The sequence below is a fragment of the Theropithecus gelada genome, chromosome 16, assembly GCF_003255815.1.
Source record: "Theropithecus gelada isolate Dixy chromosome 16, Tgel_1.0, whole genome shotgun sequence".
In the NCBI taxonomy this organism is placed as follows: Eukaryota; Metazoa; Chordata; class Mammalia; order Primates; family Cercopithecidae; genus Theropithecus; species Theropithecus gelada.
Window position 1 is genome coordinate 20815622 of NC_037684.1, and position 72089 is coordinate 20887710.

Genomic DNA, 72089 nt, shown 5'->3' on the forward strand with positions numbered 1-72089 from the left:
TTATCTCAGTTCTATCACCAAAAATTTGTTTTTCCTATTCTAAAAGTCATGTAAATGAAAATTATTTTGTGTGTGTATAATTTAATTCAGAATGATGTTTTTGAGATTCCTGCTTGCTAGATGTGTATAAACAATTATTTCCTTTCCTTTTTATTACTGACTACTGTTGTGTGCTTAACCGATCTCTTGTTGCTGGACTGATGGTAACTTTTTCAGTCTTTGGCACTTATAAATAAAGCTGCTACGGACATTTGTTTCCCGGCTTTTGTGAACGTATTTTCCTTTATCTGGTTGAATACCTAGGAATGGAATTTCTGGGTCATACAGAAGATGCATGTACATTTTTTAAAAAAAGAAACTACCAGGCCAGGCATGGTGGCTCACGCCTGTAATCCCAACACTTTGGGAGGCCGAAGTGGGCAAATCACAACGTCAGGAGATCGAGACCATCCTGGCTAACACGGTTAAACCCCGTCTCTACTAAAAATACAAAAAATTACCCAGGCATGGTGGTGGGCGTCTGTAGTCACAGCTACTCAGGAGGCTGAGGCAGGAGAATGACATGAACCTGGGAGGCAGAGCTTGCAGTGAGCCGAGATCATGCCACTGCACTCCAGCCTGGGTGACAGAGCAAGACTCCGTCTCAAAAAAAAAAAAAAAAAAAAAAAAAAAAAGAAAGAAAGAAACTACCAAACAGTTTTCCCAAGTAGTTGTACCATTTTACACTTTTTTTCAGAACAGTGTTCTGGGTGTTCCACAACCTTCCCAACATTCGGCGTCCTCAACAGTTTTTTGATTGTGGCTATTACAATGAATGTGTAGTAGTGTCTCCCTGTAGTTTTAATTTCCATTTCTCTTATGGCTAATGATTATCAATACCTTTTTCATTTTTACTGCAGAGAAATATTCCAATACATACTTATGACAATTTGTAAATCTGTTTCTCTGGATTTGGGTTGTATCTAAAGAAATGAGTATTTGAGTTTTTTTCAGAGCTACTGTGAACATTCACATATAATTCCTTTTTGTATGCATGTACTTTTATTTATCTTGAGTGAAAGGGAGTAGAATTACTTGATCATATGGTAGATCCTTTTATGTGTTTGTTATAGCTGTTATAAATGTTCTTACTAATAATTTAAATATCTGGGCCATTTCTGAATTTGGTTCTATTGATGGTTTAGTGGTTGTGAGTCACATTTTCTTTTATTAATACTTCATAATCTTTGATTGAATGCCAGCCATTGTCTATAAAAGACAGTAGAGACTATTGTAAATATTATTGATACCCTAAAAAGAATATACCCCTTCTTCTGGCAAGAAGTGAATGTACAGAGATGTTTCAATGTAGTCTGTGACTGAATGGGGCTTAGGATTTATTGATCCTTCTCATATATTCACTGCAGGTTCCATATTAATTGAGCATAGGCTCAACATTTTCTCTTTAACAAGGCGTAATCTGTGATCAGCCCCGATGTCAGACATCAGCCCACCCAATTCCCTGGTGCCTCATGGGTGTTTCTCTCAAGTTTCTCGCTCCATCTTTAGATGCCTGGTACTTGATATGAGTTCTAAACACTAGTGGCATTTCTCTTAGTTCTCTTTTTCTGCCCTCAGATATCAGTAGGCCCTGAGTATCTGTACCTCTGGATGTCTCCTTTAAGTTTCCTGCCCGTCCCCTCTCCTTTGTCTGGTCTTCAGTGTGAATGCTGAGGTGTTCGTGGGTTTCTCTCAGTTCTCTCCCCGACTCTGAGCTTTCCACTGACCCAACTCCATCATGCCCAAGAATAGCTAATAGTCATTATTTAAAAAATTAAAAATTGGTACTAAATTGGTAGAAAACAGTTAAATAAATTATGGTACATTGATTATAGAGATAACAGCTCTAAAACAAAATAAGAATTATTATTATTAAAATGGAAAGAAATGTGTAATATATTGTCAAGTAATAAAGCAGGATTGCTGAACAATATGTAATATATGTACATAAAATATACAGACATGTCTACACATGTGTGCACTTATGTGTGTGTGTGTATGATATATAAAATACACAAAGAGAAGGGTCTGAAAAAACAGGTAATAAGCTGTCGCCTAGGTTACCTTAAGGAAACGACTGAAGTTGGGGATGAATCAAGTGAAAGTAGGTTTTGTTCATAGTATATGTTCTCCAGTATTAGCAATTTTATGAGAAATTAGAATAATTAGATTAGTTATGTCATTTCAAAAATGAATGAAAATATGATGGAGAAAAATTACATTTGATGAATATCAATATGGCTAAATGGAACTATGTAAGCCTCAAATGAGTGGGAACAATGATAAACAAAGCCATACTTGAATTTTTATTCATAAAAGTTATGCTAAAAAATAAAACAAAAAGCAAGAAAGACATAGTTGGGCTGATTTGAACAGATGGTGTGATGTTAAATGTAGGCGAGAATACACAGTTATTTAGCTCCCCGTTTAGTTCTGACTTTACTGTCAAGGAGAATAATTATCTTATTAAGAGGGTAAAATAAACATTTGGAATAAAGAAACTTAAACTGAAACTTAGAAGACAGCACCTTGTTACATTAAAAGAGTTTGTCAAGTGTTCTGTGCACACTAAATCACAAGGAATCCAAAGAATGCGAAATGATCACTAAACTTCAAGAGGTGTTTTAAGAATACAATGGGCCGGGCGCGGTGGCTCAAGCCTGTAATCCCAGCACTTTGGGAGGCCGAGACGGGCGGATCACGAGGTCAGGAGATAGAGACCATCCTGGCTAACACGGTGAAACCCCGTCTCTATTAAGAAATACAAAAAACTAGCCGGGCGAGGTGGCAGGCGCCTGTAGTCCCAGCTACTCGGGAGGCTGAGGCCGGAGAATGGCGTGAACCTGGGAGGCGGAGCTTGCAGTGAGCTGAGATCCGGCCAGCACTCCAGCCTGGGTAACAGAGCAAGACTCCGTCTCAAAAAAAAAAAGAAAAAAGAATACAATGGCAAGAATTCAAACATTTAAAAAATAAAACATAAGGATCTCAAACATGTAAAATGTGGATAAAAGACAGAGCCCATGGGTATGGAAAATGAACTTGGGGTATGGAAAAGGAACTGGACTTAATAGGGAGCAGAGTTTTAAAATCTATCATTATGACTGGTTCTTTAAAATTTAAGTATAAGTCAATCAGTGGAAACCAGGATGGTTCACTAAGCTAAATATAACAACCTTCTAAAAATTGTACACAGTATGACAGCTCATTTCATTATGAAGGATAGGACTTGTAGTGATAAAAGTTTGTTTGAATTAAACTTAATAGATTTAAAATACAAAGATCCACTTAATTGAATTGAATTGAATAAGTAATGCTTGGATGACACAACAGATCAGACTGTGTGTTTAACACTTTTAAAAAGATAGGATAAAACAGAAAAATGTCTAAACTTCAATGACTGTAGTCAAACCCAAGTACTGGAGACAGCAAAGCACTGAATAACAATTTCAAAAATAAAAATAAAAATGTAATTTCCTTGATAACAAACGTGATAGGCTGAGAAATCCTCTAAAACATAAATTATCTGTGAAGTGTACAGTTCATTTTATATAATATTATTTTATACTAGAAACTAATAAAAGTCCTGAAATTTAGCTTTGTGTTTCACTTAAATATTCCATTAGAAAGAAGATTTCAATACCAAAGTAAGAGATAGGCACGTAAAACTTTGATATAGATTTTGGGGCTTTTTCTTAGAGTTAAATATATGAGACAAAGATCTATCAGGAGCAGTCATTTCAATGATTATCTTTACTCTCTTACTGGAATATTCAAATAAGATTACATGATCCATACCTATAACATTCTAGAAAAAAAATGCACTGTTGTGATTTGCTAATACCAGTAGTGATCAGATACCAGCAATATAAACTTTTGAAAATTTATGTGTCTTGCATTAAAAACAAACAAACAAACAAAAATTGTCATCTTGACCCAGAACACCTCCTTTTGAGTGTAAGTCTTTCACCAACCTTTGGGAAGTGTATAAATTTTTCCCCTTCCTTCCTTCCTTCCTTCCTTCCTTCCTTCCTTCCTTCCTTCTATCCTTCCTTCCCTCCTTCCTCTTTCTTTCCTTCTTTTCTTTTTTTCTTTTTCTTTCTTTCTTTTTTTTGTGTGTCTCATTGTACTCTTGTTGCTCTGCTAAGCATCAAGGAAATTAATTTGTGCTCAAATTCCTGGAGCATGAAATAAACTCAATAAATGATTGATATTTCCCCTCATTTCTTCTCTTTCTTCTGTCCTTCTCTTCTTCCATTGTAAGAAAATAAAGAGATGGCTACTGTGGTAGGCAACCCTTAAGATCTTCGCAAGTGATCCCACACTCCAGGTAGTCATGCCTTTGTGTAACCTTTGTGCTAAGAATTTGAATGGTCTGAGATTTTTACCCTACTTGCAAGTTAGCTTGTCACAGTCTCATGGATTCTTGGAGACGACATGAGACTCCAATGTCAGAGACAAAGCACAGTTTCTTACTTACAGTAAGAGTATTAGGCAGAGCATTTTTGCACTTACTCCCTAAGATCCATTTTTTTCCAGGGCAATACCTGCATACAGGATAGACTTTGTTAAAGAAGAGGAACCGCGACCTCAAGAAAATTAGATCTTTTAAAAATTGGCAATAAGCCTGCTGAAACTTTGACCCTGAGGGTAACATCATTTTTAATATATTAGACAGTGAACACACCTATCCTTTGCTCTAGAGAGAGACACTATCTCTATCTTCCAAGGCTGTTTGCTATATAAACATGTTTGAAACGATCACCTAGAACAAACAGAACGTGAGAATTGTGTACCAGCTCCCTTCTCTTTGAATGTGGGTGAACTCATTCATTCTCTTCTAACGAATAGCATAAAGCAGCAATGCTGGGATTTTACTTCCAAGAGTAGCTTATACAAAAACTTAAGGCTTCTGTCCTCAGGGTCCTCTCTTCTCTCTCACTCTCGTACATCATTCACCATAGGAGAAGCTGTCTGTCATGCCTTAAGGAAACCCTGTGGACAGCTTAACATGGCAAGGACTAAAAACTACAAGAGTGAGCTTGGAGGTGGAGCCCGCAGCAACCGAGCATTTAGATGAGACTGTAGCATTGACTACAGCTTGTTAGACTTTTACACAGAGGCACCCATTTGAGTTGTACTCAGCTTCCTAATACAGAGAAGTTATGAGATAATAAATTGTTTTAAGCCATTAAAAATCAGGGTAATTTGTTGTACAGCAATAGATAGCTAAAACAGATAACATTATTATTAAATGTGTAGTTTGCAATGAACAGATAATTTTTACATTGGTTGAATTTCAACAAGCATTAAACCAATTTAAAGTATTTAGGAAGAAGCATTTAGTGGAGTTAGAGAATGAATAGATATTTACATGTTCCAGAAAGACAGAATGCTTGAAACTTCCTATTCAGGTATCCTTGGCCTCTCTACCTCTTTCTATATTTTTTCTACTGGCAAATATCTATCCTTCATTCAGAAGACACTAATATCATTTCGTTTGCAAGGCTTTTCTGTCACCCTCAAAGCAAATGTAGGTGTTTCTCCCCATGAGTTTCATTTGTTCAGTAAATCATCATATCTTTGGCAATAGTTAATTTGGCTTTGAAATTATTTGTCTTATGTTTAGATTAAAAATAATTTAAAAGTAATAATGTGATTGTTTTACTTCAATAATACTATGATTTAACACAGGATCTCACTTATAACAGATAATAATTTATTCATTTCACACATATTTTTAAAGTGTCTATTATGGGACAGGCAATAGTCTATCTGAATGAGAATAATTAATGGATTAGACACACAAGGTTTTTTTTAACCTTTGAACATATAATTAGCAGAAAAATATCAATAAATATATGTTAAATGAATGCATGCATTGGTATATTCATGTCTCAGCATTTTCCTAATTTTTCCAAATAGTTAACTCAGGGCTTTAAAAAATTATTATAGTTATTCATATACAATAATCCACTGTGAGATATTAAGGTCTGGCCATATTAACAGGCTTCCCTTTACAATACCATTTTCACATTTTACTAAGGCCTTCAGTGCTTTTATTCCTTAAAAAAAAAAAGAAAAAAAGAGGGAAAAAAGGGTTAACAGTGACAAACCTTGTTCCTGTAGGCAAGCTGGTTGATGAGATGCTAACATGTGTTTAATAAATCATATTGTGTAAGTGTTCTAAATAATTTATGCTTATAAAATACTTTATAAAATTTTATATAGGTCAATATGTTTGCAACTTATTTCTACAGTTAATCTTCATAACAAGTGCAGAGGTAAGATGGGAAAACATTCTCTAGATACATTCTTGTTTTTGCTTTTATTCTGACATCAACTCGTACATGATCATTTTTGGAAAATTTGGAGCTCAGTAAATATTAAAGAAGGAATTAAAATGTCAAATATTTGCATCTAAGACAAAGTGCTGGAATATGTCTTTCCATCTTTTATATGCATGTTCTTTTTCTCTTTTTTTAATTTCTAATTTGTGTGAATATATAGTAGGTATATATATTTATGGGTTACATGAGATATTTTGATACATATATACAATGCGTAAGAATCACCTCAAGGTAAACGGGGTATTCATCACCTCAATCACTTATCTTTTTTTTGTGTTACAAACAATCCAATTATACGCTTTTAGTTGTTTTTAAATGTACAATAAATATTATTTACTGTAGTCACCCTGTTGTGCTATCAAATACTAAATCTTACTCATTCTATCTCAGTATATATTTGTGCCCATTAACCATTCCCACTTCCCCTTCTCACACCACTACCTCCCACTGTGCTTCCCAAGCTTTGGTGACCATTATTCCACTTTCTATCTCCATGAGTTCAGTTGTTTTAATTTTCTTAGCTCCCACAAATAAGTAAGAATGTGCAAAGTTTGTCTTTGGCAAATTTCATTTAACATCATGACCTTAAATTCCACCAGTGTTGCAAATGACAGGATCTCATTCTTTTTCATGGCTAAGTTATACACCATTGTGTATATATGTGCCACATGTTCTATCCATTCATCTGTTGATGGACACTTAGGTTGCTTCCAAATCTTGGCTGTTGTGAATAGGACTGCAATAAACATGGGAGGGCAGAAATCTCTTTGATACACTGATTTCCTTTCTTTGGGGTATACACCCAGCAGTGGGATTGCTGGATCACATGGTAGTTCTTTAGTTTTTTGAGGAACTGCCAAATTTCTCCATAGTGATTGTACTTACTTACATTCCCTCCAACAGTGTATGAAAGTTCTCTTCTCTTCACATCCTCACCAGCATTAGTTATTACCTGTCATTTGGATAACAGCTATTTTTACTGGGGTAAGATGATATCTCATTGTAGTTTTGATATGCATTTCCCTGATGACCAATGACATTGAGCATCTTTTCATATACCTGTTTGCCATCTGTATGTCTTCTTTTGAGAAATATCTATTCAGATATTTTGCATGTTTTAAAATCAGATTACTAGTTTTTTTTCCTATGAGTTGTTTGAATTTATAATATGTTTTGGTTATCAATTCCTTATCAGATAGTTTACAAATATTTTCTCCCATTCTGTGGGTTGTCTCTTCACTTAGCTGATTGTTTTATTTCCTGTGCAGAAGCTTTTTAATGTTATGTGATCCCATTTGTCCATTTATGCTCTGGTTGCCTGTGCTTACGGGGTATCACTCAAGACATCTTTGCCCAGTCAAATGTGCTAGACAGTATCCCCGATATTTTCTTTTAGAATTTTCATAGTTTTAGGTCTTAGATTTAAATCAAACATATTTTGATTTGATTTCTGTATATGGCAAGATATAAAGATCTGGTTTCATTTTTCAGCATACAGATATCCAGTTTTCCCAACACAATTTACTGATGAGACTGTTCTTTTTTCCAATGTATGTTTTTGGCAACTTTCTTCAAAAATTAGTTCACTGTAGGTTGTGTGGATTTGTTTCTGGGAGCTCTATTTCATTCCATTTGTCTATGTGTCAGTTTTTATGTCAGTAACATGCTGTTTTGGTTACTATAGTAGTAGTATTTCAATTTGGGTAACATGATTACCAATTTGTGTTTTTTGTTCAAGATGGCTTTGGCTGTTCTGGGTCTTCTGTGGTTCTTTATAAACTTTAGAATTATTTTTCTCATTACTGTGAAGAATGCATATGGTTTTTCAATAGAGATTACATTGAATCTGTAGATTGCATAAAATTTTAGCAATACTGATTCTTCCAATTCATGAACCTAAAATATCTTTCAATTTTTAGAAATATTTTAACAATATTGATTCTTCCAATTCATGAACATGAAATATCTTTCAATTTGTTGTGTCCTTTTCAATTTCTGGCATCAATATTTTATAGTTTTCTTTGTAGAGATCTTTCACTTATTTGGTTCAGTTTATTTCTAAGTAATTTTATTCTATTCATAGCTATTGTAAATAGAATTAGTTTCTTGATTTCTTTCTCAGATTGTTCACTGCTTGCATATACAAATGCTACTAATTTTTGTATGTTGATTTTGTATCCTGCAAGTAAACTGAATTTATCAGTTCTAATAGTTTTTTCATGAAGACTTTAGGGTTTTCCAACTATAAGATCTTATCATCTACAAAGAAGGATAATTTTTCTTCATTTTCAATCTGGATGCCCTTTAGTTATTTCTCTTGTCTGAGTGCTATAGTTATGACATTCAGTACAGTGTTGAATAACAGTGCTGAAAGTAGTTATGCTTGTTCCAGATCATAGAGGAAAGCTTTTCAGTTTTTCCTGAAAACTGTGTTGAGCTATGTTCCTTCTATAACCAATTTCTTGAGGGATTTTATCATGAAGTTATGTTGAATGTTATCAGGTGCTTTTTCAACATCAATTGAAATGATCGTAAGATTTTATCCTTCATTCTGTTGGGATGATGTATCACATTTATTGATTTGCATATGTCAAACCATACTTGCATTCCTGGGATAAATGTCACTTGGTCAAGATAAGTGATTTCTTAAAGTATTGTTGAAGTTTGTTTGGTTTGAGAATTTTTGCAACAGTGTTAATCAGGGATATTGGCCTGTAGTATTCTTTATTTTATGTATCTTTGACTGGTTTTGGTATCTCCTGGCCATGTAGAATGAATTTCACAGTATATCCTCCATCTCTATTTTTCAGGATGATTTCAGTAGGATTTGTATTCTTTCTTTAAATGTTTGGTAAAGTTCAGCAGTGAAGTCATTGGGGTCCTTGGGTTTTATTTGCTGGGAAGTTTTTTTTTTTTTTCTTTCAGCTTCAATCTCATTACTTCCTAGTGGTCTGTTCAGGGTTTGGATTTCTTCATGGTTCAATCTTTGTAGGTTGTATGGCCTAGGAATTTATTCATTTCTTCTAGGTTTTCCAGTTTATGAGCAAATAGTTGCTCACAATAGCCTCTAATGTTCCTTCGAGTTTCTGCAGTGTTAGTTGGAATGTCTTCTTTTCATCTCTGATTTTATTTACTTGGCTCTTCTTTGTTTTTTTCACAGTCAGGCTAAAGTTTTGTTGAGCTTGTTTATCTTTTCAAAATGCAAACTTTTTGTTTTATTGATGTTTTGTATTTTTTCAGTTTCATTTATGTCTGCTTTAATATTTTTTTTTCTAAGAATCTGAGGTTTGATTAACTCAATCTTCCAGTTCTTTAAGATGAATTGTTAGACTGTTTATTTGAAGATTTTCTACTTTTTGTGATGTAATTGCTTATTGCTATAAACTTTCTTCTTAACACTGCTTTGTTCTATTCCATAGGTTTTTTAATATATTGGTGTTTCCATTTTTACTTGTTTCAGGAAATTTTAAAATTTTCTTCTTAACTTTTTCATTGATCTGTTGGTCAATCAGAAGCCCATTGTTTAATTTCCATCCTTATATAGTTTCCAAAACTCCTCTTGTTATTGATTTCTAGTTTTATTCTACTGTGGCCAGAGAAGATAGCTCATATTATATCATTTTTTGAATTTTTTAAAGACGTGTCTTGTGGCTTAATATATGGTCTATTCTTTAGAATGATCCATGTGTTGAGGAGAAGAATGTGTGCTCTGCAGCTCTGGGATGAAGTGTTCTGTAACTATCTATGAGGTCCATTTAGTCTATAGTGCAGATTAAGTCTGATGTTTCTTTGCTGATTTTCTGTCTGAATGTCCTGTTCAATGCAAAAAGTGAAGCATAGAAGTCTTCAGTTATTATTGTATTGGAGTATAACTCTCTCTTTAGCTCTAAAAATATTTGCTTTATATATCTGGGGAGTCCAGTATTGGGTGCATATATATTTACGATTATCATGTCCTCTTACTGAGTTGACTCTTTATACAATGACCTTCTTTGTTGCTTTTTATGGCTTTTGTCTTAAAATCTATTTTGTCTATCAGAAGTATACTAATTATAGTAGAAGCTACTCCTACATTTTATTAGTTTCCATTTGCATGGAATATCTCTTTACATACATTTATTTTCAGTCTATATATGTGCTTATGGGTGAAGTGTGTTTCTTGTAGGTAACAGATCATTGAGTCTTTTTTTGTAATCCATTCAACAACCACTCTCTGTCTTTTGATTGGAGAGTTTAGTTCATTTACATTCAACATTATTATTGACAAGTAAGGAATTACTGTTGCCATTTTGTTATTTGTTTTCTGGTCATAATGTAGTCTTTTCTTCATTTCTGTCTTCCTTTTGTGAAGTTGATTTTTTGCTGGTGGTCTGCTTTAATTTATTGTGTGTGTGTGTGTGTGTGTGTGTTTACTTTTTGTGTATTTCTTGAGGTTTTTTGATCTGAAGTTACCATGAGGCTTATATCACAAGTAAAATCTTATATCTCAATCCCAGCACTTTGGGAGACCGAGGTGGGCAGATCATCCGACATCAGGGGTTCGAGACCAGCCTGACCAATATGGAGAAACCCCGTCTGTACTAAAAACACAAAATTAGCTGGGCATGGTGGTGTGTGCCTGTAATCCCAGCTACTCAGGAGGTTGAGGCAGAAGAATCACTTGAACCCAGGAGGCAGAGGTTGCAGTGAGCCAAGATGGCGCCATTACACTCCAGCCTGGGCAACAAGAGTGAAACTCCATCTCAAAAAAACAAAACAAAACAAAACAAAAGAAAACAACAACAACCAAAACCAACTTATATCTCATTATTTTAAATGGATAACGACTTAAAAGTGACTGCAAAAACAAAGAGAAAACTAATCAAAATTCTGCACTTTCACTTAATTGCAATACTTTTTAACTGTTTGTTGTTTCTATTTATATCTTATATTGTCTTTATCTTGAAAAGTTGTTGTAGTCACTATTTTTGATAGATTGATCTTCTAGCTTTTCTACTCAAGGTATGAAGAGTTTACACACCAAAATTACAGTGTTATAATATTCTGTGGGGTTTTTGTCTGTGCGTACTTACTATTACCAGTAATTTTGTACCTTCAGATTATTTCTCATTTTATACGAACATCCTTTTCTTTCAGACTGAAGAAACCCCTATACCATTTCTTGTAGGACAGATTGGAAGTTGAGGAAATCCCTCAGCTTTTGTTTATCTGGGAAAATCTATATTTCACCTTCAAGTTTGAAGCATATTTTTGCTGGATAGACTATTCTAGGATAAAAGGTTTGCCCCTTCAGTAATTTAAATATGTCATGCCACTCTCTCTTGGCCTGTAAAGTTTCCATTGAGAAGTGTGCTGACAGAAGTATTGTAGCTCATTTGTCTGTTATTCCTTTATTTTCTATTGCTGCTTTTAGGATCCTTTCTTTGTCCTTGATCTTTGGGAACGTGATTATTAAATTCCTTGAGGTGGTCTCATTTGGGTTAAATCTGCTTGGTGGTCTGTAATCTTCTTGTGTTTAAATATTGATATCGTTTTCTAGGTTTAGGAAATTCTCTGTTGTAACAGTTGAATAATTTTTTTAACCCGATCTCTATGTCCTCTTAAAGGCCAATAACTCTTAGATTTGCCTTTTTGAGGACTATACAACACTATACAACTCTAGTTGTTGATAGGACTATACAACACTAGACAACACTACTCAGTTCTAGTTGTATAGGTGTGCTTCATTTTTTCTATTCTTTTTTTGTCTCCTCTCACTTTGTATCTTTAAATAGCCTGTCTTCAAGCTCACTAGTTATTTCTTCCACTCAATCATGTCTGCCAAGAGACTCTGAAACATTCTTCATTTTGTCAATAGCATTTTCAGCTCCAGAATTCCTGCTTAATTCTGTTTATTTCAATCTCTTTATTAAAATTATGTGATAGAATTCTGAATTTCTTCTTTGTGTTTTCTTGAATTTCTTTGAGCTTCCTCAAAACAGTTATTTTGAATTATCTCCCTGAAAAGTCACATATCTCTGTTTCTCCAGGATTGGTCCCTTGTACCTAATTCTTTAGTTCATTTTGAGAAGTCATTTTTTCCCTGGAATGTCTTAATACTTGTTGATGTTCTTCTGTGTCTGGGCATTGAAGAATTAGGTATTTATTGTAGTTATAATGTCTGTGCTTGCTTGTACTCATCCTTGTTGGGAAGACTTTCCATGTATTCGAAGGAACTTAGGTGTTGTGATCTAAGTCTTTGGCCACTGCCACTATATCACCTTTAGATGGCACTCCAAGCCCAGTAATGCTGTGGCTCTTGGCGACTCATAGAGGTATTGCCTTAAGTGGTCTTGGTTAAGATCCAGAATTCCTAAATATACAATCATGTCATCTGCAAACAGGGACAATTTGACTTCTTCTTTTCCTAACTGAATACCCTTGATTTCTTTCTCTTGCCTGATTGCCCTAGCCAGAACTTCCAACACTATGTTGAATAGGAGTGGTGAGAGAGGGCATCCCTGTCTTGTGCCAGTTTTCAAAGGGAATTTTTCCAGTTTTTGCCCATTCAGCATGATATTGGCTGTGGGTTTGTCATAAATAGCTCTTATTATTTTGAGGTACGTTCCATCAATACTGAATTTATTGAGCGTTTTTAGCATGAAGGGCTGTTTAATTTTGTCAAAAGCCTTTTCTGCATCTATTGAGATATTTGTCTCAGCCCAAAATCTCCTTAAGCTGATAAGCAACTTCAGAGAAGTCTCAGGATACAAAATTAATGTGCAAAAATCACAAGCATTCTTATACACCAGTAACAGACAAACAGAGAGCCAAATCATGAATGAACTTCCATTCACAATTGCTTCAAAGAGAATAAAATACCTAGGAATCCAACTTACAAGGGATGTAAAGGACCTCTTCAAGGAGAACTACAAACCACTGCTCAGTGAAATAAAAGAGGACACAAACAAATGGAAGAACATACCATGCTCATGGATAGGAAGAATCAATATCGTGAAAATGGCCATACTGCCCAAGGTAATTTATAGATTCAATGCCATCCCCATCAAGCTACCAATGAGTTTCTTCACAGAATTGGAAAAAACTGCTTTAAAGTTCATATGGAACCAAAAAAGAGCCCGCATCTCCAAGACAATCCTAAGTCAAAAGAACAAAGCTGGAGGCATCACGCTACCTGACTTCAAACTATACTACAAGGCTACAGTAACCAAAACAGCATGGTACTGGTACCAAAACAGAGATATAGACCAATGGAACAGAACAGAGTCCTCAGAAATAATACCACACATCTACAGCCATCTGATCTTTGACAAACCTGAGAAAAACAAGAAATGGGGAAAGGATTCCCTATTTAATAAATGGTGCTGGGAAAATTGGCTAGCCATAAGTAGAAAGCTGAAACTGGATCCTTTCCTTACTCCTTATACGAAAATTAATTCAAGATGGATTAGAGACTTAAATGTTAGACCTAATACCATAAAAATCCTAGAGGAAAACCTAGGTAGTACCATTCAGGACATAGGCATGGGCAAAGACTTCATGTCTAAAACACCAAAAGCAACGGCAGCAAAAGCTAAAATTGACAAATGGGATCTAATTAAACTAAAGAGCTTCTGCACAGCAAAAGAAACTACCATCAGAGTGAACAGGCAACCTACAGAATGGGAGAAAATTTTTGCAATCTACTCATCTGACAAAGGGCTAATATCCAGAACCTACAAAGAACTTCAACAAATTTACAAGAAAAAAACAAACAACCCCATCAAAAAGTGGGCAAAGGATATGAACAGACATTTCTCAAAAGAAGACATTCATACAGCCAACAGACACATGAAACAAATGCTCATCATCACTGGTCATCAGAGAAATGCAAATCAAAACCACAATGAGATACCATCTCACACCAGTTAGAATGGCGATCATTAAAAGTCAGGAAACAACAGGTGCTGGAGAGGATGTGGAGAAATAGGAACACTTTTACACTGTTGGTGGAATTGTAAACTAGTTCAACCATTATGGAAAACAGTATGGCGATTCCTCAAAGATCTAGAACTAGATGTACCATATGACCCAGCCATCCCATTACTGGGTATATACCCAAAGGATTATAAATCATGCTGCTATAAAGACACATGCACACGTATGTTTATTGCGGCACTATTCACAATAGCAAAGACTTGGAATCAGCCCAAATGTCCATCAGTGACAGACTGGATTAAGAAAATGTGGCACATATACGCCATGGAATACTATGCAGCCATAAAAAAGGATGAGTTTGTGTCCTTTGTAGGGACATGGATGCAGCTGGAAACCATCATTCTTAGTAAACTATCACAAGAACAGAAAACCAAACACCGCATGTTCTCACTCATAGGTGGGAACTGAACAATGAGATCACTTGGACTCGGGAAGGGGGACATCACACACCGGGGCCTATCATGGGGAGTGGGGAGGGAGAAGGGATTGCACTGGGAGTCATACCTGATGTAAATGACGAGTTGATGGGTGCTGACGAGTTGATGGGTGCAGCACAGCAACATGGCACAAGTATACATATGTAACAAACCTGCACGTTATGCACATGTACCCTAGAACTTAAAGTATAATAATAATAAAAAAAAAAAATTAAAAAAAAAATCCAGAATTCCCTGGATTATCAGGCAGAGAGTCTTGTTCTCTTCCCTTTCTTTCCCCCAAACAAATGGAGTCTCTCTCTCTGTGCTGAGCTGCCTGGAGCTGGGGGAGGGATGACACAAGCATCCCTGTGGCCACCACCACTGGTATTGTTCTGGGTCAGAGCTAAAGCCAGCTCAGCATTTGGTCTCCCCCAAGGCCCACAGTGAACACTGCTGGCCACCACCTATGTTTACTCAAGACACAAGGGGCCTACAATCAGCAGGTGGCAAATCCAGGCAGCTTAGTGTCTTTCCCTTTAGGATGGCAAGTTTCCTGTGGTCCCAAGTGTGTCTAGAGACACTATCCAAAAGCCAGGGCCTAGAAATGGGAAGTTTAGGAATCTACCTGGTGCTCTATTCTACTGTAGCAGAACTGGCACAAAAGCCACAAGACAAAGTCCTTCCCACTCTTATCTCCCATTTATTCAAGCAATGAGGTTTCTCCCCATGGCCACTACAGCCCCTGGCCCACTGTAAATACTGGTTGGCTACCACCAGTGTTTACTCAAGGTCCACGGGCTCTTCAGTCAGCTTGTGGTAAATGCCATCATTCCTGAATCTCTCCCTTAAGGGTAGTGGGCTCTCTTCTGGTCAAGGGCAGCTCACAAAATTTTATGCAGGAACCAAAGCTTGGAATTGAGGACTCCAAGACATGCTTGGTGCTCTACCCTCCTGTGGCTGAGCTGATGCTCAAACCGATTTTTGGGTCTTATGAAGATGCTTTTATGTGTGAATTGTTATTCAATTTGGGGTTTCTATGGCAGCGAGATGGGCACTCACTATAGAATTTTTCAGTCATCTTGCTCTGCCCTGTCTCCAAATTTTTTTTTCACTTAAAATCATTTGCATCTTCCATTTTTAATTCCTGGACAATAAGCCATATGTATTTCATATGATTTATTCAATAATTCTAATTTTGAACTGTCACATTGTTTCCAACATTTTTTATTTATATAAAATGATGCAAAAAACATTATTGTGTATAAATATTATTGTGAGTTTATGAATATCCCCTTAAGATAGATGTCACAGAATGATACATTATGTGAAATGGTATGAATACTTTATATAGTATTTTGGAAAGGCTAGAAAACATAGCATCCCTACCAGCATTACAAGAATTTTATTTTTATCTACATGCAATCAATTTCCATAATATAATTTGGCTAAGGTTTGCTGATATCATAGTTAAAATTTAATCTTATTGTTTTAATTTGCATTTTGTTGATTACCAGTGAAGCTGAAATTTTCATATATATATATATAAATTTGCATTTGCTCTGTGGTTGCTTTACCTATTTGACTACTGAGTGATAGAATTTTCTTATGTATCAGTAAATCTTTCTAAAGAAAGAGGACTAAGCACTTTTGATATTTTTTGAAAAATAATTTTCCTGGCATGCGTTTATTTTTAATAAAAATATACAAATTTTATATAGCTAAAGCCATTTTAGACATATTTTGTCAGATCTTTCTTGGAATAATATTACTTTCCTTTTCAATAAACTGAAAAAGCAGAATGGAAGTGCTCAAATTAGACATTAGCAAGATTGGATATCAACCGAGTCTGTGATAAAAACCAAGTCTAAAAATATTTTAATTTATAACATATAATTGCATGTTTATTTGCAAAACTTTTGTACTGAGTTAATACGTTTGCTTTGAGTCTGAGTCCACTATTTGGGGTTCCCTATTGTTTTTCTTGCATAAACCACACCCAAAATGTATCCTTTTTAATTTGCACACTAAGTTCTTGATAGAGGGAAAGGAATCTAATGAAAATTGTGAAGTAATCAAGTATAGATTTCTAAGGCTTTAAAATACACATATCTTAGTATTTTATATTGTCATTTTTAAAAGTTTCATGTAGTTACTTTTTTGTATAAGTCACTGAATTTAATTATATACATAGAGTAATTTTCTTTTGCACTCATATTTCATTATATTAAACAAAACTCATACACACAGATGTAAGAATAACCCAAACTGACTCTTGACAAACATACAGCTTCATTGATGGAAAAGAAAATTTAGTTGTAAAGACTATTCTGTCAATTGTAAGAATTCAGCAAGCCTATTTCATAGGAATAAATTAAAAGATGTCCTGAAAATATTAATGTAAATTTTCCTTCAATGCTTATTATATTACACATGACTTTCCCATTGCTCAGAATTTTAAGTTTGACATTGTAATGATCTAAAGTATTCTATTCTATTCTATTCTATTCTATTCTATTCTATTCTATTCTATTCTATTCTGGTGTATTTTAATCTATCACCACCTCTTTGGTCTCTATCTTCAAATATTTTTAGCATGTGAACATTTTATCTCACCCTCACTGTGACAATCTCTCAATGATACAAGCCACCATCATATTTTCCCTGGACTATTGAGAAAGCCTTCTAACTAATCTCCCCATTTCTACTCTTGCCCTCTATTTTTCCATCAAGAAATAAGACATCATTGTTAAACATGTCAAAACACAGTCTTCCTCTGTTCAAAACCATACCATATATCTCAGAGTAAATTTCTCTAAGTCCCTACATTATTTTCCATCCTATCCACCTCCCTGCCCTCCCAAACATGTCTCTTACCCACCTCTTTTTCACTTGTTCTTTTCCAGATGCACTAGTGTCTATTTATTGCTCAGATTCCCAAGTGTGAGCTGACTTTTAAGTCTGTTTTATTGTTTACTCTGATTGAAATGCTTTTCCCCAGATATTGCTAGGTATGTTAACTTATTTTTTTAGGTTATCATTTAAGGCAGGATAAATAACCCCCATCATCCCCACGAAAATGTCCAATACTAATCCACAGAACTTGCATATAATTTATATGCTAAACATGGATCTGCAGATGTGAATAAATTAAGGGTTTTGAGAAGGGGAGATTATTCAGGATTACCAAGGTAAGCTCAGTGGTAATGACAAAGTTCTTATTAGAGGGAGACGGGAAGGTCACATAAGGCTATGTGACTACTGAAGCAGAAAGATAGAGAGGGAGACTGCAAGATGCCATTGTTGGCTTTGGAAAATGAAGGTTGAGTCTGCAAGCAAAGGGATGCAGGTGGCCTTTAGAAGGTAGAAAATATAAGGAAACGGATTTTCTCCTAGAGCCTGCTGACCTATTTTAGAACTTCTGATCACCTGAGAAACTGGAAAATAATGCACTTGTGTTTTTTAAAGCTATACATTTTGTGTCAAGTTGTTACAGCACCAATAGGAAACTAACATACAGTCAAATGTGACTGCAGCTAAGAGGTTCTTAATGCTCTATATGAGTACATTCCTCTCCCCTCCATGTAGCACTAACTATCCACTCTACAACCCATTTAATATTTCTTCAGAGGACTGCTTCCACCACATGTTCTAGAAATACTTTTTGTTTATTGTCTATTTTCCTCTAAAGGCAGGGCCCTTTATTGAAAACCTTTTCTTGCTTTATTATCAGCATTAATGCTGGGTCTGGTTAATAGTAGATACTCATTGAATATTGGGTGAATATAATTTCCAGAACAGTTTTATAGGTGAATAAACTTCAGTTCAAGGAGTTTTATAAATATATACAAATGACTTAACCAAACTTGAGTCCTTGGTCTTTTTATTTGAAGATTGGTTTTCTTTCACTATATAAAAGCTACCTTACCTCATAATCCATAGCTAGTAAAATCTGAGCAGTCATATAAAAATGGTATATTTCTATATGAAACTATTTGAGAAAATATATTTGGTTCAGCAACTTCCCCAGTAAGTTCAAGTTCATCTTTCTTCAGGTTCCAGAAGGATTTAAAGGGATGAAAAAACATTATCTGCAATACGATACTGTGACAGTGACTATGGGTGTTCTGATCAAATGCCTCCATGGCCTGTACGGGCAATTAATTAAAATGGGGAATTTCTGTTCAACATAGGATAGAGACATGGTGCAGGAGATTAAATGCCTGTATCTGCAGTGCATTCTGACATGTCTTGGTGGAATTATTATAGAAGTAGCCCTGGATAATCAAAGGAAGGTCACAGCACATCAGCCTGAATATCCTTCATGACACACTATCACCAATCATAAGTGAATGATCTCCCATTCAAGAGAAGCCTCACTCCCATACAAGTTAGATTAGATTTATACCACAATATACTGGACAGAGAGGAAGAATAAGTGAACAAAAGAGAAGTAGAAATTAGCCAAGAAGATGCATGGTAGAAAATATTGTCAGAGAACAGTGAGATTAAAAAGCACTTGGTGAAAATATAGTTAGTAAAGAGGTAGGATCATAATTTCTAAAAGTTCTGAAAGAATAAAATGGAATGACAAAAACTTTCCCATTGCCGGGAGTAAAGAAAAAATTAAATTTATCTACAGAGCAGGCTTGGAGTAGAGGACCAAAGACTGTGATGCTTTGGGAAAATGTATATTAAGGTGTCTGTTTACCAACAGTTAGTCATATCTATTCCAAATCCGTATATGCCAGTTTTACTTAATAAGCAGTTTGGTTTAGTGGAAAGATTTAGTGACAATTTAAACTGGGTTAAAACTCAAATCCCTAGTTGTAGGATCTGAGTTGTTTGTTTGTTCGTTTTGCAACCTCTGCAATAGATATATGGCTGCATGCTCCAAATTGTTACTAAAGTAATTAAATGAGATAAAAATATACCTGGCACAATTTTCTGTATCTAGAATATGATCATTATTGGTTGTTTCATTCAGGATGCCAACAGGAAACTCAGAATTCACTCAATGCAGAGGATGAAGAAAGCTCAATGAAAAGAGAAGAATAAAAATAATGGAGAAGCATTGCCAATTACCACCTTTCAATTGAAAAAGGAAAAATTGTAGGCATGTGAAATCCACTACTCTGTAGGCACTGGGCTTTAGGTGAAGAAACACAGCCACTGCTAACTGCAGCATGTCAGGAAGGAAACAGGCAAACGAATATCCAATCATGCTAGACCCCTAAGCTTGTACTTTCAGCCTCCAAAACTGTCAGAAATAAATTTTCGTTGTTTATTTTAAAAATCTACAACTTGTCTATATCGTTAGCCTATTTTTCTATTAGAGAGTTTGTCACTTTCTTTTTCTTTTTTCTTTTTTTTTTAATACAGTTTCTTGCTCTTGTCCCCCTGGCTAGAGTGCAATGGCAGGATCTTGGCTCACTGCAACCTCTGTCTTCCAGGTTCAAGCGATTCTCTTGCTCAGTCTCCCGAGTAGCTGGGATTACAAGCGTGCACCAGAATGCCCGGCTAATTTTTGTACTTTTAGTAGAGATGAGGTTTTGCCATGTTGGCCAGGCTGGTATCAAACTCATGACCTCAGGTGATCTGCCCACCTTGGTCTCCCAAAGTGTTGGGATTACCGGCGTGAGCCTCCATGCCTGGCCAAGCTTGTTACTTTCTTGCTGATGTGATGAAATGCTAATCCTTCAGAGATTATATACAACACTCCTTCCTTATTTGCATTTTTAATTATATTGTCTTTTGTTGAACACAAGCTTTGTTTTTATTTAGTCCAATTTACCTCTTGTCCTTTGTGTGGATGTTTTCTTCTTCAAGAAAACTTGTTCTATCTTACAAACACATTACTTATGGTTTCATTTTTGGTTTCTCTATTCTGTTTCATTGCCTTTTTCTATAGTCATATCACATAGTTTAATATAATGTTACAGTAATTGTGGCTAGCACAAGATTAAAAAGCCTCCCTTTGTTTTATTTTTTCAATATGGCCTTAGCTTTACTCTTTCACACGTATTTTTATAATCATTTTTAATAGCACTCTCCAACAATTTTAGGCATTGTAAATGAACATTCCTAAAACCTGCAGATTAATTTATGGAGAAATTATGTAATGCATCCCTGTAATGCTGAACAATCCCAAATGTGAAGTTGGCATGGTTCTCTATTATGTCCTCTTCTATGTCTCTTTTTTAAAAAATGCGGTTTGATAATTAGCTCTACAGAATTTTACATATATCTGCCTAGTTTTAGTCCTAACATATTAAGAATAAAGAATTGATTTCTGGTTGAAATAAATGCTATTTATTTTAGATATTGCTCTTGTATCCAGCAATCCTACTATTACAATACTTTGAAAACTTAAGTGAACAAAGACAACTCCAAAAAAGAAAAGTATAGGTTAATTTTGCTAATAAATATGAACACAACAATATTATGCATAATTAAAATCCAAGAGTATATTGAAATAAATAATACCACATAACAAATTGGATGAAGGAAGATAGTTAATACTAGTACATCTCTCAGTGCAAAGCATTATATTAACAATGTAAAGTACAAAACCTCATCCTAGATGTGATTTCTTCCTTTATCTCTTTAGTATTTTGAATGTAAGAAAAAAATTAGATTAAGCTTTTATATTATTAAGCTTTTAACATTATTTCTTTATTTCTCATGTATTGATAGTTTAAAATGTGTTCAATTTGTGATTTTGTCTCAGAGAAATTCTGAATTATTTTTACAGTAATAATTACTACCTATATAAAGACTATGGACACCTGCAGCTCTCATCTAGCTGGTCTTCATGAAGATTTTCTGTATCTAGCAAAAGGGGCAATCAGTAAACCTTCATGATATGAATTTCTAGTGAACCTGATATAACATCATCCACACTTTGTCACAACTTGAACCTCCTTGGGAGACCCTTCCATATTGTTTGTCTTAACTGAGAGTGAGAAAAGGAAATCAGGAACATTTGCTTACTCCTCAAACCTCAATGGATCCTTTCAACATTCTAACACTAAAATGTTTACTTGAGAATAAAAAAGTGTTTTTAAAAAAATCTAGTACTTTCACTCCCATTTTATATACTGGACACTCTGCTAATTACTGTATATATGATCTCACTTAACATTCACTTAAAATCGAAGGGTATGTATGTCAGATGGTTTTAAGGATAATAAAGACCAGAAAGATTTAGGGTTATTACATAGTCAAAATCACTCAGCTTTTGGATGAAGTTGAGAATGACAGTCATGTCTGTCTGATTTCAAAGTTCAGATTCATTCAACTACATAATTCATTTCAGATATAAGAGAAGAAATAAATATTGATAGCAGAAGTCTATTCAATAATGATATCGAGATAATTCTTGCTTCTATAAAGAGCTATATAAACCTAGGCACTCGATCATATTTGTCGAATTAAAGAATGTTGAGGCATATTTCACCAATTGACTTGGTACTAATTTATAGACCAAAGCAGAAACAATTAAACTTTTACTCAATTTAAAATGTGAAATTCTACTAGATGCCTAGAGCATCAATACAATATTGAAAAACATATTCAATAATGCCACAAAAGCTACAGGAATTCCTCAGTGTTCTGGGTTATTGTTTGGGGCCTCAGAAGGAAATAATTTTTTCTCCAAAGTATTACCTATGCCTATTATTGTAGATTGTTAATCAAAACTGCAGTAATACAGACACAGAGTCAACTAGACAAAGAGTCAGAGAGCACTAACATCTCCTGACCAGTCGCATAGTGACAAAATCAGGAAGTCGTATATTTGAAGTACATGATAGAGAAACAAATTCATAGTGAGGAATAAAACTGGACATCTACACATGAAAACCAAAAACTATGTGTAGCTATTAATAAGTGTCTTGTTGTGACAAAGTAACATCCCATGTCAGGATAACTTGGAAGAAGATACCATCGAGTACATACAACATGAAGAGAATGTTTAGAAGGAGGGAATTACAGATGAGAATTAAAGTCTATCCCTGTGTCTTCCTGGATTTAATTTGTTTTTCTTAGTAATTAATATAGGTGAACATTTTTGTGTTTGTTGCCTTTGGATATTGCCTTTTCTAAAGTATCACATATAGCTTTTTACATTTAATCTTTTTATTTTAAGTTATTATGAGTACATAGTTGTGCATGTTTGTGGAGCACATGTGATATTTTGATACAAGCTTACAATGTATAATGATCAAATCAGTAAAATTGGAGTATCTATCACCTCAAGCATTTATCATTTCTTTGCATTATGAACATTCCAATTATATGCTTTAAAAAATGATTTGTATAAATTTAGGTGTATAAGTGCAATTTTGTTCATGGATATATTGCATAGTGGTGAAGTTTGTGGTTTTAGTATAACCCTAACCAAGCATTGTACATTGTACCTGTTAAGTAATTTCTCCTCCCTTACCCTCCCTTACCCAGCTGCCTTCAAGTCTCCAAGTATCCAGTGTCTATTATTCTACACTGTATCACTCTATGTCTATGTGTACATTATTTAGTTCCAACTTACAAGAAAGAACATGTGGTGTTTAACTTTCATTTTCTGAGCTACTTCACTTAAGTTAATGACCTCCAGACTATAATTTTCTGTGTTACTTCACTTAAGAGTGTGCCTCAAATTCCATGCATGTTACTGCAGAAGACCAGATTTCATTCTTTTTTATGACATTCCTTTTAATGGCTGTATATACACCACAATGGAATATTACTTAGCCTTAAAAAATAATGTGATAGATAGATAGATACATATATATATTAATTAATACATATATCCTAGCTGTATGTTTATGGATGACTACATGAAGAAAATGGGAGATATACATATATCTAAATCTAGATATATATAAGAGAGAGATATATAGATATGTCTATCTAGATATAGATATACATACATCAATATCTAGATATAGATATATGCATCTGTATCTATCTATAGATATATATCACATTTTCTTTATGCAGTCTTCCATTGATGAGCACGAGTTTGATTTTGTATCCTTGCTGTTGTGAATAGTGCTGCTATAAACAAACATATGAATGCAGGTATCCATTTTATGAAATAATTTCTTTTATTTTTGGGTAGATATTCAGTTGCAGAATTGCTGGATTGAATGGTAGCTTTATTTTTAGTTCTTTGAGAAATCTCCATATTGTTTTCTATTGATATTTCACTAATTTATATTTCCACCAACAAACTATATGTATTCCCTTTTCTCCTTATCCTTGCCAACATCTGTTTTTTTTTAACTCTATAATAACAGCGATTCTGACTGTGTAAGATGGTATCTCGTTGTTTTATTTGCATTTTTTCTGATTAGTGAGGTTAAATATTTTTCATATTTTTATTGACCATTTGTATGTCTTCTTTTGAAAAATGTCTGTTCATATCCTTTGCCCACTTTTTAATGGGATTGTATTTTTGGTGTTGAATTGTGTGAGTTTCTTGTAGAATCTGGATATTAGTCCCTTGTGGCGTGCATAGTTTGCAATTATTTTCTTCTGTTCTAAAGACTGTCTGTTCATTCTTTGGATGGTTCCTTTGTGCAGGAGCTTTTCAGTTTAATTAAGTTATGTTTGTCAATTTTTGTTTTTGGTATTTGTGCTTTTGAGGTCTTAGTCATGAATTCTTTGCCTAGGCCAGTGTCCAGAGGAATTTTTCTTAAATATTCTTCTAGTATATAGTTTCATGTCTTACAGTTAAATCTTTAATCCATCTTGAGTTTATTTTTGTATATGGTGAGAAATATAGGCCCAGCTTCATTCTTCTGCATATGGCAATCCAATTTTTTCAAGTCGATTTATTGAACAGAGTGTCCTTTCCTCAGTGTGTGTTTCATCAGCTTTGACAAATATAGGTTGACTGTAACCATGTGGTGTTATTTCTGGGTTCTTTGTTCTGTTCCACTGATCTATGTGTCTAGTTTTATACCACCACCATGCTGTTTTGGTTACTACAGTCTTATAGTATAATTTAAAGTCAGGTAATGTGATGCCTCTAGCTTTGTTCATTTTTCTCAGGATTGCTTCCACTTTTTAAATTATTTTGAAATATACAATACATTATTTTTAAGTAGAGTTGTCCCATTGTGCTACTGAACACTACATCTTATTCTCTCTCTCAAATTGTATGTTTGTGCCTATTATCTATCCCCTTTTTATCCTGTCTCATCACTTTTGCCTTCTTTTGTATTGAGTTGTATATTTTTAAAACTTAAGTTGAAGAAGTTATTATTATAGTCTGGATATGTTACTTCATAAATGATGTCAATTTTTCTACCCACTTTATCACTTGCTTTTATACTGTTTAATGTGTTTTTGATAGACAGGGGTCTGAATTTTCATGCAGTATTATATATCAAGTATTTTTGATGGGCAGTACTTTTATATAGCAGATCATGAAGATGCTTTCCAGTGGTTTTTTTTTTTTTTTCCAGAATATTATTCTGTATGTGATGTGTATGTGTGTGCTTAACTTTTTACACTTAATTTTATGGTCTATTCAAAATTGATTTTTGTTTGTAGAATGATTTTTATTTACAGAATTTCATGAGTCATTCTTTTCCCATTGGGATATCCAAGTAACCCAGAAACTTGATTGAAAAGATGACTCATAGATTAACACATTGGAGATTCATTTTTCTCATCAGTTGAGGTAATAATTTTCAAAGCAAAATTTAAGCTACATTAAAAAAACAGGTAGCAAAATATTTATGTTTTATTTTAAATAAGCTGAGGATTATTTCTCTGTATAGTGTCCATTAGTTTAATTCATTTGAAGTGAAAAAAGTTCGTTATATAAAATTCTTGAGACTGGATGAGACAAACCATATTTAACAATTTACTAGTTCATAATATCAGTCAATTAAAGACAGATAGTAGTCTCTGAATAAGAAGCTTCAAAGAAACACTACTCAGAAAACTCGGCTAAGGGCTGTCATTGGAATTATATGCCACTGTAGTGAGCACAAGTTTTGTAGTTTCTCCAGTTGTAGCACAAAATAAAACCCATCTTTAATCAGATAAAATAAGACTTAAATGTGCTCGTGAATATTTATTTCAGTAATGGAAGAAGTATAATTTTTTACATGATGAGTGTTTTATAACAACAGTACATATTTTTCCTGAATTGTATTTTTGCAAAATATTTGCTAACCACTGTGGCACAATAAATAAAATTTTAATAAAAGGACTTAATGGAATAATATTTATATGTAAAATAAATAATCATTAACCAAATGATACTTTGTTTTTTATTTATTCATTTTATTTATTTTTTTTATTTTATGGAGCACATGTGCTCCATAAATATGCACAACTATGTATTCATAATCATTTAAAATAAAAAGATCAAATGCATAAAAAATGTATGTGATACTTTAAAAAAAGACAATATCTAAAGAGAACAAACACAAAAATGTTCACCTATATTAATTATCAAGAAAAACAAAACAATGATAGGGTTACCATTTTGTTTTGAGTGTAAGATAAATCTTACTGGTGGTGCCATCGTATTTATTTAAGACAAATTGCATTACATGTAAAAAGCTAAAAACAATTCAATGCCACTACTTCTTCAGAAAAAAATGGATAAATTTTAAAATAAGATAGAAAATACTAGGTAGTAGCAAGGATATAGAATATTTGCAATTTCATATATTGATGGAGTGATTTAACGTGTGGTAGATATTTTAGAAGACTGGGAGTGCTTACTAAAGCTGAACATAAGATTACACAGAAGCAAATTCACTCTTATATATATAACTAAGAGAAACAAATGTACATTCTCTATGAAGACATGTACAAGGATGTGCATGATTGTATTAATGATATAAGTCCAAACAGGATAAATCCAAATGGCCATTAAAAATAAAGTATAGGACTTCAACATGCAATATGTTTATGGATTATATGTGTTTATGAATAAATGTATATTTTGCAATGAGAATTAATTATTGATACAACAAACAGCATAAATTAATCTCACAGCATAGTGTTGAGCAAAAGATGCCAAGAAAATAGAACATTTTATAGTAGATGATTTCATTTATACAAAAGTCACATATATCAGAACTTTTCTGTCATATTATAAGTCAGGAGACTATTTATATTGAGAAGGATAATCAATGAGAAAAGGCAGAGGGAGACTTCTGAAATACTGTTAATGTTCCACTTTTAATTGAGGTGTTGCTGACCAAGCAGTTTCATGTTATGAATATTTATTATAATGTTTACCTATGACATACATTTCTGTGTGTGTGCTTTTATTCAGTAAAATGATCCTTTGAGGAAAAATAGATCCTATAGTAAAGTGAGCTTTTATGTCTATATGCTCTCATTTCTGAACTTCAGTAAGAAGCCAGTTAAAAAAACTATAAAGTTCTAGAAGAAGTAGGAATAATTACATCAATGGATCAGAAATATTAAGGAGTCTCTGAACAACAGAAATCAAACAGGATCAGATGTATGAATAAAATAAGCCAAAAAAAAAAAAAACATAACTGTGAATGAATGACTAAAGATATGGTTGACACCGGGAGACGGAGGTTGCAGTGAGCTGAGATCACGCCACTGCACTCCAGCGTGGGCGACAGAGAGAAACTCCAACTCAAACAAAAAACAAACGAACAAACAAAAAAAGATATGATTCAGAGGAGTTTAAAATCCATATTCCACTAATTAACTCATCAAAATGATTACCTATTTTAACATATTAAGATGCAACAGCTAAGCCTATTCTCCTTCCTTTTCTGCCACCACCAATTGTGTTAAGGAGTGCTGTTTGTCACCAGGCTAAAATAGAATGGGTGTTGACATCGGAGATGAAATCTATCTACTGACCTTGGGAAGGGAGTATGGTTTTTGATATCTAGATGAAAAGCTACCAACACAATATTTACCTTTCCCTCTACAATCACCGTAAGTTCTTTTTAAGTCATAAGCTTTTGTAAGTCACAGAGAAAATACGGAGGTAAATAGGATTTATGAACAAAAATATTACAAAATGTATAATTATCAAAAAATTGAGGACAACAAACAACTACAATGATAGTAACAAATCCAGCATTTTTTCCTCCAAGATGGTGGGTTAGAGGTTTTCAGCATGCTTCAGCCACTTGGAAATAGCAAGATAGTGCATAAAAATCAACTCTGTGAAATTGAATTCAAAAAGAAAATTAGGAATCCACTGGAATTAGGAAGTATATGCCAGACCCCAGGGAGGAGAATGCTGGCAAACAGCCCCTGTGACATTGTCTAGCTGATAAAAGTGAGTGAAGCCCCAGTACCTGAGAGAGGCAGAGATTCCCGCACCGTGACTCACCTTTCCATTGTGGATCCAAGTAACCGATGCCAAGGGAGAGCACTTTGTTTCTCCCAAGACCTAGAGCTAATATGGTAAGAGGCTTGAAGATGCTATGAGGGAAAGGCACCAGGAAAAATTTGCAGACATTTTCCGTGATCCGGGACTAAGAGCAGGATGCCATTTTTAATTTGGGCACATACAAAGGCAGCCCTTCTTTGGCGACCCAGCACTGTGGCTGCTCAGGCATTTCAGTCTTGGATCAAATACTGGAGCACCTACTCTGGAGTGGAGTAGAGGCCTCCACAGTGGGAACTGTGGAAAGCACCTCAGAAGTAGATGCTGGATTTGTGCTCTTTGCAAGTGTAGGGTGGGAGGAGAGCTGCTACAGTGGCAATTTCTCCTGGGCTGGAAGACTTGCAGCCAGGGCCAGCTCGGTGACCTATAACCCGTCTATGTGTGCCACTACAGTGTGCCCTAGCCTTACTGCTGAGATCCTGCTACAGCAGGGCCCTCTCTGCTCCACCCCCAGGCAGATTTCCAGGCATTTGGAGCATCCACTTGCCTGAATCAGGAGCCTGATATGCCACATAGTTCTTGTGTAGAGATTCTGGTGCAGGAAGGCCTTCTCCGCTTCATGCCCAGGCAGATCACCAGGGATTCATAGCACCAGCTGACTCGGGTCAGCAGTCTGAGTAACTCCACCCCTTCTGTGTGTGTGTGGAGCAGGGAACCCTTATTGCTCCACATGCAGGTAGATCTCCAGGCATCTGGAACACTCACTCTCCTGATAAGGAGTTTAGGCTGCTCTCCTATCCCTGTGCAGAGAACCTGGGGCTAAGGAGGTTTCTAAGCTGCATGCCCAGGCAATGATCTGGGCACCTGATGGCCACCCACTGGATTCTTCTTAGCTGCTGGTGTTTATGTCTGCCAATGGGGGACCTGTAGATAGATTTGCTTGATCTAGCTCTTGCCAGGATAACCCCAGCTTCCCTGGGGCTGAGGAGGGAGCTAAAGTCACTGTGCATTCCACAAATCAGCCAACTGCCTGAGGCAACAGAGAGCTTCTCTCAGTAGACAAGAATAAAGTGTATACCCAGCCATGTGGGTTTCAGCCATCTCTTAATTATAACTGCCATCCAATGGCTGATAGATCTTACAGTACAGCCTGATATAAAACTTGCCAACAGAAGTGCACGGGGCTACAGAAGCAAAGTCAAAAGACCTCAGGAAACTTATAACCATGGCAGAAGAGAAACAAACACATCCTTCTTCATATGGCAGTAGCTAGGATAAATGCAGAGTGAAGTGGGGAAAAGCCCTTTATCAAATCATCAGATCTCATGAGAATTCACTCACTATAGTGAGAACAGCATGGAGGTAACAGTCCCCATTATTCAATTACCTCCCACCAGGTCCACCCCATGACACGTGGGGATTTTTGGAACTACATTTCAAGATGAGATTTCAGTGGTGACACAGCCAAACCGTATCATGCAAAAACTGGAAGGATTCCCCTTGAACACTGGAACTAGACAAGGATGCCCACTCTCACCACTACTATTCAACATAGTACTGGAAGTGCTAGTGAGAACAGTCAGGCAAGAGGAAGACATGAAAGGCATCCAAATAGGAAAATAAGACATCAAACTATTTCTCTCCACAGATATGATTCTAAACCCAGAAAACCCTAAACTTCCTGCCAACAGGCTCCTGGAACTTATTAAAATAATTAAAAAAAAAAAAACTTCAGTAAAGTTTCAAGATACCAAATCATTGTACACAAATTAGTAACATTTCTATACACCAACGATGTCCAAGCTAAAAACCAAATCAAAAATGCAATCCCATTCACAATAGCCACACAAACAAAAAAATAACTAGTGTTACCTCAAGCTGCACTATTTTGTAAATCCTCATCATTTTGCAAACCCTGGTCAGAGTGAAAAATTCCACTAGGGCTCGGGCCATGAGAAACATCCTGTCGGAGAAATCCCAGGCCTAGCCGCTTGACCACAGAACATTCCTTCCTTAGCAGCTAACCACACTGCCCCAACCCTTTGTGTAACAATGCCAGGACTCTCCTCCCTGTACCTATAACTATTCCATTGGTAAGAAGGGGTGAGCTCTGGTGCTGGCTGGTGTCTCCTTCTGCAGGTCTTTGCTCAATAAACCTGGGTTGCCACAGAGCATCCCCTATTCCATTCCTTCTCCCTTTCCTCCTCTTTAACACCTAGGAATACAGCTCATCCAAGAACTGAATGATTTCTACATGTAAAACAAAAAAACACTGCTAAAATAAATCATAGATAATACAAACAATTACAAAAACATTGTGTGTTCACAGATTAGAAGAATCAATGTTGTTAAAATTGACATACAGCTGATAGTAATCTACAAATTCAAGCCTATTCCTCTCACAACACCAACATCAATTTCCACAGAACTATTAACAGAAAAAAAATCTGTTTAAAAATTCATATGGAACGAAAAAGGAGCCCAAATAGACATAGCGCGGTGGCTCATGCCTGTAATCCCAGCACTTTGGGAGGCTGAGGCGGGCGGATCATCAGGTCAGGAGATCGAGACCATCCTGGCTAACACAGTGAAATCCCATCTCTACTAAAAAAATACAAAAAATTAGCTGGGTGGCGGGCGCCTGTAGTCCCAGCTACTCGGGAGGCTGAGGCAGGAGAATGGCGTGAACCCCGGAGGTGGAGCTTGCAGTGAGCCGAGATCATGCCACTGCACCCCAGCTTTGGCGACGAGCAAGACTCCGTCTCAGAAAAAAAAAAAAACATATGAAGTAATATCCTTTGCAGCAACATGTATGCATGGATGTACCTGGAGGCCATCACTTTAAGTGAATTAATGCAGGAAAATAAAACCAAGATTCTAAATATTCTCACTTGTAAGTGGGAGCTAATATTGGATACTCATGAACATAAAGATGGCAACAATGGAAACTGGGGACTACTAGAGTAGAAAGGGAAGTGCAAAGATTGAGAAACTACCTATTGGGTACTATACTCAGTACCCTGGTGATGGGATTATTTGTACTCCAAACCTCAGCATCACACAATATATCTAGGTAATAAACCTGCACATGTACCCCTTACATTTGAAATAAAAATTTAAAAATTCGGGAATGAATAACATGAAAGAAACTATTTTAAACCACAAATTTGTCTGCTAAATAATCAAGCCAAGACCAAGCATTGATCACAAAAAAAATCGAAACCATGTAAGATATGAGAATAAAGTTCAAAGGTAATTTTGAGAGAGTGTATCCTCCAGGATCTTATAGAATTTGTTAAAGAAGACAGTATAAAAAATAGGGTAAATAAAAATCAAATACTTAATAAAAGACTTCAGATAGCTGAAGAAACACATGAGTGTTCATACCATAAGAGCCCAAATAATGACCACAGACTTAAATAAAAATATCTACTTCTAAACTAGTTTCTAAACATCTAGTTATATACATTGTGATAAAATTTCATTATGCCAACAGTAACGGCACCCAAAACATATCCAGAAAGAAAAACAACCCAAGTTATCTACAAAAGAAAGAACAACAAAATAACATCAAATACTGGAAAACAGTGGAAAAAATATTTGCTAAGTTCTACGGAAAAATGCTTTTAAGCATAGAATTCTATACTAGGCAATAATGCCATTCAAAAGGGAGAGTAAAATTATATATTCACATGTAAAGACTGAGAAGGTTTATGACCACAGACACATTTCTGGAGGAATTATTTGAGGTACACTTTCAAAAGATATATTATGATTCCACAATAAAGAGGAAAGGTAAAGCCATAAGATATAATTGTGAGCAAGAAAAATCAGTAAATGTTTAAGTTTAGATACTTGTACATGTAAACCGTACATTCTTGTTAATAGCAGACTGATATAAAGTGCCATATAGTTTTAGTTTTTTTATAAATAAATAAATAAAAATCTTATTTTCAAATGAATAAATAAAAAATAAAACAAATGCATAATTAACAGAGGACAATATATATATATATAAAAATCATCAATGCACAAAAAGAGGCTCAACTGTACTGGGAAAATGCTAGTAAAAACGATTTACTATGTGTTAGCTTTCAATTGGGTCAAACATATATAATTGATAACAGTCATGGAAAGGCTGTGGAGAGACTGACATTTTTTCCCCAAGATAGTTAAATATTAAAATTGTGGGTTTTTACTGAAAAAAAAACCTGACAATATCTATACCCAAATCAAAATTTTACATGTACTCTAATTCAAAAATCCTATGTCGATTATTCTTAAGGAATGCTTGCAAATGGGAATAAAGATATACATTCAGGAATATCAATTGCAGCATAACTTTAAATAGTTAACATTGGAAACCACTTGAATACTAATCAGTAGAAGGATATTTAAGTTTAATAATATACTCAGACTGTAAAATATTATGTAATTATTAAGAGGACTAGTATAGGCTAAGATCTCCTGATATACATTAGTCACTAGGCCTTAAGGGCACTTTAGCAGAAAAAGGAAAATTCCAGAACAAAATATGGAATTTGATCCAGTTTGTTGAAAACATTTAGAAATGTGTGTATGTGTTTGTGTGTGTGTACACATTCGCAGAAAATTTTTTGACAAATGCTCAAAAAATTCTATTAGTAGCAGTTAATTTGGGGAAAAAGTAGAGGTATGGAGGGCTTAAAGTAGGGCCTTTTCCATTCATCTTTTTAAGCTTTTGCAACAAGGATGTATTGAGATGGAGAGTAGAAAAATGTAGGCAAAAATCACTACTTATGCCTGTTTACATCTTAGCTTTTTTATTTTATGTTGTTGCTTGTTTCATTTTATTTTATTTTTTGCTGTATCCTCTATCTCTTTAATGGCAAATCCAGTCTGTTTGTAAATTCTCAAGCTTTTCCTCTATTTACTGATTTCTATTGGTCTTTCTGATTGGAGCTCAAACATCCCCTGTTCAAAGTAGCCTTTCTTGTCTATTTCTTCTTCTTCTTCGTTGTTGTTGTGGTGGTGGTTGTTGAGACAGAGTCTTGCTCTGTTTCCAGGCTGGAGTGTAACAGTGCATTTTCAGCTCACTGAAACCTCTGCTTCCCAGGAATGAAAATTCCATGTAAACAGATGGATGTTTTATTCTCAATGCTGTAGACCTAGTGGCAGTACTGGCAAACATTAAGCACTAAATAAGTATTTGTTGAAAGAATCAATGAATCAATTTAGATTTCTATTTTGTCATCTATAAAGTGAAAACATTTCTGAGATTACATTTGGGAAACTATCAAAAATGAAGCAGAAAGCTGGATTCCTTTCAACCACTAAGACTTGGAAATAATGCGGTTCTGAAAGGCAAGGAAGATCATAATATAAAATTGAATCTGTCCACTAAAACCAAAAATATAGAAGAGCTCTGTGATGTTTTCATTCAAATGGCTTTTGTTGTTTACTTTAAACTACATTGTGGAGGGAAAATAATGTTATGTTCTTCCCAAATGAAGATTATAAAATCCTCAAATATCAGTTATTTAGTGGAACATACTTCTTTCCATATATGAACAAGGGTAAATGAAAGTTGGAAATCCTTCAGCTCAATTAGGTCTATAGCTACTGCAATGAGACATTCTCCCCACATCTGTCCAGATATGTATTCCTGAGGACACAGTAATGCATTTTTTTGAAGGCAGCAAGATGCTATTATAGTAACTAGATGAAGTAGTAATCCTAGCATCCTTGACTAATTTACTTCAGTAGATATATTGAAATGTCCTAAAGCCAGATGTTCAACTTGCCAAATTAAACAGTGAAACTGCCTAATCTTTGACTTATAAACCTAGAAAAACAGTCTTTGCTTTTGTATGTTTAGAAAAAATTAGGTGCATATTCCTGACTCCTTTAATACTGATTTATTCAAGGATATTATTCAGCATGTAATAGATAGTGTAACAAAAACATGTAGAAAAACATACAGATATACTGAAGATAATTTCTTTAAAAATTTTTAAAAACTTCTTTTAATTGCATTTTATGAATAGAAGCACAAATATATAATCAGAGAGGGTTGTACAAGAAACACTGACAAAAACCTGTTTTCTAAAGTTCTACATAGAAAATATCTAGTAATATAAGACATAAATATCCACAGGTTTTATGCCATTATTTTGACTCCAGTGATATCTAAGAATTTTATTCTCTCTTTTCTTGAAAAAGCAAGTGATATGGTTTGGCTGTGTCCCCAACTAAATCTCATCTTGAATCCCACAATTCCTATGTGTCATGGGAGCAATCAAGCGGAAAGTAACTGAATCATGGGGGTGAGTTTTTCCCTTGCTGTTCTTGTGATAGTGAGTAAGTCTCACGAGATCTGATGGTTTTAAAAAGGGGAGTTTCTCTGCAGAAGCTCTCTTTGCCTGCTTCCATCCACGTAAGATGTGACTTCCTCCTTCTTGCATTCCCCCATGATTGTGAGGCCTCCTCAGCCACGTGAAACTGTAAGTTCACAAAACCTCTTTCTTTTGTAAATTGCCCAGTCTTGGATATATCTTTATCTGCAGCTGAAAATGAACTAATACAGCAAGTAAACTTGGCTGATTGAAATAAAATGGTTTAAGATAAATGTAAATTACCAAATGATTTGTTGGATGGTAAAACAGTATATATGATTATATCATTAATCACAATAAACACCATTTCTATGAATTATTGTTATATATTTCACCATAAGACGTTTATAGAAAAATAAACAACATGCTGCCGCACCTTCTACCATGCCAAGATACCTCTAAAATAAAGGAGTTTTGAGTAAGAAGCATTTCAACTGAAAATGGTAAGAATGTTATAATTACTATATAATAATTTTTTAATCGTAGTGACCTCAGTCAGATGGCAGAAATAAAATTTTCTATGATCATCTGCTCATCGTGCATCAATTTTGCCAACCACCCATGGGTAAGAGTATTATATGCGAGTCTGGGAATTCAGTGAAAATTTTCCAGCACACAATTAGAGCCAAAAAAAAAAAAAAAAAATCCAAGAATTGATGCATTGAGTAAGTCGGTCTGTAAAGACTGGAGAAGATGCTAATGTAAAGATGCTAATGTAAGACTTCAAACAACACACATACAAATAAAATTAAAAGAAAATAAAAAAAGAAAAAAATCCCCCCAAATGATGAAGAAAACATGAGAAAAGCAAAGGAACACAATTTTTTTTTAGTAACTGATCTCCCAAAAATGGAAATTTACCAATTGCCTGACCAAAAATTGAAATAATTGCCTTAAGAAAGTTCAGTGAGCTGCCTGAGAACATAGACAACTCATTGAAATCAGGAAAATAGTATACAAACAATTGAGAAGTTCATCATAGATAAATCATAAAGGAGCAAGATGGCCGAATAGGAACAGCTCCAGTCTCCAACTCCCAGCGCGAGCGACACAGAAGACCGGTGATTTCTGCATTTTCAACTGAGGTACTGGGTTCATCTCACTGGGGAGTGCCGGACGATCCGTGCTGGTCAGCTGCTGCAGCCCGACCAGCGAGAGCTGAAGCAGGGCGAGGCATCGCCTCACCTGGGAAGCGCAAGGGGGAAGGGAATCCCTTTTCCTAGCCAGGGGAACTGAGACACACAACACCTGGAAAATCGGGTAACTCCCACCCCAATATTGTGCTTTAAGCAAACAGGCACACCAGGAGATCATATCCCACACCTGGCCGGGAGGGTCCCACGCCCACGGAGCCTCCCTCATTGCTAGCACAGCAGTCTGTGATCTACTGGCAAGGCAGCAGCGAGGCTGGGGGAGGGGCGCCCGCCATTGCTGAGGCTTAAGTAGGTAAACAAAGCTGCCGGGAAGCTCCAACTGGGTGGAGCTCACAGCAGCTCAAGGAAACCTGCCTGTCTCTGTAGACTCCACCTCTGGGGACAGGGCACAGCTACACAACAACAACAACAACAACAAAAAAGCAGCAGAAAGCTCTGCAGACGCAAACGACTCTGTCTGACAGCTTTGAAGAGAGCAGTGGATCTCCCAACACGGAGGTTGAGATCTGAGAAGGGACAGACTGCCTGCTCAAGTGGGTCCCTGACCCCTGAGTAGCCTAACTGGGAGACATCCCCCACTAGGGGCAGTCTGACACCCCACACCTCACAGGGTGGAGTACACCCCTGAGAGGAAGCTTCCAAAGCAAGAATCAGACAGGTACACTCGCTGTTCAGAAATATTCTATCTTCTGCAGCCTCTGCTGCTGATACCCAGGCAAACAGGGTCTGGAGTGGACCTCAAGCAATCTCCAACAGACCTACAGCTGAGGGTCCTGACTGTTAGAAGGAAAACTAGCAAACAGGAAGGACACCTACACCAAAACCCCATCAGTACATCACCATCATCAAAGACCAGAGGCAGATAAAACCACAAAGATGGGGAAAAAGCAGGGCAGAAAAGCTGGAAATTCAAAAAATAAGAGCACATCTCCCCCGGCAAAGGAGCGCAGCTCATCGCCAGCAACGGATCAAAGCTGGACGGAGAATGACTTTGACGAGATGAGAGAAGAAGGCTTCAGTCCATCAAATTTCTCAGAGCTAAAGGAGGAATTACGTACCCAGCGCAAAGAAACTAAAAATCTTGAAAAAAAAGTGGAAGAATTGACGGCTAGAGTAATTAATGCAGAGAAGGTCATAAACGAAATGAAAGAGATGAAAACCATGACACGAGAAATACGTGACAAATGCACAAGCTTCAGTAACCGACTCGATCAACTGGAAGAAAGAGTATCAGCGATTGAGGATCAAATGAATGAAATGAAGTGAGAAGAGAAACCAAAAGAAAAAAGAAGAAAAAGAAATGAACAAAGCCTGCAAGAAGTATGGGATTATGTAAAAAGACCAAATCTACGTCTGATTGGGGTGCCTGAAAGTGAGGGGGAAAATGGAACCAAGTTGGAAAACACTCTTCAGGATATCATCCAGGAGAACTTCCCCAACCTAGTAGGGCAGGCCAACATTCAAATCCAGGAAATACAGAGAACGCCACAAAGATACTCCTCGAGAAGAGCAACTCCAAGACACATAATTGCCAGATTCACCAAAGTTGAAATGAAGGAAAAAATCTTAAGGGCAGCCAGAGAGAAAGGTCGGGTTACCCACAAAGGGAAGCCCATCAGACTCACAGCAGATCTCTCGGCAGAAACTCTCCAAGCCAGAAGAGAGTGGGGGCCAATATTCAACATTCTTCAAGAAAAGAATTTTCAACCCAGAATTTCATATCCAGCCAAACTAAGTTTCATAAGTGAAGGAGAAATAAAATCCTTTACAGATAAGCAAATGCTTAGAGATTTTGTCACCACTAGGCCTGCCTTACAAGAGACCCTGAAGGAAGCACTCAACATGGAAAGGAACAACCGGTACCAGCCATTGCAAAAACATGCCAAAATGTAAAGACCATTGAGGCTAGGAAGAAACTGCATCAACTAACGAGCAAAATAACCAGTTAATATCATAATGGCAGGATCAAGTTCACACATAACAATCTTAACCTTAAATGTAAATGGACTAAATGCTCCAATGAAAAGACACAGACTGGCAAACTGGATAAAGAGTCAAGACCCATCAGTCTGCTGTATTCAGGAGACCCATCTCACACGCAGAGACATACATAGGCTCAAAATAAAGGGATGGAGGAAGATTTACCAAGCAAATGGAGAACAAAAAAAAGCGGGGGTTGCAATCCTAGTCTCTGATAAAACAGACTTTAAACCATCAAAGATCAAAAGAGACAAAGAAGGCCATTACATAATGGTAAAGGGATCAATTCAACAGGAAGAGCTAACTATCCTAAATATATATGCACCCAATACAGGAGCACCCAGATTCATAAAGCAAGTCCTTAGAGACTTACAAAGAGACTTAGACTCCCATACAATAATAATGGGAGACTTCAACACCCCACTGTCAACATTAGACAGATCAACAAGACAGAAAGTTAACAAGGATATCCAGGAATTGAACTCATCTCTGCAGCAAGCAGACCTAATAGACATCTATAGAACTCTCCACCCCAAATCAACAGAATATACATTCTTCTCAGCACCACATCGTACTTATTCCAAAATTGACCACGTAATTGGAAGTAAAGCACTCCTCAGCAAATGTACAAGAACAGAAATTATAACAAACTGTCTCTCAGACCACAGTGCAATCAAACTAGAACTCAGGACTAAGAAACTCAATCAAAACCACTCAACTACATGGAAACTGAACAATCTGCTCCTGAATGACTACTGGGTACATAACGAAATGAAGGCAGAAATAAAGATGTTCTTTGAAACCAATGAGAACAAAGATACAACATACCAGAATCTCTGGGACACATTTAAAGCAGTGTGTAGAGGGAAATTTATAGCACTAAATGCCCGCAAGAGAAAGCAGGAAAGATCTAAAATTGACACTCTAACATCGCAATTAAAAGAACTAGAGAAGCAAGAGCAAACACATTCGAAAGCTAGCAGAAGGCAAGAAATAACTAAGATCAGAGCAGAACTGAAGGAGATAGAGACACAAAAAACCCTCCAAAAAATCAATGAATCCAGGAGTTGGTTTTTTGAAAAGATCAACAAAATTGACAGACCACTAGCAAGACTAATAAAGAAGAAAAGAGAGAAGAATCAAATCGACGCAATTAAAAATGATAAAGGGGATATCACCACCGACCCCACAGAAATACAAACTACCATCAGAGAATACTATAAACACCTCTACGCAAATAAACTGGAAAACCTAGAAGAAATGGATAATTTCCTGGACACTTACACTCTTCCAAGACTAAACCAGGAAGAAGTTGAATCCCTGAATAGACCAATAGTAGGCTCTGAAATGAGGCAATAATTAATAGCCTACCAACCAAAAAAAGTCCAGGACCAGATGGATTCACAGCTGAATTCTACCAGAGGTACACGGAGGAGCTGGTACCATTCCTTCTGAAACTATTCCAATCAATAGAAAAAGAGGGAATCCTCCCTAACTCATTTTATGAGGCCAACATCATCCTGATACCAAAGCCTGGCAGAGACACAACAAAAAAAGAGAATTTTAGACCAATATCCCTGATGAACATCGATGCAAAAATCCTCAATAAAATACTGGCAAACCGGATTCAACAACACATCAAAAAGCTTATCCACCATGATCAAGTGGGCTTCATCCCTGGGATGCAAGGCTGGTTCAACATTCGCAAATCAATAAACATAATCCAGCATATAAACAGAACCAAACACAAGAACCACATGATTATCTCAATAGATGCAGAAAAGGCTTTTGACAAAATTCAACAGCCCTTCATGCTAAAAACGCTCAATAAATTCGGTATTGATGGAACGTACCTCAAAATCATAAGAGCTATTTATGACAAACCCACAGCCAATATCATACTGAATGGGCAAAAACTGGAAAAATTCCCTTTGAAAACTGGCACAAGACAGGGATGCCCTCTCTCACCACTCCTATTCAACATAGTGTTGGAAGTTCTGGCTAGGGCAATCAGGCAAGAGAAAGAAATCAGGGGTATTCAGTTAGGAAAAGAAGAAGTCAAATTGTCCCTGTTTGCAGATGACATGATTGTATATTTAGAAAACCCCATTGTCTCAGCCCAAAATCTCCTTAAGCTGATAAGCAACTTCAGCAAAGTCTCAGGATACAAAATTAATGTGCAAAAATCACAAGCATTCTTATACACCAATAACAGACAAACAGAGAGCCAAATCATGAATGAACTTCCATTCACAATTGCTTCAAAGAGAATCAAATACCTAGGAATCCAACTTACAAGGGATGTAAAGGACCTCTTCAAGGAGAACTACAAACCACTGCTCAGTGAAATAAAAGAGGACACAAACAAATGGAAGAACATACCATGCTCATGGATAGGAAGAATCAATATCGTGAAAATGGCCATACTGCCCAAGGTAATTTATAGATTCAATGCCATCCCCATCAAGCTACCAATGAGTTTCTTCACAGAATTGGAAAAAACTGCTTTAAAGTTCATATGGAACCAAAAAAGAGCCCGCATCTCCAAGACAATCCTAAGTCAAAAGAACAAAGCTGGAGGCATCACGCTACCTGACTTCAAAGCATGGTACTGGTACCAAAACAGAGATATAGACCAATGGAACAGAACAGAGTCCTCAGAAATAATACCACACATCTACAGCCATCTGATCTTTGACAAACCTGAGAGAAACAAGAAATGGGGAAAGGATTCCCTATTTAATAAATGGTGCTGGGAAAATTGGCTAGCCATAAGTAGAAAGCTGAAACTGGATCCTTTCCTTACTCCTTATACGAAAATTAATTCAAGATGGATTAGAGACTTAAATGTTAGACCTAATACCATAAAAATCCTAGAGGAAAACCTAGGTAGTACCATTCAGGACATAGGCATGGGCAAAGACTTCATGTCTAAAACACCAAAAGCAACGGCAGCAATAGCTAAAATTGACAAATGGGATCTCATTAAACTAAAGAGCTTCTGCACAGCAAAAGAAACTACCATCAGAGTGAACAGGCAACCTACAGAATGGGAGAAAATTTTTGCAATCTACTCATCTGACAAAGGGCTAATATCCAGAACCTACAAAGAACTTCAACAAATTTACAAGAAAAAAACAAACAACCCCATCAAAAAGTGGGCAAAGGATATGAACAGACATTTCTCAAAAGAAGACATTCATACAGCCAACAGACACATGAAAAAATGCTCATCATCACTGGCCATCAGAGAAATGCAAATCAAAACCACAATGAGATACCATCTCACACCAGTTAGAATGGCGATCATTAAAAAGTCAGGAAACAACAGGTGCTGGAGAGGATGTGGAGAAATAGGAACACTTTTACACTGTTGGTGGGATTGTAAACTAGTTCAACCATTATGGAAAACAGTATGGCGATTCCTCAAGGATCTAGAACTAGATGTACCATATGACCCAGCCATCCCATTACTGGGGATATACCCAAAGGATTATAAATTATGCTGCTATAAAGACACATGCACACGTATGTTTATTGCAGCACTATTCACAATAGCAAAGACTTGGATTCAACCCAAATGTCCATCAGTGACAGATTGGATTAAGAAAATGTGGCACATATACACCATGGAATACTATGCAGCCATAAAAAAGGATGAGTTTGCGTCCTTTGTAGGGACATGGATGCAGCTGGAAACCATCATTCTTAGCAAACGATCACAAGAACAGAAAACCAAACACCGCATGTTCTCACTCATAGGTGGGAACTGAACAATGAGATCACTTGGACTCAGGAAGGGGAACATCACACACCGGGGCCTATCATGGGGAGGGGGGAGAGGGGAGGGATTGCATTGGGAGTTATACCTGATGTAAATGACGAGTTGATGGGTGCAGCAGACCAACATGGCACAAGTATACATATGTAACAAACCTGCACGTTATGCACATGTACCCTACAACTTAAAGTATAATAATAATAAATAAATTTAAAAAAAATCATAAAAAGTAGAACGAAGCAGAATGTTAAAATTGAATAATACAATAAACGAAACAAAAATTGCAATAGAGAGCTTCAAAAGCAGACTTGATAAAACAGAACAAAAGTATTTATGAACTCAAAGATAGGTCACTTAAAATTATCCATTCAGAGGAGAAAAAAGAATGGATGAAGAAAGATTGCAGGATTGAGGATATTATATTATGAAAAATAATATATGGACTTGGAGGTATCAGAAAGAGAAGAGAGAAAGAGATAGAAAGCATATTTAAAGAAATAATGGTAGAAAACTACTCAAATCCCAGGAAAGATATCAACATCTTGGAAGAAGTGGATCAAAGGTTCTCAAAAAGTTTGAAACTGAAGAGGATTTTACTGTTTCACACTATCATCAAACTGCAAAAATCAGAAGAAATAGAAGGTTTTCAAATGCAACAAGAGAAAAAAGAACTTGCCACATATGGGGTAAATCTAAATAGGCTATTAGGAGATTTGTCTGCAGAAACCTTGCAGACCACGAGAGAATAGGACAATATGTTAAAAGTGCTAAAAGAAAACAATAACAACAACTGGTAACCAAAAAAAAAAAAAAAATGGTTTAAAGGATGCTAATTAATAACATGAAAATATATGAAACTGAAACTTACTGGTAAAAGCTAGTATATAATCAAATTTGGAATACTCCAATATGGTAATCATGGTGTACAAACAATTTATAACTCTAGTATAAAAGGTTAAAAGAAAATATAAACATAGCTATAACTACAAAAATCTTTATATGAATACTCAATATTACTTCAAAAACCAATTGTGGAGGGGGTTAACTTAAATAATATAATTTTTTATATAATTGAATTTAAGTGTTAATGAGTTTACAATAAACTGTTTATATCTGTAAAATATTGCATATGGCCCCAAGATAATTCCAAAGAAAAAAACCTACAGTAGACAAACAAAAGATAAAGAGTAATGAATCAAAGCATCTTACTTTGAAAAACTGGCCCAGCATGGTGGCTCACATGTGTAATCCTAGCACTTTGGGAGGCCAAGGCAGATGGATTGCTTGAGCTCAGGAATTTGAAACCAGCCTGGGCAAGATGCCAAAACCCCATCTCTACTAAAAATACAAAAAATTAGCTAGGCGTGATGGCACATGCCTGTAGTTCCAGTTACTCTGGAGGCTGAGGCATGAGAATCTCATGAACCTGGGAGGTGGATGCTGCAGCATACTCATGTGTGGGAGACTGAACGAGACTCTCTCTCAAAAAAACTAGTAATAATAAAAGACAAACAAATAACAAAAATCCAAAGCATATCGCTATGAAAGACCATCCAATTACAAAGCAAGATAGTAAATGAGAAAGAAAAAAAGGGACTACAAAATAGATGTAAAAGAATTAGTCAAGGCTGGGTGCGGTGGCTAAAGCCTGTAATCCCAGCACTTTGGGAGGCCGAGATGGATGGACCACAAGGTCAGGAGATCGAGATCATCCTGGCTAACATGGTGAAACCCTGTCTCTACTAAAAAATACAAAAAACTAGCTGGGCGAGGTGGCGGGTACCTGTAGTCCTAGCTACTTGGGAGGCTCAGGCAGGAGAATGGCGTAAACCCGAGAGGCAGAGCTTGCAGTGAGCTGAGATCCAGCCACTGCACTCCAGCCTGGGCGACAGAGCGAGACTCCGTTTCAAAAAAAAAAAAAAAAAAGAATTAGTCAAATGGCAGTAGTCTTAATAATAATTAATTTTACTTTAATTACTTTAAATATACTAACAATTACTTCAAATATATATTTACTAACTTCTCCAATCAAAAGACATACAAGAGGAGAATGAATTCTTTTTTTTTTTTTTTTTTTTGAGACGGAGTCTCGCTCTGTCACCCAGGCTGGAGTGCAGTGGCCGGATCTCAGCTCACTGCAAGCTCCGCCTCCTGGGTTTACGCCATTCTCCTGCCTCAGCCTCCCGAGTAGCTGGGACTACAGGCGCCCGCCACCTCGCCCGGCTAGTTTTTGTATTTTTTAGTAGAGACGGGGTTTCACCGTGTTAGCCAGGATGGTCTCGATCTCCTGACCTCGTGATTCGCCTGTCTCGGCCTCCCAGAGTGCTGGGATTACAGGCTTGAGCCACCGCGCCCGGCCATGAATTCTTTTTTAAAACATCCAACTATATGCTGACTAAAAGAGACCTACTTTAGCTTTAAGGACACACATACAATGAAAATGAAAGCTAGACTAAGAAAAAAAGAGAAAACTCAAATAAATAAAATCAGAAATGAGAGAAGAGACATAACACCTGAGAAGTACAAAGAATCACTGGAGACTATAATTAACAGTATGACAACAAATTGGAAAACCTAGAAGGAGCGGATAAATTTCTGGACACATACACTCCTGTCAAAGAAAATTCTAGGACCTGAGGGTTTTACTGCTAAATTCTACCAAACATTTAAAGAACTGATACCAATTCTTCTCTAATTCTTAAAAAAAAAAATCAGGAGGTGAGAGCACTGTCAAATCTATCCTGTGAGGCCCACATTGCCCTGGTACCAAAATCAGATAAGGATATAACATATACACAAAAACTACAGCCAATGTCCCTAATGAACATAGATGCAAAAATCCTCAACAAATGATCCTCAAACTGAACTCAAGACATGTTAAAAAGATCAAAAGATCATTTACCATGATGAAGTGGAGTTTATCCCTGGGATGCAAGAATGGTTCAATGTAAATAAATCAATCAAAGTGATATATGACACTAACAGAACAAAACAAAATGGAGAACCAAATATATGAACAAATATATGGAACAAAAACCATATGATCATGTTAATAGATGATGAAATAAGTATTTAATAAAATTTAACATCTCTTTATGACAAAAATCCTCTATAATCTGAATATAGAATAAACATACAGCAAAATAATAAAGACTGCCTATGTCAGACTCACACCAAATATAATACTGAATGGGCAAAAATTAAAATAATTTTCTCTACAATCTGGAATGAGACGGGATGCCCAGTTTTATCACTTTAATGCAACAAAGTACTGGATGTTGTGGCCAGAGCAATGAGGAAAGAGAAATAAATAAAAGGCATGCAAATTGCAAAGAAGTCAAATTAGTTTTGTTTAGAGATGACATAATCTTACATTTAGAAAAGCATAAAGACTCCACCAAAAAATGGTGAGAACTGAAATTAGTTCAGTAAAGTGACAGGACACAAACCTAACATACAACAATCAGTAGCATTTATATACAACAATAGCCAGTGATCCTCCCCACAAAAAAGAAAAAAAAATCAAGAAAGCAATCCCATTTATAAAAGCTACAGGGAATATAAAATACTCTAAAATAAATTTAACCAAAATGTAAAACATCTATAAAAATAAAATTACAAAACACACTTGAAAAGACAGGGGAAAAAAGTGATTCATGCTCGTGGATTGGAAAAATTAACATCATGGAATTGACAATACTACCAAAACAATTTGTAGATTTAATGCAATATCTATCAAAATACTAATAACATTTTCAGAAAAATTGAAAAAAATTCTAAAAATTTTATGGAACCACTAAAGACCTGGAACAGCAAAAGCAATCCAAACAAATAGAACTGGAAACGTCACATTACCTGACTTCAAAATATACTACAAAGCTATAGTAACCAAATCAGTGTGGCCCTGGCATAAAAATGGACATATAAGTTAATGTAACAGAGTAGAGAACCAAGATATAAATTCACACATTTGTAGTCAACTCATTTTTGACAAAAGTGCCATGAACATATGTTGGGCAAGGGACACACTCTTGAATAAATAGTACTATGAAAACTGAATAACTACAGCAGCAGACCCCTACGTCTCACGATATACAAAAATCAAATAAAAATGGATTATATACTGAAGTATAAGACTTGAAACTATGTAGCTACTAGAAGAGAACATTGGGGACATTCCAGGACATTGATTTTGGGAAATAATTATTTTTAGAACCTCAAAACACAGACACAAAAGCAAAAATAGACAAATATGGTCACATCAAAATAAAAAGTTGCTGCAAAACAAAGGAAACAATTAAGAAAGTGAAACAGCTATTCACAGAATTGGAGAAAATAGTTTCAACATATCTATCTGACAAGGGATTAATAAGGGGAATATATAAGAAGCTCATACAACTTAATAGCAAAATATAGTCTGATTAAAATGGCAAAAAATGTGAATAGACATTTCCCATATAAGTGGTCAACAGATATATGAAAGAAATACTCAACATCATCAATAATTTGAAAAATGCAAATCAAAATAACAATAAGATATTATTTCATCCTAGTTAGAGTAGGTTTTATCCAAAATACAAACAAATTAATGAATACTGGTAAGGATGTGGAGAAAGGGAAATTCTCATACACTCTTAGAAGATATCTAAATTAGTACAGCCACTATGGAAAACAGTACAGAAGGTCTTCAAAAAACTAAAAATAGAACTGCCATAAGATCGGCAATCCCATTGCTGGATCTATTCAAAATAAAATCAATATTAAAGAGATATCTGTCCTCCTATGTGTATTTCAACTTTATTCACAGTAGCAAAAATATGAAATCAACCTAAATGCCCATGAATAGATGAATAAATAAAAAAGTGATCTATGTATTTGTTTGTGTACATATACATATCACATTTATTCATACATATCTATGAAATATTTATATTCCTTCATATACATATTCCACAATTACATACTGATATGAATTGGCTCTTTGTCCCCACCTAAATCTCACCTTGAATTGTAGTTTCCATAATTCCCACGTGTCATAGGAAGGACCTGGTGGGAGGTAATTTAATCATGGGGCTGGTTACCCTCATGCTGTTCTTGTGATAGTGAGTGAGATCGCATGAGATCTGATGTGTGGGAGTTCAGTCAGTCTGGTGGGAAACATTTTAAAGATAGTTATAGAAATAGACACAAACCTTCTTGGAAGGCCAGAGGGTTTACATAAGCTCCAGTAATAGATCTGGCTGAAGGCAGCCTTATCTGTAACTTGAGTAAACAGTTTAAGGCATATACAAAGGAATGTAAGGGAATTTATCTAAATAGCTTGCTTACTCATGTGGCCCTAAGACTAACCTTTGATCATTCATGGGCAGGATGGCTCTCTCAGGTGAAGGGCAACCAAATTAGTTACCCACAGGTGTGCTGACTCAAAGCCTTTGTCATTTAAAGTGTGCTGAATAAATGCCTGCAGGTTCAGCTAGTCAGGGCCTCAACTGCTACTCTTTACAGCACCTTCCTGGTGTCTGTCAGGGGCCTGAACTCTTAGCCGGACTGACAGGCAGAATATCTGTGTCAGTGTACATTATTCATCTGTGGTTGGGTCAGGGTCTGCAGGATGGATCCCTGACTGATGGTTTCATAGGTTATTTTCCCTGTTTTGCTTGACACTTTTCCTTGCTCCCACCATGTGAAGAAGGACATGTTTGCTTCCCTTTCCACCATGATTGTAAGTTTCCTGAGGCCTCCGCAGCCATGATGAACTGGGTGAGTCAGTTAAACCTCTTTCCTATAAAAATTACACAGTCTCAGATATGTCTTTATTAGCAGTGTAAGAATGGACTAATACAGTAAATTGGTACCAGGTAGTGGGGTGCTGCTGTAAAGATACCCAAAAATGTGGAAGTGACTTTGGAACTGAGTAACAGGCAGAGGTTGGAACAGTTTGGAGGGCTCAGAAGACAGGAAAATGTGGGAAAGTTTGGAACTTCCTAGAGACTTGGAGGGCTCAGAAGATAGGAAGATGTGGGAATGTTTGGAACTTCCTGGAGACTTGTTAAAAGCTTTGACCAAAATGCTGATAGTGATATGGACAATAAAGTTCAGGCTGAGGTGGTCTCAGATGGAGATGAGGAACTTGCTGGGAAGTGGAGCAAAGGTAACACTTGTTAATGCTTTCGCAAAGACAGTGGTGGTATTTTGCTCCTGCCCTAGAGAGCTGTGGAACTTTGAGCTTGAGAGAGATGATTTAGGGTATCTGGCAGAAAAAAATTCTTTTTTTTTTTCTTTTTAGACAGTCTGACTCTGTCACCCAGGTTGGAGTGCAGTGGTGCAATCTCGGCTCACTGCACCTCCGCCTCCCGGGTTCAAGTGATTCTCCTGCCTCAGCCTCCCAAGAAGCTGGGACCACAGGTGCAAGCCACCATGCCCAGCTGATTTTTCTATTTTTTCTAGAGACAGAGTTTCACCCCTCTGGCCAGGCTGGTCTCGAAACTCTTTACCTCAAGTGATCTGCCTGCCTTGGTGTCCCAAAGTGCTAGGATTACAGGCCTGTAGTGGCCTGCCTGGCAGAAGAAATTTCTAAGCGGCAAAGTGTTCAAGATGCAGTAGAGCATAAAATTTTGGAAAACTTGCAGCCTGATGATGTAATAAAAAATAAAACTTTATATTCTGGGGAGAAATGCACACCAGCTGCAGAAATTTGCATAGGTAATGTGGAGCGGAATGTTAATCACCTGTGCATCCCCTCTCATCACAGGTCCCTCACACCACAGCATGGCAGCCCCTCCCATCACAGGTCTGGAGGTATAGGAGGGAAAAAATGGTTTCATGGGCCAGGCCCAAGATCCCTCTGCTTTATGCAGGCTTGGGACATGGTGCTCTTCATACCAGCTGCTCCAGCTCCAGAGGTGGCTTAAAGGGGCCAACATATCACTCAGAATGTTGCTTCAGAGGGTGCAAGTCCTAAGCCTTGGTGGCTTACATGCAGTGTTGGGCCTGCAGGTGCACAGAAGTCAAGAATTGATGTTTGAGAACCTCCACTAGATTTCAGAGGCCCAAGCAGAAGTTTGCTGCAGGGGCAGAGCCTTCGTGGAGAACATCTGCTAGGGCAGTGCAGAAATGAAATGTGCAGTTGGAGCCCCCATACAGAGTCCCCACTGGGGCACTGCCTAGTGGAGCTATGAGAAGGGAGCCATTGTCCTCCAGGCCCTAGAACAATAGATCGATTGACAGCTTGCGCTGTGCACCTGAAAAAGCCACAGACTCTCAATGCCAGCCCATGAAAGCAGCTGATTGGAGGCTGTACCCTGTAAAGGCACAGGAGCAGAGCTGCCCAAGACTTTGGGAACCCACCTCTTGCATCAGCATGCCCTGGCTGTGAGATTTAGAGTCAAAGGAGATCGTTTTGTGACTTTAGGGTTGGTGACTACCCTATTGGATTTCAGTCTTGCATGGGGCCTGTAGCCCCTTTGTTTTGGCCAATGTCCCCCATTTGGAATAGGTGTATTTCCCCAATGCCTGTATCCCCGTTGTACCAAGGAAGTAACTAACTTCCTTTAGATTTTACAGGCTGATAGGCAAAGGGACTTGCCTTGTCTCAGATGAGACTTTAGACTTGGACTTTTGAGTTAATTTGGAATTTTGAGTTAATGCTGAAATCAGTTAAGACTTTGAGGGACTGTTGGGGGACTGTTGGGAGAGTATTACTGTGTTTTGAAATGTGAGGATGTGAGATTTGGGAGGAGCTGGGTGAAGTGATATGATTTGACTCTGTGTCCCCACCCAAATGCCACCTTGAATTGTATGTGTCATATAATCCCCATGTGTTGTGGAGGGACATGTTGTGAGGTAATTTAGTCATGAGGTCAATCACCTTCAGCTGTTCTTGTGATAGTGAAGGAGTTCTCGTGAGTTCTGATGGTTTCATAAGGGGCTTTTTCCCCTTTGGCTTGGCACTTCTCCTTCCTGCCACCATGTGAAAAAGGGCATGTTTACTTCCCCTTCCACTATGATTATAAGTTTGCTGAGGCCTCCCCATCCATGCTGAACTGTGAGTTGATTAAACCTCTTTCCTTTATAGTCTTGAGTATGTCTTTATCAGCAGTGTGAGAATGAATACTTATATATGCATACACACACACACACGTATATATTCCACATTTCTACACACACACACACAGATACATATATGTGATATACCAGGGGAGTCCAATCTTTTGGCTTTCATGGGCCACATTGGAAGAAAAATTGTCTTGGGCCACATGTAATATACACTGAGACTAACAATAGATGATGAGCTAAAAAATCTTGAAAAAAAATCATGGTATTTTAAGAAAGCTCAAATTTGTGTTGAGCTGCATTCAAAACCATCCTTGGCCTGTGGGCTTTGGGTTGGACAAGCTTGTGATACACACACACACACACACACACACACACACAGTATTCTTACCCAGCTGCAAAAATTGAAATGATGTCATTTAATCATGGGGTGATGATGGATGGATGGAATGAGAGGTCATTAGGTTAAGCAAAATAAACCAAGAACAGAAGAAAAAAGTCACATGTTTTCACTCATATGTAGATGCTAAAGACATGAATCTCATTAACATAGAGAGTAGATTGGTAGGTACTAGATGACAGCAGGTGGAGGTAGGAGGGGAGAATGAAGAGAATTTAATCAATGGGTAGAAATATAAAGTTAGGATAAATAATACTTGCTGTTCTCTGTATCACTAGGGTGACTACAGTTAACATTAATCTATTGCACATTTCAAAATATCTAGAAGAAAATAATTCAAATATTCCTAGCATAAAGAAAAGTAGTTAAAGTGATGAGTATCCCAAGTATCCTAATTTGATTATATGAATGCATTCATTCATTTTATGTACCCTCAAAGATGTACATCTAATATACATCTGTGAGTCTCACTCTGTCACCCAGGCTGGAGTGCAGTGGTGCGATCTCAGCTCACTGCAACCTCCGCCTCCCAGGTTCACGTCATTCTCCTGCCTCAGCCTCCGGAGTAGCTGGGACTACAGGCGCCTGCCACCATGCCCAGCTAATTTTTTGTATTTTTAGTAGAGACGGGGTTTCACCATGTTAGCCAGGATGGTCTCGATCTCCTGACCTCGTGGTCCACCCACCTCGGCCTCCCAGGTTACTGGGATTACAGGTGTGAGCCACCGCGCCCGGCCCATCTAATACTTTTTAATTGGGCTAAAATATTTTGCACAGATAATTTAATAGGTTTTGAGCTTGCTATCCAAAATCACAAAACACTCAAGCAAACTAGCCAATGTGACTAAGAGTCATCAAAACATAATGGCAGAATCAGACTTGTGTAGATATTAAAATTTTGTGAAAGAAAATATTAAATGTTTGATATGTCCAAATAAATAAGAGTACATCAAAATATGTATAAGAAATAAATGATTTCAAAAAGTCTACAGACTTGGGAAAAAAACAAATTAACCTTCTAGAAATGAAGACAAACTATAATAGAATTCAGGAACTCAGTTGAAGTATTAAAGAGGAAGTCTGACAAAGTCAAAAACAATTAGTAAACCAGTATATATAGAAAAAAGCTAATTCTGAATGCAGAAAAGAGAAATGCAACTTTAAATACTAAAGAAAAACAACAAATTCTAAATGGTAGAATTAAAATATATGACAATTCAAATTGGGTTTCCAGATGAGAGAAAGGAAAGGCACAGCACTTGAAGAGATATTTGGTGATTATTTACCACAATTGATGATACACATAAACATGTAGGTTCAAGAATTCTCGTAGATACCAACCAATCAAAATAAATAAATATTTCCACATCCAGATTGCAGTATAACTACACATCACCAAAGTCAATGATGAAGGCACGTTATCTACAAAAAGGGCTCTACATTTTCTAAAAATAAGAAAAAATTTATTAGAGAAGCATTCATAGCATGTGAGAAACATCTGGGCTGTAAACATGTAGAGGTATAATGCAAATATTTGGTGAAATAGTTTTCCAGGCAGATAAAAGGTAATGTGCAAAAGTCCTTGGAAGGGAGTCCATTAACGAATAGCAAGGCAGTTAGTGTGACTGGAATCCAGCTGAGGAGAATTTGGAGAGGTATAAAATGAGGTCTGTGCCCTAGCTAGAGGCCACGTCACTCAGTCTATTGTCATCTAGGGTAAGTACTTTGTTTTTTATGCCAAAACAATGAGAAACGTTCATAGAGCTGAGAGTAGTTATACCATTACAGATTTGTATTTCAGTATGTTTTTATGAGTTGTTTAAGCTACTTTAATTGCTGTACCAAGCAGGCCCCCAGTAATAGCTTATGTTTTGCTCCAGTGTAAAGCTCCAAGTGTCTCCATGTTGGTGAGATTCAGGTTTGCAGGGACTCTGTCATTATCAAAATGTGTCTTCCAAAATCACCTAGGTTTTATCCTACAAGTGGAAGAGAAGCAAAGGACTGAAAGATCTCTTGTGGAAGTATCAGTGAATCAAGAATAAAAATATCGTATAACAGTTCATGACCCAGCCCAGTGGCCAAAACCTTATCACATTGCCATACCTGACTGCAAGGAAGGTTATGGAATGTGTTCAGCCGTGTGCCCAAGAACAATTACCCAAGGATTATTTTAACATTTCTAACCATTTTTGGATATTAATTAATAAATCATTGGATTTAAAACATTTCAACTGTCCTATATTTTACAAAGCACTCAAGAATATATAGCTTGTGAATTTTCCTAAAACAATATTTACTCTTATTGCCTGCATGCAACCTGATAACTTTATATTCTGCTTAATTCTATTTTATTCTTGTAATTTTTCTGATTTCTCTTTTTGACTGTTGGTTATGATTTTATTGATTATGATGTGATTTTGTTACACACTTGGAGATTGCTACCTGTAGTTCAAACATCAATGCAATTCAGTGATGACATCTGGGAAATCAGCCCTAAACATACAGTGGAAATACTGGAATACAATGCCATTACTGTCACCGTAACAGCCAGTTAGGCTAGCCATTGCTACTCTAGATGTGGTTCTTGAATCTGCAGCATCAGAATCACCTGGGAGCTGGTTGGAAATGTAGAAGTTTTACTCAGATTTACTGAGTTGAGGTCTGTATATTTACAAAGTCCCCAGGTGATTCCTATATACACAAAAGTTTGAGACGCTTTGGGCTAAGCAATGCTGCAGTAATAAACAATCTTATATTCTTAGGAGTTCAAAAATGTTTTGGAAGCAAGGGAGCTCTGCTCGTCATAGTCACTTATGGTCTAAGACTTTAAGATCTCAAACACTGCCTTTTTTTTTTTTTTTTTTTTTTAAGAGATAAAAGCAATCTCAGGGTAGAGAGGTCTTTTCTAGTCTCCCATATTACCAAATAAATAAATTATTCGTGCTTCTCCTGCCTACTGAGTACTAAATATTTTCTTTCTTCTGAATTACTAATAAACCTTGAGCTCATCTCAAATGTAGTATTTAGAATATTACATTATGGTTTTTTTATATGTTTGTTTCTGTGTTTCCTCTATTAGGATAAAACTCACATTGTCTTACACATCTTTATACATTAAATATTGAGTAAATAAGTAATTATTAATTTGTGTGTTTTTATATTAAATAACACATTTAGATTTAACGACACATTTTCTCACCTATATTAAGAAATATATCAATTGATTTATAAAAGAATTTAGCTCCAAGAAAATTCACATTAAATGAAATCACCATCTGGGCAATGTCAGGTGAAGAGACCTTCCCTAAATTCAGTGTCGCTGGTTGATGGGACGAGCTTGACTCATGAATTGACCACCTTTGATAGTACATTTATCTACAGAAAATGAGTGAAAAGTTTAAAGTATTGCTAGGTCCTGGCCATTGTACATATCCCTCTGTAGGAGTAAAAAAGAATGCTACCTTTCAAATTTTCCAAATGAAAGTCTTCTAGCCTCTTTTGAATTTTAATTGGATTCCTATAGGGCAAATATTCTGCAAGATAAAGGTATTTAGTCATCTACAACCAATATTTGTCTGTTGTCAGATAGACATGAAGCCTGGATTCCTTTTTTCCTAGATTTCTTACAAATCATTTATAGAGCAAGAGCTTTCTTTCCTAATACCTCTAAAGACCAATGTGGTGGGCAGGTTAAAAGAATATTGGTAAGAGCATGTTCTCACTTGTAAGTGAGAGTGCAATAATGTGTACACATGGACATAGAAAGTGGAATAATAAACACTGAAGAATCAATAGAGTGAGAGGAAGTGAGGAGGGGTGAGAAATTAACTAATGCATACAATGTATATTCTTTTCAGGTGATAGCTTCACTAAAAGTCTAGACTTCACCACTGCACAATATATCCATGTAACAGAACTGTACTTGTATCACCCAAGTATAATAAAAAAAAGACTATACATAATAGATCACAAGGTATCTTTCATATTAGTTCAATTAACACTCACTACAAATCTATCATTATCCTGAAACAATTATTGAAACAACTGAGACACAAAGAGGTAAAGAAATTATCTAAATGTTGAAGTTCAAGTGTAATTATTTAGAAAACCTATTTATTTAAAATTAGAAACAGAACTTTGGACAGATTAAAAGTTGCCAATGTCGATTTCACATGTATCTTCCTCTGTGTTAGGAATTCATTTCTAAAACACCTCTCAAGTTAATTACATTTTCAGTAACAGAAGACATGTAAAATTTTGGAAGTATTAAGTTGTGTATTTTACATATCTTTATGTAAAATTTGTTTGAAGGAATTTCCATAAAATGTTAGAAAACAAAAATTGATAGTACAACCAAGAATTGAAATATAAATAGACATGATGACAAAAGAAAATGGGTTTAGAAAAATCTGTTTCCTGAAAAGTATCGTTTTCAACAAGATATCACAAAAATCCCGAATGGAGATTTTTAATTTTAAAATTCACCCTCTTCTTTATAATTTATTTTATGATATGCAAAAAAAAATTTTGCCTGAGTTTTCAAAAATTGCTAAGATAGTTATCTCCTTATCACCATATCTAGGAAGTCGGTGTAACTGAAAGAAGCAAGAAGTATAAATATAAAATGTTATTTTCCTTCTCTCTATTCAAAATATCTTATTGAGAAACCCAGAAATTGAGAATTACTGGTCTACTTGAAAGAGTCAGTGTTCTAGTCCTTGGTCCTTCATCAGGGCTGGTCTTTTCAACCTTATTTCACTCTCACTAGACGTCAAAAACATGAAAAAAACAAAAACAAAAAAATTAGCTGAATTTAATAACAATGGATTGATTCCAAACAAAACAAAGAAACACATACTTTTGTAATATGTTTTAAAGTAGTTAAAAAGATAAAACAATTGTAAGCATTCAGTGAAGAAATAAGACTACTGTCTATTGTTGGTAATCCGTTTTGGTTGGGGTAAGGCATTGGTTCCATGCAGTGGTCCCCAAATCTGGTCATGTGTTAGAGTCACCTGAGACAATTTTAAAAATTTGATGACCAACCTACACCCTAGACCAATAAAATCAGAATCTCTGGGTGGGGGGGTATAATTTATAAATCATTTTTTTCTAGATGATTCCAACGATGAGCTAAATTTGAGATCCACTGGTCCAACTGCAGTCTATTCTTAATCCTATAATGACTGCCAGCATTGTTTTTAAATCTTTATCAACAACCACGTTATATGAGTCACTCTTAACTCTCCTTTTATGTTATGGAAGCCTGCCTGATAAATAAGATTGTAGGAATTATTTAATGATGAGATACACATAGGTTCAAGCAATTCTTCTGTCTCAGCCTCCTGAGTAGCTGGGATTACAGGCATGTGCCACCACACCCATTTTTTTGCATTTTTGCATTTTTAGTAGAGACAGGGTTTCACCATGTTGGAATTGGAATTCCTGACCTCGTGATCCACCCACTTCAGCCTCCCAAAGTGGTAGGATTACAGGCATGAGCCACCGTGCCCGGCCACTAGCTACCTATTATAACTACATGTGAAGCAGCAGCAAAGCTGTAAGTTCAGATCATAGTATCTAAGCTATTCCTTTCTAGTAGTCTATATCATTTCTATTTAAAATGTATTCATTTTTCCCATAAAATGTCAAACTCAGTATACCTGCATGAGAGACATGGACTTAGACCAAATTTACTAATCATATACTCAGTGGGTAGGACCCATGCATAGGCATTTTCCACAAATCCTCTCAGTGATTTTTATGTTCACTAAAACTTTGAGGTCCTGTGTTCCTATAGGATTACAAAATTAAAAGGAGCAGGTCCAGCTTAAACAAGAAAAAAAGTACATTAATTATAATCAGGAAAAAGCCTCTATCTATCTATCTATCTATCTATCTATCCATCCATCCATCACTCATCCACCCATAGTAATATCATACTAGTCAGGAATGATAGGTCCTATCTAGTGGAAGCTTCAGAAGATTTATCAGTGTTTTATCTTGTTCGCCTTCTTCTTGCCAGTGTTGAGCAGCCACTATGATCTTGCATTTTTCACCAGAATCAAGCCAAGAAGGGAGTCTCAGAAGATGGAGCTCTGGTAGTCAGATGCCATTTTCCTTCTGTAGTCTCTGACACACACACTTGTACAGTTTCTTTGCTTGGACCAGATTAAAATTGTGGCCAAATTGGACTATTCAAATGCGGAATAAACCCTAGATATTGTTTTTTCTGTCAGTCTATGCATGAGAAGCATTTCTTTTCCAATAGCTAGCAGGTAGAGAGAAAACAGTAAAATCAGTTATGCAATTGGTATTTCCATTAACATACTGTCTTGCCAAACAAGCACCAATTGATCTTATTGTGTCGAATTTACAAAGAAACTGATATATGAAAAAAACAATGCATTATTGTAGTTTATTATTTGTGAATATACTTCCCAGTACTTTGTTAGGCTGCGTACCAGAACTGTTTTTGGGGGTGGGGAGTGTGGAAGGGGAGTGGCTTGAGAGGCAGCACAAATGCACACTGCAAAGGTGTGGGGACAGGGCTCTTAGATGGAGGACTTACCTTATGGCTGTAAAAGATGTGAACTTCTCCAGAATAAGGGCCAGTTCTTGTTAATCTTTGGTTTCTTTCCAGAATTCGGTAAAGCAACTACAATACTAAATAGTAAAGTGTGTCTATCAGTCTTAAATGCAAGTCAGAGTTAGATAATGTTTGTAATATTAAATGTGAATGTGCTAGCATTATCACATAAAATAATACTGGTCTAAGATTGAGATTATTCTTAAATCTGAGCTAACAGTGACTTAGTATGATTCATTTATTAACCTAAAATCTCTAGTATGTGGCCTGATTTCTCATGTATGTACACCTGCATTTAACTATATGACCGAAGGTGGAATCAATGAATACTGCTCACCACCATCTATATAATATAGAACATTAAATAAAGAATAAAGAATGCTGAATTAAATGGAATTATAGCAGAAAATAAAGCTTATGAGAATATCGTTAATGTCCTAAGCCAGAACAAATTTATAAACCATATATTCAAAATAATAAGGAAAGTTTTATCAAATTTTAATGGTCCCATAGTGAGGGTATGTCTTACTAATATGACTTCTATTAAGGACTATTTTGCTACCAGTTAAACTGGTTTTCATCAATACATGAATTCTCCCAGTTCTAATGAAGAAAGAAGAAGAAGGAAGAGGGGAGAAGGCAGAAGGGAGAAGGCAGAAGGGAGAAGGAAGAAGAAAGAAGGAGGAGGAGGAGGAGGAGGAGGAGGAGGGAGGAAGGAAGGAAGGAAGGGAGGGAGGGAGGGAGGGAAAGAGAAAAAAAGAAAGAGAGAAAGGAAGGAAGGAAGGAAAGAAAAGAAGAAAGGAAAGGAAAGGAAAAGAAAAGAAAGAAAAGAAAAGAGAAAAGAAAAGATCTCTAATTGAGTATCGGGAGAGTCCTGTAATCTAGATAAGAAATACTTTCCAAACCAGGCAACTACCTGTTGGCAAGAACTTCAAAGCCATTTTCAGATGCTTCAGTGATGCCTCCATCATGCACCTATATTTTCTATTTATTCTCTACAATCTACTGACTTTGTTAATGGAAACCTTCCATTTCTCTTAGATCTTGCTTTACACTCCCTTTCATGGCCCTCCACTACACGAATTCAAGTCATTTATTTTACCTTGAACTTGAAGTTAAATGTATAAAAATTCATTATATATTTCACAGAATTCATAAAACAACACTATTTTACAGAGAGATCCAAAATTGTAATGATATGTATAAACATCCTCTTAAGTGGAAGCTGGCTAACCTCAATATTGTTTTTCTTTGAATTTTATCAAAGGAGATCAGGGAATATAAGGCAAATTGTGGATTTGTTTCTATTGTGTTCTTCCCATGGATTTATTTCAAAGTGTTGCATTCTTTGACATTGTGGATTCAAATTAGTTTACACTTTGAGTTAAAATATTCTACAGTATTGGAATACTTTGCCAAATTCATAATAACAGATTATACTTAAAGCTTAAATATTAAGCAACATCTCTGCCCTAAAATGAGCCTATCCTTCTTTAAAAAAGTATTAAACAAAATGTGTCTGGCATTTTAACTGCCACTGATCTCAACATCTGTATTTCAAACACAGTGATATTGATAATAACTAATATTTATGGAACTTTATGTGTCCAGAACAATCAAAAGCTATGTATTATATATTATTTCATTTAAACTATCACAAACCTATGAACATGTTATTATTTTCAGCAATTTATAATAAGAAAACCATGGCTTGAGCAGGTTAATATGTCCAAGGCTTTAGGTTGTAAATGAAAGAACAGGGATTCTAACATAGCATGTCCAACACCACTTCATTCATTTGAAATCATCTTTTCAAAAATTACTATATAAAGGGAGCTATTAATAGATAAGTGTAATACTATCAACTAGTTGAGCCTCCATATTTGTGATCTACTTTTAACCCATCAAAAAAATAATTTAGAATATATGTTTGTACTAAAAACCTTTTTAAATTTTGCTATCTATATTCCTGTCCTTCTATTAACAAATTTTCCTTAAATATTTATTTTTATTGTATAAATTTGTCTATGGTAACTTTTTAGAAAATAATGATAAATATAAATAAATAAGTAAAAGCGGACATATTGCATATAACCATTAAAATATTTGGAATGGTGTATGTGTTTGAAACTATTTTCAAAGAAAAGACCATCTGCTTGGAGTAGTAGGATCTTTGTAAATCATTCATGAGGACAGATTTAGATATCATCTGAGATGTTGAAGATGCATAGTTGAGTATGATGCACCCCAAGAGTTCTGAACTAATAGTTCCAATAAAGCAACATATTTTTTAAAAAAAGAAAAATATTTTAAAACATGTTTCAGTTGTTCATATAATTTGTATCCTGGATTGTACAGATATGAATATTGCCTGTTGCTACAACATATGTGAGGACAAAAGTCCGGACATACTACCTTGCTTGGCTGTTGATACCATGGAAGTTTTGAATTAATGAATGTCTGTGTTTTAGTGTCAATTATGAAAACCTTCGCTCCTGGCTGAGGAAATTGACTGCCTTGAGTTTAAAAGAAAAATTTGCCTTAAAGGAATAAAACCTCATCTCCCTGAGTTGAAAATTACTGTTGGTTTGTTGCCTGGTGTCCTTTACAGAAAAAGGGTGTGGATGGGGAAAGGAGCACAATTGAAATAAGGATTTTCAGAGACAATATATTGAAAAAACCTGTTTGTTGTTCAAGATGAGTCAATAAAAATTATGCCAATTGAAATGACAAGGCATGTATAAAACAAATACACAGCAGCACTACTGGATTAGAAGGGTTGCCAAAGGGATGTCAATTAGGAATTTTTGGAAGTCACAGAGCAAACAGAATCAGACTGAGAGCTCAATCCAACAGGATTAGGAAAGGAGACAGAGAAGGAGGACTTTAAAGAAAAGGTTCTTTCCCCAGAAATTTTCAGGAATAGATCTTCCAAACTATATTGTAGCAAAATCTGAGGATAAAGTGGAGAGGGCTATGAGCAGTCAAACAGTTACCACATATCATTGGTTTTCAGCTTTGCAAACTTTCACATTTTAACATTTATTTAACAATTCTGATGTGTCTTAAAATCATGCAATATCATACTTTAACTGTCAGCAATTTTTCTTTGTAGTGACGGGAAATTGATATACTTCATAACTGCTGATGTCTTAAGTTCTGTGTTCCATGAAATACAGTAAGTGATGGGTTTGCAACACAGGAAAACTAGCTCCTCCAACTCAGAGCAGCTACTTCTGATATCGGCCTTCATGCTAAACAGAAGAGTATAGTTGCTTTTGTTTATTTGCATGTCTGTTTGTTTTTCTGTATAAAAACTAGGCTATCATAAGAAGGAGCTAGAGTTGCAACAGTGTAGACAAGATGGTAGTGTTTAGAGTTAATGTGTATTTATAATCTAGGGAAAAAGTATATTGAACATGACAGAATATATGGAAATGTACTACCACCATCCCAAACAAATATCTACTATCTTCCCTTTAGGCCTATCATTCTAGTGTGCAGGACAGAAGAAATATAGTTTTGATATAGAAACTCTTCAAAATGTTATCATCCATGAACTCTGCCTGAAAGCATAACTTAGAAATATTCTTTAGGGAAAAATAATTCTAAAACTTTGGAAAAATTAACATGGACATAAGTGTGCCAAATAGAAAAGCAGTAAAACTATAGGTAGGTAGAAATAATTATCAATAAGACAGTCATGAAAATTAGTGTAATTGTCAAAAGTGATTTGTAAGAAAAAGGCAAAATGTAAAATAATCTGACAGTTACACTCAAGAAGGCCTTATCAAAATAGCAGTTTGGAGAAGGAAGTGAGCAAGTAAAAATGTTCAAAGTATCTTGTGCTATTTGGGAAGCAATTATTGAAACTATATGTTATTTCGTTTCTAGATCTTTTTTATTGGTTTATTGATTTTTATTTTTATTTAGTTTTATTGAGACAGGGTTTCACTCTGTTGCCCAGGCTGAATTTCAATGCCACAATATCTGCTCACTGTAACCTCAGCTTCCTGGGCTCAAGTGATCCTCCCACCTCAGCCTCCCAAGTAGCTAGGACTATAGCCACTTGCCACTGCACCCAGCTAATTTTTGTATTTTTTGTAGAGACGGGGTTTCCCATGTTGCCCAACCTGGTCTCAAACTCTTGCACTCAAACAATCTGCCTGCCTCGACCTGCCAAAGTGCTGGGATTGTAGGCATGAGCCACCATGCCTGGGCCTACTTTTTAATATTCATCTTTTTAACTTTTATTTTAGGTTCAGGGGTGCATGTGAAGGTTTGTTATATTGGTAAACTTGTGTCATGGGGGGTTTCATCCAGGTACTTGGCCTAATACCCAATAGTTATTTTTTAAATCATCTCCCTCCTGCCAGCCTCCATCCTCAAGAAGACCCCAGTGTCTGTTGTTCTCCTCTATGTGTCCGTGTCATAATTTAGTTCCCACTTATAAGTGAAAACATGCAGGATTTGGTTTTCTGTTCCTGTTTCAGTTTGCTATGGATAATGGCTTCTAGCTCCAACCATGTTGCTGCAAAGGACGAATTCTCATTCTCTTTTATGGTTGAATACTATAATATTACACGGTGTATACGTACCACATTTTCTATATCCATCCTACCATTTATGGGCATTTAGGATGATTCCATGGCTTTGCTAAATAGTGCCATGATGAACATACATGTGCATGTGTCCTTATGATAGAATGATTTATATTCTTTTGGGTATATACCCTGTAATGGGATTGCTGGGTCAAATGGTAGTTCTGATTTCAGGTCTTTGAGAAATACCCACACTGCTTTCTACAATGGCTGAACTAATTTACATTTCCACCAACAGTGTATAAGTGTTACCTTTTCTCCTCAACCTGGCGAACATCTGTTGTTTTTGACTTTTCAATAATAGCCATTCTGACTGATGTGAGATAGTATCTCATTGTGGTTTTTATTTGGATTTTTCTAATGATCAGTGATGTTGAGCTTTTTTTCATAGGCTTGTTGGCTGCCTGTATGTCTTCTTTTGTCTGCTAATATCCGTTTCCCACTTTTTAATTTTTTTTTCTTGTAAATTTGTCTGAGTTCCTTATAGATGCTGGATATTAGACCTTTGTCAGATACACAGTTTGTAAATATTTTTTCCCATTTTATAGGTTGTCTGTTTACCCTGCTGATGGTTTATTTTGCTGTACACAAGCTCTATAGCTTAATTAGATTCCTTTTGTCAGTGTTTACTTTTGTTGTGATTGCTTTGGTATTTTTGTCATGAAATGTTTGCCCAAGTCTATGCCCAGAATAGTATTGCCTAGGTTGCCTTCCAGGGCTTTTCAAGTTTTGGGTTTTACATTTAAGTCTTTAATCCATTGTGAGTTGACTTTTGTATATAGTACAAGGAAGGAATCCAGTTTCAATCTCCTGCATATGACTAGCCAGATATATTTGCACCATTTATTGAATATTGTTTGTTTTTGTCATTTTGTTGAAGGTCAGATGGTTGTAGGTGTGCAGTTTTATTTCTGGGCTCTTTATTCTGTTTCATTAGTTTATGCATCTGTTTTTGTACCAGTACCATGCTGTTTTTGTTACTGTAGCCCTGTAGTATAGTTGGGTCGTGTGATGCCTCCAGCTTTGTTCTTTTTGGTTAGGATTGCCTACTGGTATTTCAACTATTTTGGTTCCATAAGAATTTTAAATTTTAAAGTAGTTTTTTTCTGGTTCTGTGAAGAACTAGAAATAATATGATAGAAATAACATTGAATGTGTAAATTGCTTTAGGCAGTATGGCCATTTTAACAATGTTGATTCTTCCTATCCATGAGCATGGTATGTTTTCCATTTGCTTATGTCAATCTGATTTCTTTGAGCAGTGTTTTGTAGTTTTCTTTGTAAAAATATTTCATCTCTCCAGTTAACTGTGTTTTTAGGTATTTTATTCTTTCTGTGGCAATTGTGAACAAGATTGTGTTTCCAGTTTGCCTCTCAACTTGGCTGTTGTTGGTGTACAGAAATAGTTTTTACATAGATTTTTTTATTCTGAAACTGCTAAAGTTGTTTATCAGTTGAAGGAGCATTTCTGCTTAGACTATAGGGTTTTCTTGATGTAAAATCATATCTTCTGTAAACAGGGATAATTTAACTTCTTCTCTTCCTATTTCAGTGTCCTTTATATCTTTCTCTTGCCTGATTGCTAGGACGTTTAATACTATGTTGAATAGAAGTGGTGAGAGAGGACATTCTTGTCTTCCGTCAGTTTTCAAGGGGAATGTTTTCAGCTTTTGCCCATTCATTATGATGTTGGCTGTGTGTTTGTCATAGATGGCTCTTATTATTTTGAGAAGTGTTCTTTTAATACCTAGTTTATCAAGAGTTTTTAACATGAAGAGAGGTTGAATTTTATCAAAAGGCTTTTCAGCATCTATTGAGAAAATCATCTGGTTTTTGTCTTTAGTTCTGTTTATGTGATGTATCACATTTATTGATTTTCGTATTATTGAACCAACCTTGCATCCCAGGGATAAAGCCTGCTTCATCGTGGTGGATTAGTTTTTTTGATGTGCTGCTGGATTTGATTTGCTAGTATTTTCTTAAGTATTTTTGCGTCAATGATCATCGAGGATATTGGCTTGAAGTTTTCCTTTGTTGTTGTATCTCTGTCAGGTTTTGTTATCAGGTTGATGTTGGTCTTATAAAGAATTGGTGAGGACACCCTTCTCAGTTTTTTTGAATAGCTTCTGTATAAATGGTTCCAGTTCTTCTTTGTTCATCTTGTAGAATTCAGCTGTGAATTCATCCGGTTCTGGGTTTTTGTTGTTGCTATTATTGTTAATTGGCTATTTATTACTGATTAAATTTCAGACCTTGTTATTTGTCTGTTCAGGGAATCAATTTCTCGCTGGCTCAGTCTTGGGAGGGTGTAGGTGTCCAGGAATTTATCAATGTTTTCAAGATTTTCTAGTTTGTCATTTCTATACCTTTTCAAAAACTCTGTAAATTGTAACCACAAGAAATATTAGATATAGGATATATAATTCCTGGAAGACCAGCAAGTACCTCAGCACACATACAAAAGCATAAGAAAATTGTAATTAATTCAGCTTGGGGAAGAGAGAAATAGCAACAAAGCATTGTGTAAACAAATACAAACATTAAAATTTTATATAAAAATTTTTATATAAAATGAAGTATACTTTCCATCAGGTAGAAACAGGATGGTTCAATGAATGACTTTGGAAGTTCCTCCTTTGACACCAGAGAAATAACTATGTGGCACTGATGGCTCATCTTCTCCATGCTCACCTTCTTCCAAACTCAGTCTTCGCTTTTCTCACTTGGGTGGAGGGTGGAAGAAACAGTGCATGTTTTCAACTTCTTATAGCTTGAGGAGGGGGACAAATTATCTTGGTGCTGGGGAACTGGTCCCAAGTTTCCTAAGCCTGAGACCAAACTATTTGCCAACTGTGCAAGACCATCTTCACACTTTAGCTGTGAAAACTTAGCAATAAGAATAGTTCTAGAGTTGCAGTTTTCAAACATTTTGGTCTCAGAACCCTTTTACTGTCTTCAGAAATATTGAAGATCCTAAAGTTTGTGTATGTAGTACTTATTTGTTCATAGTTTCCATATTAGAAATAAAACTAAGAATGGAACACTTGATCTATTTAATTTAACTATAAACCACTTACATGTTAATATAAATATTTCAATAAAATGTAACTGTATTATGTCAACTAAAATAATATACAAAACAATATATATATGATCATCAGAATTGATAGCTCAATTTATTTGATAAAAATCAGTTATCATTTCTGATAGTTCTGACTAAGATAAGCACAAAAATAACTTAACTAGTTCAGGTAACATAATTCCCACCAGACACCTAAACTAAATAGATTGTATTCATTTCAAAGACGGTTAGCTTGGCATTATATATTTTATACCTCTGTAGTCTATTGATTCCATGAGAACCCAAAGCAGTTTTGTTTCATTACTTGCCTTTTTTCTCAAAAACATCTGTGAAAAACTGTGGAAATCATAAGGGGGTGGAAATCAATTTAGAATTTAAAAAGTCAGAGGATCTGAATTCAGTACTTTGACATGCCATTTAAGAACTACACCCCACAATTCTCTTTCATCACTATCAGGTTGAAAGCAATAATGCATGTCTTACAATGCTAAGGATAATTAATGTGACAATGATTTTCACAGAGCGAAACATGCTAATACAAAAATATTTCTGGGCAAAACAAAAGCATGAAACCCTACTATCACCTAAACTCCACTGTGAATTTTTTTTGTAGACCTAATTGCGAATGTTGAAAAAAGAACAAGAGCATCAAATTTCTTCATGAATAAACACTATTGGTTCTACATATATATCTACATTTTAAAACAACCTTTAAGAATGAATTTCTAACTTTTACCAAACAATTAATATTTTTAAAAGAATTTTTTGAGTAAGTACTGCTCCTTCTCCATATTTCTTTTATCATAGAACACTGAAAATAATTTTTAAACTATACTTTTGAAGCTAAAAATTTGTCCATGTAGTTGACTATCAAATGTATATCTTAGGGAAAAAAAAAAGCATACAGATAAATGCATGTAGTTTCATTTCCTGAAGTATTCCAATTAATAAAATTACACATTGGTTTCTACTGGGAGAAGTCAAGGAGGGGTTAGAAGGCAGAGACATTGATATGAATGAATATTATAATTAAACAATAGTTTTTGGAAATTTTTGCACCCCTTGGAGAACTGTGAGGCTGAAGGATTTGTAGATCAGTGTTTCACAACCTGCATTCCCTAATATTTACTGATTTATGAAGAGCAAAATGGAGCTTTGAGAAATCTTGTCTCCATTTCTTTTTGCCTCCCAGAATAGACTAGAGCTTTCTGAGAGTGACCAGTCCTTACTCATCTCTGTATGTCCAGTGCCTCTAGAACATCTCATACCCAGTAAAAGTTTAGTATTTTCTTAACCATTCTATGCTAAGTACATTTATTGAATGTACAATCATTTCTGTGTGACATGTTCTTTGAAAGCTCGTTCATACCCTATATTGCCCAAGATTGTTTACATGATTAGTGGCCTATCATTCAATTTAATTGTAATTTACTTCACATTTATGGCACCCCTAACAATTTCATTATCTGTTGGGCTGTTTAAATGTGCACTTTCCCAATTTTCCCATCAGCCAACATTTTTCTGTATCTTCTGCATTCTGTTATGCACTTCCCAAAGCCAGTGTCTTTCAGTTCCTTTACATATCCAGATTGCTTTGGTCAGGCACCTGTTAACAGGAGGCATGCAATCAATGTATTTTTCCAAGTGACTGATATTTAATACTTGCCAGTGTTTGTGATTGTTGTATTTTATTTTGTTTTAAACCCTATAGTAGGTATATTTTCTTTTGGCTGAGGCTTCAGCAAAACAGATGGCATGTGTCTGCACATTGATCTCTCCTGAAGTGGCAGAGTGAAATACTTCGGTTGCAGAAAAAAATTGTTTAGAAGCCTCTGAATTGACCTCTTTGTGTACCAAATCGACATTTTGTGCAGCTAGTTTTATCTTTGCTTAAACTAGTATTGATCAAACTATCAAAGATTGTGTTATGGTTTGAACAGCTCTTCTTGAAGCACCAACAAAAATAATGGTTTGCATTTAAATCTTTAAATCAATTCTCATCTTGTTGACTATCACAGGGTTTTAGATGGTAGGGACCTAGATTAATTATTTTCAATCTTATTTACCACGAATAAAGCTATAAAGGTGTTTGAGCACTCTACTTTTTGTCATTCACTGTTCTGTTTATTACACCTTCTACCATCATTCCCTGCCCTTTACACCCTTTGTCTACAGAAATGCAGTTTTCCAGGAGCCTTGTTTAGATGAAGACTCAGAAGTGGGTAAATGCTTTTTGAAATATTGAAGGGCTCTGGTGGAATGTAAGGCTGATTGACCATGATCACACAAAGAGAAACAGAAACAACAGCAACAAAAAAAAACCTTCTGAGAGAACGTGTAGAATACCTTAAAACAGCTTAAAATGGTCTTTATTACAAGAGGAGTGATTAAATTATTACATGAGAGAAATGAAACTTTGGATTTTCGGAAGGAGGGCATTCTTAAATATCACTGCTGAGAAATGTGTAGGGTTTTAGCTGAGATTTGGAAAGCTTCTAGGCTTCTATTTCTCAGGTAAGCCTAGGAAAGACTAGTTTTCAGTTGAAAATGGGTCACAGCAAGAAAATATTATTAATTACCGTTAACCCCTCCAAAGAACTCTACTACAAAGCTCTAGATAGAGGTCAAAATTAATTCCACAGATTTGCAACATTCTTTATTTATTCTTATATGGGCTCAGAAGCACTCTTAGCTAAATCAAGCTCTGGCATTAACTCCACCTAAAAAATACAACAAGCATTTAATATGCCATTTCTTGATCATACATGGTTACTATGGGATTTTAATTTTCATATTTGTTCTGCACATGCTTATCTTTGCAATTATTTGCCATTTAAAACTCTTAATTGCTGATGACCCTGTATTAGGTTGTTGGCAAAAGTGGGGGTTGAAACTTACAAATTCATTCCCATCCCCTAATCAGTACAACTCAAAGCTTTAAGTAGACTTCGTAGTGCTCAGACCTTTCTTAATTGTGGCTATATGCTGTAAAGTGTGGAACAGAAAAACCACCCACATGTCCCCTTCTGCCCTCTTACTACCAATATAGAACTGCCTCCCTCTCTTGCCTTCCGTAGAGTTTGACATTTCCAGCCTGGATCATTATTAATGAGCCACAACTTAGCATAGGTTTATCAAATGTAGAAAGAATGAGGATGAAATGAAATGAGATGGGGAACTAAGTAAAGTAAAGGCAGGAGACCATAGTGTGTTGGCAAGGGGCATGTAATAATATAGACAGCAAACATATCATTGCCAAGGGAAAAATTAGAAAATTTAGGGGCTGTTCATAAATTTTATTGTCCAATGATTGTGTATCAGTAATATCATTTAATGGATGGGACAGGAATACTAAGTGTCTTCCTATATGGGCTGTCAAATGGAACAAAGAGTTGCCTATTCTTTTCCTGACTTTTGAATGGCCTGCTGGATTTTCAGAAAATGTTTACCCAAGCCTCTAGTCTAATTCCATTTTATATATAAATGTAAATTTTTTTATTTCACTATACAATGACCTTTGCAGTAAAGTGATGAAAATATAAGTCATATTAAACTCAACTGTCTGACAAGATTGTTCTCAATTTCAGAAATAGATTTCACTGATGGTGATAATGATGGTAATGTTTTTTTTAGTTAAAGCATTAAAATGGTATATTTAAATTAAATATTTACATAAATCCTGTATAAATTTAAAGATAATATAGATTATTAAATATATGTAATAATAAGAAAATATTTTGTGAAATAAGATTTAAAACAATGAACTTGTAATATGTGAAGGGCCTGGGGAATGGGAACCCTAGAGGACATATTAATCTATCCACTGACAGCCATAGGCATCTAATCCAGTGCATTCATCGACTAAGGAATTCATTCTGTCTTTCACATATTATGGAGGCTACAGCACTATTGGAGGTACTGGAGATTCACAAAGTAATATGTCTTCAATCCCTGGTCCCAAGGAGTTCTGGTGGAAGAAACGAACATGTATATGAACATTTACAATATGTTGAGGAAAGTTTAATTATAGAAGTAGGCCTAATGGAAGAAACCTTACCAAGTATAGAAGAAAGGTTACCTAGGGAGGCCTTTCAGAGGGGATGGGCTGATTGAAACTTGACTCGTTGGTAAGACTACAAAGCCAAATAATGCTGACAGGGAGGTGTTAGAGAACTATTTTTTTTAAAAAAGGAAAAGAAATAAAAAAACACAAGGAAAATAAATAAAGGCATAAAAATAAGAAATACCTTGCTGAGTATGAAAAATCTCAGTCAACAATGATGAAGCAGGAGAGAAAGGCAGGGACCACATATTTGATGTCCTTAGTGATTCTATGAATTATTACTTAGTGTTACTAAACTTTTAGTGTGCCTGATTTATAAATTAAACTTAATTATAAGTATCTATGTGTAGGAAAAACATAGTATATATAGTGTTCAGTATTACACATGGCTTTCAATAATCCACTGGGGTTCTTGGACTGTATCCATTATGACTAAGGGAGAACTACTGTGCTTTTACAGACTAATATATAAACTAAATATATTTTCAAGGGATGTTTTAGGTAGATCTCACTGGTTGCTGTGAGAAGGAAGGTATTGGGGCAAATGGAAGAGGAGGCAATGTATAGTGAGTATGCTAGTATAGTAATTGAGGGATAAGAAATGATTATTAGAAAACAATGGGAGAGTAGGAAACATTGCATCAGATACACATAAAAAGAGATCCATGGGAAAATATTCCACTACTTAGGCTAATTGACAGCAGCTCTACACCGATTCATCTGAATTAGGTACAGGCATCTTTTCTAAGCTTCCTATGTAATTGTGATACTTAATAAATGTTGAGAAGCACTGGATTAGGTAACTACTTAGGAGAATAAATCAACATGACTTGACTAATTGGAGATGAGAGTGAACGACAAAGAAGACACAAAGGCTTGTTCTCAGGGTCCTAGTGGGGGAAAATCTGCTAATGGTGATATTATTAGAATTAGAGGAGGAAAAAAATGAATTTCTTGAAGGGAAAAAATAATGCATCCCAAATGTGCATATTTAGTTTGAGGTACCTGTGGTATAAATTTGAATGTTGATGGTCAGCAAGTAAGTGAATACAAAAATTCAATAATTTGCAAGTTGATATAAAATATCAATACTGTGGAAAAGATGTACAATTTGAAGGTGGAGATTTCAGAGTCATCAGTGTCTTGAGGAGGCTTTAAAACATTAAAATGTAAAGTATTCTTTAGGGAGAGTGTGTGGCATGAGAAGGGTAGAGGATTAATAAGGGAAATCTGCATACTATGAGCATTTCAGAGATGAGTAGAGGAAAACCAGCCAATGGAACTGTCCAGAAAGAATGCTGAAGAAATTTAGTAAAAACTAGAAAAGCATGGAATGAAAGAAGAAGCAAAAAGATGAAGAAAACCTATACTTCCTCATGAAAGAGGAGAAAGAGTAGATTTTCAAGACAATATCAGATGCAGCAAAAAGATGTACTAAGGTCAGAGTTGAAAATCCTTTAGTAGTCTTAGAATTTAGAGGGTCATTAGTTACCTCAGCAAGGGCACTTTTTAATGTGCAATTGCTAGGTTGAATTGTGTTGGAGGGTAAAAGATAAGAAGCAGAAAGAGTGATCACCAACTTCTTTGTAAAATCTGACAGAGAAAATTAATAATAGTGTGATGGTGCTATTGTAGTTGGAGACGGACAATATGAGCATAATTTATATTTGTTAGTCACCATTTAGGAGTGTGTGCCCCAAAATCCTATACTAACTAATTCAGTTTGTACTCTCTGGTTAGTTGATTTGTTGAATAGTTTAGTTCTTTTCTGATTTATACATTCATTCCGGAGAAATTCACTAATAATATTTCATTTTTAAGATATTGTTCTAGATGGTTTGTGGACAATAAAAAATATAGAATAAGATCCTTTATTTTATGCAAGATAGTGTTGTATAAGAGAATTTAGCATGCATAAGAGATTTGTGTAACGTAAAAGGTCGTAAACAGCTTAAGGCTAGTATAGGCACAGTGATATGAATGCTCCTTCAATCAATACCAACTTATTGAGCTCTATTATAAATGAGGGATAGTTGCTAGGTTCTGGCTACTCACAATGCAGTCCACACATTTGCAGCATTGACTATCCCTAAAATAGTTTTAAAAATACAAAATCTCAGGTCCAACCTCAGCCGTTCTAAACTAGAACCAGTATTTTAATATGATTGTTAGGTGATTAATATGCACATTAAATCTTCAGAAGCACAAGCAGGGTTCAATTTATTCTCAAAGTGGAATATGAGAGCCATGTACATCAGAACCTTGTTAGAATACAAATTCTGAGATCCTGCACTCAGGAGGTCTGTTTTGATAGTTTTGCAGTGGGGCTTTGATTCCACATTGAAACAAGACTACTCCCATCTAATATTTTTTTTCTGCATTCAGTTTGAGAACCATTGATTTGGGTGTTGGGAATGCAATGGTGGATAAAACAGAATTCGAGTCTTTAAAAATCTGTCTTATGTACAATTTCCAGTTGAATACAAATAAATTTCTCTTTATGATGGTTTCTAACATCAATGTCTTGAAAGACTGTCTATACCGTCAACATTTTTCCATCGTTTTTCCAATAATAGGGAAAAATTAAAAGATTCTGACACAGTGGGTCAGAATCACATGAAAATCAAATTGAGATTCATTCTCCTTCTTAGAAACTTCAGAGGACTGATAAATAAACCATCTACTGAAGGTTAAATTATATTTGGTATACATTCAGAATGACTGTTGTTTAACGGTAGAGACATTCTTTAAGAACTGGTAATCCCTATGGATATGTTTGTCAACTCTATTAATTATATTATTTGATTAACTGAAACACTGCAATCCCTGGTCACTTCAGATAACAGTAAGCTTAAATACTTCCATATGTGCTATATCTTTAATGAAACTATGATGCTTCTCTGTAAATAATTTGAGAAATATTCTTACCTTTATAACATTTTTCCAAACAAAATTTATTTTGGAGCGAGAAAGATAATTTTCTGTATTTCACAAATTTGATTTTGTAAATAGTAACCAATTGTTACAGACCACAGTTATTGAAGGTCTGCCTTATGTTAAAGTCATAATACTTTCAATATCATTAATCAACTGTAACCCCAGGTAAAAAATGGATTTAACATTTTCTCAAATATACTAAAGGAACTAATTAATATCATGGCTTATGCTAGATAGAAATGAACCCTTTAGTTGAGTAGCGATGGATGTATTGGTAAAAAATTGAATCTTTACTTGTTCAGACAAAATTTTGCTTAAGAACTCTTGCTTATGAAGTCTCAATAGATCACTTTTGTATTTACTCCACTCAGTCCTATTTATATGTTATTATGGGCTCCCAAAACAGAGTCCGATTAATGGATGGGTCAACTGGGTGGTTGCCTAGAGGATCAATACATTAAAACTATTTACGATTTTTAAAATGTAAAATTATGGCATTAGATAAGACTCATAGGGTTTGTTAACTCAGGTTTTGCACATAATTCCATACAGAAATAGAGAAATGTAAGTGAATCACAGTCTTGCTTCAACACCCAACATTCTCAAATAACACTGCAGTCTTTATCCCTTAAAGTACAAAGGAAGCAGATAGTTGATTTTAACCAAGCTTAGAATTTTGTTTAGTGGTCCAAAAAAAAAGAGACAAGGTTGCTCAGTTGTAATGGGAAACATTACAGTGATGAACAATGGAAATTTGGCAGAGTAAACATGAAAATAAGAACACATAGTTGATTGATAATGAAAACGTAGTCAGTTCCGTGGATTGGAGGCTTCTTTACCTTTTTTCTCATGAATTATTAGAGAATACTAAAGGAAGAAGATGATCACAGAGGGAGATGTTTGAGAAATCTGATGTCATAATTTAATTAATAATCACAAGGAC